Here is a 72,089-nt window from a genome sequence, read left to right as displayed (position 1 = left end):
AGGACAGAAGTAAAATAATCTCTAAGATTCCCTTCAGTTTAGATATATTATAATTAATGATCCCTGAGTGCGATCATTTCAAAAATATATCTTTTCAAGTATATTTTTTTAAATTACATCTCTTCAGAGCTGTACATCACGGATGCTTCCTTGTCAAAATCTCTCCACACCTAAAATTCAATACCACTGTCTGTCATAAAGAAATTATGTTTTGATAAAATTTTCTGAGTCCATAAATAAATGTAAAAATATACAGGAGAGCACAAGAAGCATAAACCTAAACTCCCGGGGTAAAATAAGCCAAAAAATGGAGTACCTAGCAATGCGAATAAAAGGGGTAAAATGAAAATAAACTAACTAGATTAAGACAAATGTATGGGAATTAGTGCATTTGTGTAAAATAAAATACAATAATTCAAAATATTCCCAAAGTTATTTTTTTTAACTTATGTAGAATGAAGCAAATAAACTCTTGAACAATGAGCTTTCAATGACTAAATTGTACTGAGTTGCGACTCATATGTAGAAGGACTTGAAGGTTAATCAAAAACCCTGAAGCTATAATCTATACAATGATTTCTTGGAATCCAATTATTTACTCATTAAGTAACCTCCTTTTTCAGCAACGATATTCGAATGCACATATTTTATATTAAAGAAGAGCTATGTTTTCGAAAGAATACAGTTGGAGTTGCAAGTTAGATGTGCATATATATAATTAAAAATCACCTCATGGATTTCAAGCTTTTCAATACATTCTTATTTTTTCTCACCACCTCTCACATATATTAATCCCCAATTTTCAGGTTGACCTCAAAGCCCTAAAAACCGAAATTGCAGTATACATTGTGGCTCCTGACGCACGAATTGCTCCTCTGTGAAACTGGTACAAGTACTTACCACTCAAAATTATTTTGAAGACTAAATAATATAGTGTGTGTAAAGTTCTCACCATTGGCCTGGACTATTAAAACTAATCCAATTAACTGGAGCTATAAGGATAGTGAGATGTAGGTGGAGGTTGTGGTGCCTTTGAACTCGGTGGCAAAAAAGAAGGGCATGAGGCAGGGGGAGTAGGTGATGATGAGAGGGAAGAGGAAGGGGGGGAAGGGAGGAGGAAGGGAAGGTGGGGAGGAGGGGGAGAGGAAAGTGGGGAGGCGGGGGAGGGGGAGAAGAAGAGAACGGGAGGAGGGGGAGGAGCGTTGTGTCTCACCTATCCCTGGATTAGCTAGCTAGCTGTTACCTAGAGCCATGAGTGTAGAACTCAAGGTGAAGAGGAAATAACCAAGGTTATAAGTGAAGGAAAAATACTAATATTAATATAAATAAAAATTGTGAGTTTTAGCAACAAAAAGAAAAAAAACTTCATCAATTGAAATTTTCCTGAGAATAACCAATCAGTTAATCTTTTGAGGCACAAGATAAAGGATACACAAGCTGTTATTGCAGACCCTTTATAAAGCTAAGGCTAGAGTACTTGTTATTAAGACCCACGGCTGGCAAAAGGAACAAATAATATACCTGTGCCCTTTGTCTTAAAAATAGCTCCAGCCCGAGCAAAGCCTTTGGATGACGGGAAGGAAATGAAGGTACGTTTTTCACACCTTCTGATTAACTTTCAGTGCCACCCACGCACCAATGACTGGAAACTAAGAATGCTCCATTGAGCTAAAAATTTATAAATAAAAAATCTAACAATTGTCAGAGGATACAAATCACAGCTATGAAAAGAGTTTCTGTATTTCTTTCTCAGCCTAATTCAGTACATTCAGCGAATGGGTAAAAAATAGTCACGAGAATGAATTTTTCTTTAAGGTATCATCCCTTAACCAATGGGGCCTATAACCAATGGGCGCTGTACGTCTGTGAGTAGGGTGAACATGTGCAGTGTGAGTGTCAGTGTGTATGTGTGAGCACATGTGTGTGCAGTGTGTGACTGTATAAGTATTCGTGCTGTGTGTGTGTGCATGTGTATGGTGTGTGTGAGTGTATGTGTGAGTTGTGTGAGTGTGTGTGTGTGTGTGTGTGTGTGTGTGAGTGGTGTATGTATATGTGTCAGTGTGTGTGTGGTGTTTGGGGTGTGTCAACGTGTGTGTGTGTGGTGTGTAACCCCAGTGTTAGAATACTTAGCATCATCGGGTTGTCTGGATTCAAACCCCATAACTTACTAACCACGGGGCCTTGAGGAAATCAACCTGTTTGAGCTCAGTTTACCTTTATGTAAAACTGGGAGAGCAGTAATGCCTGCCTCACAGAAACCTTATATGTCTGCCGTATATTAAGCGCTCCATAAATGATAGTTTTATTATTATTTTCACATCTTCCTGTTTAATAAAGACACACTTTTAGCTCATTTAATTCTTATATCATAAATGTCCAACGCAGAAAATAATGCCAGGAAAAGAGAATAAACAGCACAAAATAAATGTGAATTTATATATGTGTGTGTGTGTGTATATATATACAGACATTATATATTTTTATATGTAATATAAATGTGTATATACACATATATAGATATATCATATATAATATATACATATATAAAATACATATAAACATATATAAAATGTAAATAAATATATAATAAATAAAAATTTTACATTTATATATTGTATATATACAATAAAATTGTGATTTTATATATATATATATACATATTACACCATGAATTAAAGGGGAAACACCCAAAATGATGAAAAGTGGACACAATAGAAAAACAGTGTTTTTCAAAATAAAAATTAGGCTTTTTCTAATGAACAACAATCAAATAGATTTCCTTTTATCCTGTTAATGTGTCATAGCATTATGAACTTATAATTATTAAGAATGACCAAATGCTTTAATCAGAAGGAAAATGTCAAATATAAAAGTAAGGTTTTTTTAAACTCTATAATCAAGTTAATCTAACATGAAAAAATAATTTTGAGTTCTACCAGCTTCATGTCACTTGGTTGTAAGAAACTAGCAAAACATTCAGACTAAAATGCTCGGGATTTTTAAACTTGTCTTATTAAGAGAGACCATAATCCTTTATTGTAATCTTCCTTAACTCGTAAAAAGCCAGCGTGGCCCGGTCAGTCTTGGCTCCAGCCACACCGCTCCTCAGGCCTCTGAACACCACAGTGCCCTTCCTAATTCAGTAATCTCCACACCAGGAGGCCCTCTCCCTCTTGCTCCCTAAACCTGCCCCTCTGCCTGGCTAACTCCTGCTCAACCTCCTGGTCTAATGAGAAAGGAAGAAGAGAAATTTCTTCAAGAAAGCCTCCCCAGGGGGCTGGCCCCGTGGCCGAGTGGTTAAGTTCCCGCGCTCCACTGCAGGCAGCCCAGCGTTTCGTTAGTTCGAATCCTGGGCGTGGACATGGCACTGCTCATCAGACCACGCTGAGGCAGCGTCCCACATGCCACAACTAGAAGAACCCACAACGAAGAATACACAACTATGTACCGGGGGGCTTTGGGGAGAAAAAGGAAAAAATAAAAAATCTTAATAAAAAAAAAATAATAATAAAAAAAAAGAAAGAAAGAAAGCCTCCCCAGCCCTCCTGAGAGGCCTAGACCACCTCATAACCTTATCAGTGTCCACTGGCATTTTGTTCATGGCACTTTGTCATCATTGAAGTTAAATAATTGTTTCTGCAACAAGTTTAATTGTTTAAGCCCTGATATTTTCCATGGAAATATCCTTGGGATCCCAGCTAGTCCCTCCAATCTATACATCTCCTTTAAGTTACAGAAACACACCTAATAGTGTGTAAACACTTGAAGAAAGGCTGACATTCTCTCTCTTTGATGCACACACTATTGAGTGGGTTGACATGCACTAGAACACACGCAAACATCCACTACACTTACAATGCTTTGAAAGCTCACCTTTCTCCCTTATTTTGTGGAGAACTAGATATGGCCTTGGATGCAGAAGCACCCTTGCATGCTAGTCAGGACTTCACAGGGCTTCAATGAGCTGGCTAAACTAGGTTTCCTAGTTTGGATTATATTGTCTGTAAGGTTCTGGTGTGAGCAGGTGGGAAGAATCTAGTTTAGCCCCGCCTCAGAGACCCTCAGAGGTGGGAGCAGCAGCCCTGTGAGTCGTTGGTTTTTCCCTCTCCTGGTTTCTGGTGTGGTGCCCTTGGTACTGACCCACACTGCTTCTAACACCTTGGAACCTGACCTTCAACTGGGGATCTGAAGTTACCCAGCGTTTCTGTTACTGAGAAAGCGCCCGCTACCCAACACACATAGAAGCCAGTACTATGGCAACGGCTTTTGAGAAAAGAAAAGGCTTCATCACAAGGTTGGCCAGCAAGGAGACAAGAGGCAAAGCTCTCAAATCTCTCTCTCCAATCCAAGGTCTGGGGCAAAATTTAAGACTAACTTGGCAGAAGCAGGTTGGCTAGTCTCTAATCAGCCCATATATGGTAATCAAGCTACTTGGGCTGCTGGAAGGTGGATTTTCATTATTGAAGGACTTCTCGCTATGTAAAGGGCTCTGGTGGCAACATTTCTGAAGATTCTTGGTTTCAGGCTCATCTTGGGGCTATGGGTTCCCACCTGGTACATGTGCAGTGCCATCTCTTTTATTGAGCAAGTTTTGATTAAAATAAACTGTATTAAGGAAGCAAAACTAATTTAAACTGGTCAACGTTTTATGTGCTGCTGTTTTTTTTGAAAGCAAATGAGCATTAGAGGGAAGGGCACACTTTCCTCATTGTCTACCATGTTATTGCCAGAATTGCTGATGGAATTGAACAGTGGTAATATCATGTGCCTGTTGACATGCATTTACATCGAAGAATCTCATCCCAAAGTATGGTCAATTTAATTCTAGAAACATGCTCAGAACACCTTTTTTATTTCCTTCCAAATTTCAGATTGAAAAACTTGTACAAGGAAGAATTGCTTATTCTAATAAAGTGTATTATGAACAAGATAACTAAGGAGCAGGGTATCAGTGCATATATCTATATATCTTCATTGATATCTATTTCTATTTTTTATCTATACATTTTTCTTCACAATAAAATTGCTTCTTAAGTCATTCTCCGCATATTGTTGTATCCAAGAAAAAACACAAAACCAAGTCCAAAAAGCCTAGAAAAATAATTTAACTTGTTGCTAGAAGTTTCTAAACAGAATGATAAGCAAGGCATCAAATTTGTGAAAAAATCAAACTCCCAGGTTCTTACGTCTTCTCAGTCACTTGAGCACTTAACCTCTCTGGGCTGTAGTTTCCTCACCTATAAATTGGGACAATAACAGTTCATGCCTCATCACTCACTAGGTGAGTTTATTTAAATTTGTTCCTGGCACGTCGATTGCTGTGGTGGTAACGTGATACGCTTCGGTCAAGACGTACAACAGCGCAACACTGTCCACTTAAGAGCATGGCTATCACTGCACGTAAATTCTACCTCAATAGCCCTCACTTTGAAAACTGCTGCTGACACACATAATAACTACATTGAAATTACCATCATCATCCTCACACAACTCAGAAAAAGGCATCTGTTATGGACTGAATGTTTGTGTCCCCTCAAATTCATATTCATATGTCAAAACCCTACCCCATGATGTGATGGTGTTAGGAGACGAGGTATTTGGGAAGAGATGAGGATTAGATGAGGCCATGAGGGTGGAGCCCTCATGAATAGGATTAGTGCCCTTATGAGTGTCTCCAAAGAGCTCTCTCTCTCTCTCTCTCTTTCTGTCTCTCTATCTGCCATGCGAGCACACAGCAAGAAGAGAGCCTTTTGCAACCAGGAAGAGAGCTTTCACCAGAACCCGACCATGCTGGCGCCCTGATTTCCAACTTCACAGCCTTCAGAACTGTGAACAAATACATCTGTTATTTAAGCTGCCCAGTCTATGCTATCTTGTTACAGCAGCCTGAACAGACTAAGGCAGCTTCCTGAAACTTTTATTTGCATTCCTCTTCCCTAAATTCCATATCTTAGGACTGCCGATTACTCTCTCTCCTCTGTTCTCACTCCTGCCCTTGCTTTCTTACTTTCTCCTCATGCTCATGCTGGCTCTTGTCTCCTTTATCTTCCCTGCCCCTGCTAGCTCACTCTTCCTCATGTGTAACAGCCTGGAGTGGGAGGGGAAGAAGAGAAACAGGTGTACATTTAGTATGATACTTTCATGTGTGTACATGTGTAAACATTTGTGTCACGGCATTCAAACTGAAGTAATGAAATATTAACTCACATTACCTCAAGCAAAGGAGGGAATTTTTTTAGAAGTGTCCTCTCTTATCTCATGGAAAAATGAAGTAATGAGAAGAACAGACAGCCACTGAGGCTCTTGAGTATTTCTTCTATTGACTATGAGTTCTTCAAAGTCAAAACACTCCACCCAGCTTTCCACCTCCACAGCCTAACAGGACACCTGACATTGTAGGTTAAACCCTATTTGTTGAAAAGTGCTGAAACAAACATGGATGAACACTATTATCTAATCAAATACAGCAGCTATAAATAATTATGTTCCCTGATTTCCTTCAATTTCCTCATAAATTTTCGTTAACACAGAACTCCTAAGACCTTACTCATCTTTATTTTCCCCATCAAATTTTGTTTCCTTTTCTTTTCCGTCTCTTTTTATTCACTTTTCACTTTCTCTAGTTTCCCTTGTCTTTTCTCTCTTTACCATCTTTATTTTTGCCTTGAGAGGACTACTGAGATATATTCTTTTCTGCTTCGAAAATTATGTAATTCAATAATTCTATTGTTTTCTAAATTACTCAATTTTGTGTAATTATTTGAGACAATCCACATTGTTGGTGTTTGAGATAGTGCACAAAGAATATGATGATTTTTAAGATTTTTAGCCTCTCAGTTAATTCTCTTCAACCTCTTCTATTTTTCCTAATCCCCTTCCTTTCATTTATTTAGTTCCTAAGCAAAAACCCATAGGACAAGCCTATAGAACAATATATTTTTGATACTCATGTGATTACAAGGTCAATCATGGCCCATTTTCAATTGTCCAGGAAACAATGGGATTGTGTCTAAGAGCTCCTGTCGATTTTTATCTTCCTTTCTCAGCCTTTTTTTGTAACCTTGGAGATGAACACTTGTCAATAACTGCCAAATGTCATACCTCTATTAGAAATAACATTTCATGAAAAACAGAATTTCATACGAAACTCTTAATAAGAAAATAAACACAAATGGAAAATCAAGGTTAACAGTTTAGAAATTGCTGTGATATTTCAATCTCAGAGAATGATTAAAATCCTGGGGTAAATAAACTATTCGTGTTAGAAATAGCAGTCCTCAACCTACGGTGTGTAGGATGTAACTCTAAAAGCTCTGCATAAATCCTACTGTCCACCGTTTTACCTGCTGACAGAAGAAATGAACAGAACAGAGCTTGATAACTTAATCACAAAGCTAGAATAAATAAGAAAGCATTTTATTCAATAGTGAATAGTCTGTAGGAAGAAAGACAAGCAGATTAGTGTATAAACTTTCTTAGTAAGGAGGTGCTGAAAATAACCACCGCCTCATCACAGACAAATCACCCGCACTTACTTTTAATAAAACCTTGTTGACAACAATGTTCCTTTATCCACTTCTGAGTGTGCAGGTACAAACACAAAATAAATCAATTGCAGTTTCTACTAGGAAAGTGAGGCTACAGAAATGGTCTCTTTTCCCTCCTTTCTTTTCAGCTGACTCTTCCCAACTATCCCTTCTCCTCAGTCTATAAACACTCTCAAGTCTCACTCACCCTAAAAATCCTTCCTTACCCCGTGCTCCCTTTTATCTCCTATTATTTTGTTTCTTCATCCAATAAATACTTATTGAGCACTTCTCTCTTCCAGTCATTATTTTAAAACACAGAGGAGTGTCTACAACACTGTGGAATCAGATAAAAATCCTTGTGCTGATAGAGCCTACATTCTGTTCTCTTGTTCTCATTCAAAAGCAATCTTCACCCTTTCCTTCTCATTCAAAATAATCTCATTAATGTCTGGCTTATGCCATCTTATTTATTTTTTGTAACAGCTTTGTTGAAATATAATTCACATACTACAACTTCACCCAATTAAAGTGTACAATTCAACGGTTTTTAATATATTCACAGAGTTGTGCAATCATCACTACCCTTGGTTTTGGAACACTCCTCACTGTAGCTGTTTGCTTACAGAGAACCAATTGGCAGAGACAAGACTGGAGATGGAAAAACCAGTTAGGAGGCCTTACCCTAAGAAAGACGATGATGGCATGCACATGGTAGTGTCAGAGAGACTGGAGAGAAGTGTCCTGGATTGGAGAAAGAATTAGGTAGAATTCATAGTTTATTGCCAAAACCAAAGGGGTTCCCTGGAGCATTAACATTGTTATCTCCTCTTCCTTCTTCATATCTTCTTCTTCCTGTGCTTTGGGGTTGTCCTAGTCTAATGATTCTCTCCTACCTTCCTAATCGTTTTTCTTCATGGATTCTTGACCAGGTAGATTCTGCCTTCAACACATTGCTTCTCTCACTTTACAAAAAATCCCACCAATCTGACCCTAAGTCATCCAGATGCTGATGACTATTAAGTTTATATTTCCATAACTATTAGGCAAGATAAGGGTGGTTTCTTGAATGGAAACAAGGAAGGTTTAGGGATTGGGAAGTTTCTCTTTCTCTCAGCTCCCATTACTCCCCAACCAGTGAACAAGAGACATGAGGGGGTTGAGTACTTTTTTGCAATTCTTGCAAAAAAAAAAAGAATTGCCTTGCAATTCTGTGATACTTCAAGCAGTCCTTAGATTTAATCCTCAACCATGTTGGCCCTGTGATTATAGGAAATAAGACATTCTACTAAGGTCATCAAAGAAGCTTTCTGATTCTTCACCCATGTGTGGAGTTAGGAATTCAAGGTTGTCAATGTGTCTACATTTGCTCATTGTCCATTGAAATGTGTAGCTTTTCAAAGACAATCAGAAAAAGCCAGCTATTTCATATTCTTTGTGATCACTATAGCCAGCTGCAATGGTTTAACATATGTCCATAAATGTTTTGACACTTTCTTTAAAAGGTAGAATTAATTCCCCTCCTGTTATGTGTAGGCTAAACTTGTGTCTTGCTCCTAATAGATAGGACTTAGTAGAAGTGATGGTTCATATCTTCCACACCACACACTTCCACAAAAAGGCACTGCGGCTTCCTCCTTGCCCTCTTTCTTGTATCACTCACTCAGGCAGAAGGCAGCTACCTGTCATCACTCAGGCAGCCCCTGTGAAGTGGCCTACCTGATGAGGAACTGAGCCTTCCCACCAACAGCCAACAGGAAATGGAGGTCTCTTACTGAAACCCCTCTGAGAGAGGTGTCTGAGAAGCAGATTCCTCAGCCCCAGTTAAGTCTTTGGATGGCTGCAACTCCAGTGGATATCTTGACTGCACAATCCTTAAGTTTCTAAATTAATAGAACCACCCAGCTTAGACCGTCCTGACCTCCTGACCCATAGAAATTATAAGATAGTTAGCGTTTATTGCTTTAAGCCACTAAGTTTTGGGATTATTTGTCATGCAGTAATAGATAACTACTACACCTCCATAGTGAACAAATACCCAGTATATTGGTCTCTGAAGAGTCTCGTCCTTCTCTCCATCCCATGTCACCATCCAGAGAAACTTGAGTTATCCTATTGTTGTTATGTGAACTCATCAAATATGTGAGCAACACAATCCCAGAATCCCATTTTGGAAGTCAGTTTCTTAGGTGCATTCTTGGTAATGAATTCTGCATTTTTCATGGACCAAAAGGAAAATAAGGCTAACTCAGAGGGACAATTAATTAAGCAAAAGATTATTTACAGAGCTGTCAAGGGTTAAGGGAACCAAGAAGGAAGAGTGAAGCATTCAGGGACTAGAAACAGTAAGTCATTATTACTGCAGAACCCAGAGAGAATCACAGCCGGGATCCCAAAGAAGCTGTGGCCACAGGGGGAGAAGAAGTGAAGAGAATGAATACCCTGGCCTCTTTCTCTTTCCGCCTTCTCAAATTCTTCTGCTGCCTCTCATTGGCCAAACTCAACTAGAAGCCAGAAGGTAAGGGGATCCAGATGATATAAACAATAAAGGAGACCCACTCAGACCATATTGCAGGTGAGAAGAGTGAACAATGGATCCAGAGGACCAAAAATAAAATAACAAGCATATGAATTAAGCTACTTAGCAAACCTCTGTAGTCAGTGATTGCTCATAAACCACTCTACAATAGAGAATGTTGTTTCCTTATTTGATGTAAGGTAACTCACTCAGTATTCTCCTTCCTCAATGATGACAATAAACTGAGAACAAAAAGGCCATTTAACCTCCCCCATAGAGCTTTTCAGATGGTAGCTATAGCTCTGAATTTCAAATGGGGCAAGAAGATGACAGAAATGAGAGGCTTTTGTTGTTGTTCGATCTGTGCTCTTCATTTCACACTCAGTCCAGAGTACAAATAGCACCTTTAAAAGAAACATAGGAAAATTAGTGCCCAGAATAAAATATTCCTCAGAATCACATTATTCTTTATGAATTCTTCATAACAATTATGGGAATTACCTAAGCCATCAAGAACACAAAGTTAAAACTCTTGAAATTGATGATTTCTCAACTTTTACTGGAACTGAGGGAATTAAACTGCATTTCTCACAAAATATTTTTGTCCTCTTCTTCAGTATTCTGAAGATTTGCATCCCCTATAAAGAACTTGGAAGTTTATAAATTACGTCTTCTGCAGAAGTAGCAACAGGTGTGTCCTGGAGCTGGGAGCCTCATCTTATTCTCCCTTCCACCCACCCCCAAGCCCTACCCCATACATAAACCATTATGAAATCATCTCAAGAGAGAAAGGAGACTCTGAAACATCAAAAAACCCCTTTTGATCTTGAGCATACTTTTGTAGCATGACACATAACATGTTTAATTGCCTAAAGCAAGGAAAGAAAAGCAAAGACTAAGCAGAATGACTTAAAATGCTCATAGTCTAATTAAAGGAATGTTAGATTGCAATTTCTTCTTTTACTGTGCTAAAACCAGATGGCAAGCAGAAGTGTTCAGAATATGTAAAATCTACAGATAACCAAGGAATAGTCACATAATTTTGGGTTGACAACAGAAGTATTTAATAAGAGGGCTGGCCCGAGGCAAAATCAAGATGGCAAATTTGGTTTTGATTTCTTTACTGTTTTCAGAATCCCATCCTTTTCAGCATTGACCCCCTGGAAGTTCATACTTTCTTCATCTATACAGATATCCAGATCTCTCTGTTGCCTTTATACCTTCACAATATTCCTAACCTTAAACCCGCTCAGAGCTTATGAGCACCTAATTCACGTTGGGTACTGTGACTGCTGCAGCCCCTGACTTAAAGGGTGGCTTAGCAGGAAACAATGAAAATGCACTGTGATAAGAAGGTGAAAGCTACACACAGAGAGCATTATAAGCATACAGAAGAGGAGGAAATGGGAAATATTTACGAAATGCCTGATGCATGAACAGAGTCTTGAAAAATAAATAAGAGCCGTATCTCCACCATTTTTTTGAGTAATCAGATACTATTGAATTCACTTAATATACACGAGCACTTGTTCTTCATAGCAACCCTATGTGGTAGATGTTGCTGTATTTATTTTATAGATGAAGACACGAAGATTCAAAGAATTCATTAAGCATCCTGCCTAAAGTCAGAAAACTAACGTTTAGAGTGGAGGGGCTGTGCTGGGAGGAATGTGTTTTAAAGAAATAAATAAAAGGAAGGGAGTGTGATAGTAAACGCGGTCTGGACAGAGAACTCTGTGTGTTCCCTAGATCTTGAACTTAATTATAAATAAAGAGAAATAGACCTGGAATCAGAGCTCAACTGAATTTTCAGTAGAGTCTGAACTGAATTTTAGAACCATTACTCCTGGGGCGTGTGATCTTGTCAAGAACGGGGACAAGGAACATACTTTCATTTGGCAGTGCTTGGACCACGCCTCCAGGATCCTCACAGTGTTATCATTTGAAAGAGCTATTTATTGGGCTCTTGGTGTATTTCAGGCACTGTACTACTAAAAACAAAAGTGATACCAAGATGAAGAAAGTACTAAGATGTTACACTAATTTGTGCAAGATTATATTCATTTGTTAGTTGCCTCTGTCTCTTCTTCTAATGCACATTTAACATTGGATCCCTAAAGATAGACCCTGCCCGTTTTGTCTCACCCATAGGAGTAACCTTGATGACAGGCATCAAAGATCAGGTAAGGACAACAGCAGCAATTTTATTAGAAAGAGTTACGGTGGGGATATTTGAGGCAGCTGAGGCCAGATGATGACCTTAGGTCACAACTTTGATGAACTTCCCTTTTCTGTTGCTCAGTCTATTAGCTTCCTGTGGCTGCTATAACAAAGTGACATGAACTGGTTGGCTTCAAACAACAGAAATCTATTGTCTCACAGCTCTGGAGGTTAGAAGTCCAAAATCAAGATGTCAGCAGGGCCACCCTCTCTCCAAAGGCTCTGCGGGAGAATCCCTCCTTGCCTCTTCCAGCTTCCCAAGTTCCCAGCAACGCTTGGCGTTCCTTGACTTGTAGATGCATCTCTCCAATCTCTGCCCCTTTTGTCACATGGCTCTCTCTCTATGGGTCCCTGCCTTCATATGGCCATGTTCTTACAAGGACACCAGTTATATCGGATAACCCAATACCAGGCGACAACCCCAATCCAATATGACTTCATCTTAACCAATTATATCTGCAATGACTCTGTTTCTAAATAAGGCCACATTCTGAGTACTGGGGTTTGGGACTTTAATATATCAGCATTCACTGGTTACTTGATAAATGTTTGTTAACTGACTAAATGGGATAAGCTATTATCAATATCCTTGAAAGCATTTTTTTTAACTTCCATACTTTTCTAATTGAAATTGAATTATCCCTATCTCATATTTGGTGTAATAATTGCAACAATTAATATTGTTTTAAGACACAGAAAACTCACTATAAATAATTAGGTGTAAATAGCTTGGAAGCATTGTCTTCAGCCACTTTGAATGAGTTTTACATTGTTTTAGTGAATTGCTAAATCTACTGTATGTATGTAAAATATGTATTACACAGCCAGAATAAGGAAAGTTAAATAATAGAGGGAAGCTATAGAAATAAAAGATCCCTATACTAAGTATCTGAGTACCCTTACAGAAATACGATGGTTTATGCATTTGTCTTTATGCTTTTTATACATGTGTATGTGAATGGGTCTTGTTTCTAAAGAGAATCAGGTCTATTTTATTTCTCTTTTATAGTCATGCTCAGGAAACAAATAAAAAGCAAACTAAAAAAAAATGTTATGCTTTGTATAAAATTTGACTTTCAATTTCTTTATGAAGTGCTGCTTCTCAAATGCAATATATAGATTATGCAGGTTGGTAAAATCAATAACCATATATCGGAGGTACATATATCGGAGGTGTCTAAGGAATACTTAGATACTGAATATAGGCTTCTTTACTAACATGTTAAATGTAAGAGTTTTAAGAGATTAGCAAATAAATGATACTATTTTTAATCTAAGTAACTGGTTATCTCTTTCAGGGCTCCAAATAAAGTTGACCCAGCAATCCAATAAAAGAAAAATGTTATAATAAAACTATGGCTGGATATATACATAAATGGGAATTTGTTTATTTTTCTAAATGATGGTACTAACATACGTTTTGGAGCACTGAAAAAGACTAATTAATAAAAAGGTTTTCTGTGCATTATGTTGAGTGGCTTCTTGAACTGAACAGCACTGGTACACTGTGCATTGTAGACCTGCTACTAAAATTGCTTTACTCCACTCTTTTACCTTACATTAATTAAAATAGAACAATTTTAAAAGATCTAAAAGTCCATCTCTGTGTTTGAAATGTTATGACCCTGATTGAAACTCTGAAACTAATACAATAAATGTAATAAAGTAAGTGATCAAAAAGAGTGTCAAAGCAAATAAAGGTTAAAGTATAACTCCAGGGTCAATACTCTAAAAAATGAAAAACAGCAGAAGGACGTGGAGACTGCAGAAATGTTTGAGAAGTTGCTGATAGAAGCATTGTAACTAATATAATGACTTCAGTGAAGTACCTTCTTTGCTTATAGGAACTATTGCTTCATTATTTAGTGGACAATGATGTGATTAGATGAAGTCAGCATCAGTTATAATAATATTTATAATATTATGTACTTTATCACATATTATTTGTATAATATAATAATATTTTCAAATTTACCAACTTTTTTTAATCTGGCATTTTTTTCTCTATGTCCCCATCTGAACCTGTCTAAACAATATTGAAAATCATCTATATTCAACATATATATTTATAGAACTCTTTCCATTTAGTAACATCTTAGTTTGTTAGCAGGGCTGAAGAATTAAATATCCTGCTAGGAAATTTTTCACCCAAATACAACATAACATCACACGATCGTGGTCTTTCTAGTAGATCTCTCATTTATTTAATAGTAAGATATTTAGCAGCTTAATTATAGCAAATTTCTAATCTAAAAGCTAGTTATTAACAAAGTATTAAAAATTGGGAGGCTTATCAAATGATAAAGGTGATCTTTCTTTAAAATAAACACACAGGAAAAGCCCATGAAGTATTTTATGACTTAATTAAACATTTTGTTTTTGATTGGCTGTGTTGCAAAAAGAATATTGATTTCTCAATGTCATTTTTTTTCCAGTTCCTTAGCTGCTGGCTTCAAGTATTACACGAGTTGCTGGCTGTATAGTAATAATCTGCTCGAAAGCACCTGAGGTTCCCACTGGAATTGTATCTAGAATCAGACGTCATTCCTTTATCTGATCTAAGCAAAAATGAACCTTGCTAGGATTCATGCATGGTGTATTAGTATAAATAAATAATAACCCTTCTCGATGAATCCTTCTTATTTATCAGGTAGCAAACTACACAGAAAAGGTGCTATGACTCCAGCAGACGCATCAATCTCTTTATTTATACATGGAGAGGAAATCAAGCACAGCTTTCAACAGCAGTGTCACAGTCTGATCCGTTCCGCCTCCAGCTGAACACTCAGTATGAGGTAAGTCGAATCACTGAGCGTTTATGTTAGAAGACAGTATCTCAACAAATATATAAGTGGTAGAACTAGTAAGACGTATGTATTGTATCTAGAAAGGGAAAATGCAGAACTCTTTTTTATTTCAAACAAAGAATATTTTGATCGTTTTGGGTTGTTTGGGATGGAAAGTTTCATTATGATAACTGAATTCTAAATTCCTATATTCATGGAGGATTAAAAATGACAACAAATTCTTTCCATCTCTTCCCGTGAAGAAGTGAGGTCCAGTCCCTCACCTTCAAACGGGCTGGCCCTGTGACATGCTTCGACAAAGAGAGTGTGACAGAAGTGACATTGTATGACTTTTGAGTGGTGGCCCTGGAAGGTCTTTCAGCTTATGTTCTCACCCTCTTGTAACGTTGCCTGCCACTTTGTGAACAAGTCCAGGCTGGTCTCACTCAGTGAGGATGAGACGCCCAGCGGAGAGACAGTTCTCTTGGGGGAGAGGTTCAGCACTCCCAGACACTCCAGATGTCAGTGACATCCTCTGAGACCGTTTATCCTTCATCTACACTCTAACTGACCGCCAAGGCGTGAGGGAGTCTGGCCAACACCACATGGAGCAGTAAATATCCAGTTGAACCTAGACCAAACCGTCGGCTCGGAATCATGGACAACAAAATGCTGGTGGTTTTAAGTCAGATTTTGGAGTGGTTTGTCTCATAGATATAGATAACTAATATGATATATTTCACAATATCAGCATAAACATGCTTGTAGAATAGTTCAAACATCCAGATAAACGTTCATGATCTGAAACGAAACTCAAGCAAGCCAATCATCACTTATGTACACACACACATCACCACCACCACCAACAACAACTTGGAATTTAACAACGATTCATGCTTATAATCTGTGGTGAGCATCCCTTATTTCAGATTCAAAATTTAGGACTTTGGCTGTCAGACATTTATAGTTTCAAGTAACAACCAAATAAAAAATGACTGGGAAGCAGAAAAATTATCTTTGAAATGAGTCAATTACTTCCTCAGCAGATACGTTAAAGGAAATAACTTTGCACAATGACAAGTCTCAGGCTTTCAAGTAAAATAAACCTGGCTGGAACTCCAACACTACCTTGTACTAGCCTGGAGAACTTGCTTCTCCTAGGTTTGCTACTTAATTTCTCTACCCCTCATTTGTAAAAACGAAGATAAAGGTACCTACTTTAGAGACTTAGTGTCAGATTTGAGGGTGCAGTATAAAGAATGTGCCTAACACCGCACCACACACGTAGCAAATATTCGTCTCCTTCCGTAGTCCCGCATTTATCAATAGTGCTGAGAAATGCTGGAAGTTCTCTCTATATAATTCATTATAAGTACACCTTTCGGACATCTGAGAAAAGAAGGTGAAAATACATGTGAAATACGTAAAATGAATATATTATATAACTCAAAAATATATAAAATATAAGTAAATGAAAATATAAAATATGTAAACATAAAATTGATTATACGATAGATTGCCAGTTTTTAGCAATGCCGTGTGAATGATGAATATGTTAGAATAATAAAAGTTGTTCAGGTTAACAGCAGCTCACGAGCAGCAGCTGGGACAGCTACAGTGAGGATGGCATTCCCAGGCCTGCCCAAGCCACCAAAGGAATCAGGTAGATCCATCTAGGCTTCCCTACAAGATGTGAGAATAATGGGAATGGACACAAAATTCCCCCAGGCTGAGCACAAGTTCTAGACCAGCTGATAGACCCACCTGTGCCTCTAATTTGTGCTCTCACCGTTATCAAGTCTTGCCAAGTCTCAGCTTCCCCTTGGGTATCTTCCTAAGGAAAAAACAGTAGCCCCGGAGGTGAGGATGAGCTCTTCAGAGTGACGAGACTGCTTTAAACACCAAACACCCCGGAAGCATGCACAAGTCGTGTCTGAATAATGCAAAGACACCTCCTGGACCGCACGCTCTTACACCCCTAAGCAGTTGTGTTAACCAATTGTTCTTTAACATCTTTCACTCATTTTAAAATCTAGACACGTCTTTTCCACAGAATTAAGCAAACGTGAAGGTCTACATTTTTTTTGCTGAGGAAGATTGTCCCTGAGCTAACATCTGTTGCCAGTCTTCTCTTTTTGCTTGAGGAAGATTGTTGCTGAGCTAACGTCTGTGCCAATCTTCCTCTATTTTGTATGGGGACCCTTCCACAGGATGGCTTGCTGAGCGATGTGTAGGTCTTGCGCCCAGGATCCAAACCTGCGAACCCTGTGCCGCCAAGGCCGAGCATGGAACTTAATCACTGCACTGCTGAGCTGGCCCCTCTAGATTTTTTTTATACTGTTTTATATCCACCTAAGGGACCAGAATTATAGAGGAATGCACAGTATGTGATTTTACAGAGAGACCAAAATTGTAGAGATTTTCCAGTTTTATTTTTTAATCAGTTTCTCAGGATTGTTAATAAACATTAATAATCTGCAAAAGACTGCAGCCAATAGTTTATTGAATAAACATTATTTATATAATAAAATCTTATTACAGAAATGATATATTTGCAAATATTAGACAGTCCTTCTTACCTCACACCAAAGTCTACAAGTTTTTCTTAGCTTTTAACATATAGCCTAGATATAGAGCCAGATATTTATGCTAATTTATACATATTGTGAAAATTCAAAAATACTAATCAGCATGAAAATTGCCATGAATGGAGATGGGAAACATATTTTATAATAGGAATTTAGATGTATCACAAGTTGATAAATGTGTTACCTATTTAAACATCTATTTGAGCACAGAAAGGCATGCATATATATTGCACAATTTACATCATTAAAACAGTTTATCTATTCAAAATATTGGTTTGTGCTTTATAAATTATCATTTATAAAGGAAATACACATTTTCTTCTGTTGAGTTATCAACACAGACACACTAAATGTTTTATAAGCAGTCAGATAGTCACTTAGTTTCTCTTAACCATTAAGGTACTCCTTTGTACTAATTTTTGCTGTCTTTAACAGAGCAAAAATTAAATAGAACTTACTGCATTATTCTTATGGAAATATTATATTTTAGGGTCTGCTCACTGCTTAGGAAACTAGATAATGGCATTTGAAGTGGCAATCAAAGTTTATACACAGTTTTATTTGTCTGCTTTTGCAGCTCTAATAAAACATCTGTCTTGTCCTTTTTAAAATATTAATTCCCCACTTAATGTAAAGTACCCATGACATTTAAGACACACTTAAATTAAAAAAAAAAAAAAACAATGCAGCAGCATCCTCATTTAAGATGCTTGATAAGTATGTTGCAGATTTTTAATTTAAATGCATGTCATTTTGTTGTTCCAGGCTGCCTAAAGAAATGATATCAAATTTCTTATGGCTGAAAAGTAGAAGAGAAAAAAAAACTTCCAAATTCTCTTTGCTCTCCTTGGATGTGGTTTCAAATATTGTCTCTCTAGTTCTCTCAGATATTCCTGCAAAATTCTTATTTTCTTTCTATACTTCTGCCACCTCTCATTTCCTAGTTTCAAAGCAGTGAAATTGATCCAGTTTCTTTATCTCCAAGGCATGGAGGTCTCCAAAGTGTGGAGGTTATTTATACAGTTTGAGGAGAGCCTAAAGTGACCCACTGAGGTACAGGAAGGAAATATTAAACCTCCAGTCATGTTATTGCGTCTGAAATATGAGACATGTTGGGCTTTCCTGCTACATGAAGCACAGGATGACACCGGCACATCCACTTGACTTAAGCATCAGCAGAGCTCATAGCATTCTAGGCACAAGACCTCTAAGGGAAGAATGCAAGCCCCTGTGCTGAGGGGCCCACCACCGACTCAGTTGCCAGATTTGTCTATTTTCTTAAAGTTTACAGTTTAGGTGCAACCCCATGAGAGGATTTAAGAGGTTGTGTGACGTAATTTTAACTAAATTGATTCCTACAAAACAGTTATTAATTTTAGAGGATCCATGAAAAGAAACCACAGAAGGAAAGACTAAAAGTGGAAGCCTGGGCAGGGCGGATGCTTCACCGGGAAGTACAGAAGCTTCTCACCAGTTTGGCATCCGCTCTGAAAAGCGGGGCATCATTTTGATTGATTACCAGGGATGTACATCAGGGAAAGGGCAAAGCTCGACCAGCTACATTTAATCAGAGCCTTCATTAGCTCCACAGTGAGGTTAAACTAAGTGGGAAGCTACTCCTTATCAGATTTGATAAAGGATGAACCAAAAACTTATTATCACTGATAGAAACATGGGTTCACATCCCCAAGATCATCAGATATGATAGGACCCCAAGTGTATATTATGCCATGAGACATTATTACCTTATGATTGTATGAATCGTCACAATTAGCACACAGAGCATGCTGACAAACCTCTACAATTTTTTTTAGCAATGTTAACAATTTGTGAATCTTAATGTTAAATGGTTGCGAGTGCCTTTTGTGGTTTTTAAACATATTATTATGGTCCTACATGCGTATCACTTGTAAATACAAAGGATACCATCCCAGGTAATCAAAAGGAACATATGATAAATAATGCTTAAGAATGCTGTCCTATACCTGACTCAAATTTTCATGTAAACAAGGAGACATTGGTATAAATAAAGATTCCTGACCTACTCTTAGAGAATTCTGTTGCAAATCATCAGAAGATCCCACTCTGATAAATCTTTTCCTTGAAAAACCTTCTGATTGGTCCCTTTACAGCATATTTGTTTTTTGGAACACCAGAGGTGTTTCTGTTGCCATTTTTCTACTGAAAGTCACAAAGGAAGGAAGGAGAATATTTTAAAGAAATATGAAGAAGGGCGTCCTACCAGAGATCTAACCAGGATGCCTGAAATGGGAGAAGCAGCACAAACAAGGTTCCCAAAGGAAATTCTCATTGTTACAAAGCACGTTGATCTTTCCCAAGATACCAACTGCTCTGAAGAACATTCACTAATATTGGTTAAGGGTATCCTGTGGGTAGGGAAGAAAACATTTTCAAATGGTAGAGAACCATCATACACAGAACATATAAAATAAGTCAAGGTCACGTGTAGCTTTGGCTGCTTTCTGCTGGAAGAGGTTTTGAAAATGATTGCCTCCTTTCCATGTCTACTAGAAAGTACCTCAAGACCAGATATGGTTTTGTAAAAAATATTTATTTTAAAAAAGTTCATTGAGGGCCATTACTGTGATATCTAAGAGTTCTGATCCATTTTATGCCCCCTGCCTCTGCCAAAATGGAAATAGCTTTGGGTAGTTATATGAAATCACAGGGTTTCAGGTTGAAGTTGGAAAATAACTTACAGATTTGAAAAACATATTTATGGCCATCCCTCTAACTAGAAAAACCAAATTTAGGATTGACTGCACAGCCAGTTGAAACAATACAGAATTACAAAAAATAAGCTGTTTTGGTACCAAAAGATCAATGTTTTTGGGGCTGGCCCCGTGGCCGAGTGGTTAAGTTCGCGCGCTCCGCTGCAGGTGGCCCAGTGTTTCGTTAGTTCGAATCCTGGGCGCGGACATGGCACTGCTCATCGGACCACGCTGAGGCAGCGTCCCACATGCCACAACTAGAAGAACCCACAACGAAGAATACACAACTATGTACCCGGGGGGCTTTGGGGAGAAAAAGGAAAAAATAAAATCTTTAAGAAAAAGATCAATGTTTTTAATTCTCAACTTTACTGTCTGTCTTTCTGAATCTGGACCTCTGAAAGGTTGCCTGAGCTTGGCAAGTCACTGGGCCTTTGTTTATTTTGAGACTAAAAGTGACACCCACTCCACAAAATTGTTATGAAGATAAAATGAAGTCCTGTTTATGAAAATATTTTGAAATAGGCATATATATAAAACTCTACAGAGATATTACATATACATAAAATTTTACATAACATAAAAAGAGAAGATTGGAATAAACTATTTGTAATATTTTTGAAATAATTTTGGATATCAGAGATCTATTATAGATCTATAGATTGCTAACTATGGAATGCTATATAATTAACATTCTTGTAGTTTCATTTGCAACGATTTCCTTCCTAAGTTACAAATATATAATTGGCAATAAGCCTTATAAATTCTTCAAATTTCTTGAGGTTCTCCAATAATTTACTATTTTTCAATTATCCTCTATATATTACTGTGTTGCTTTCATTATTCCATTAAGAAGCTTTACCCTGAGAACTTGGATAAATTAACAGATGATGAAAACATGTGCTCTTATCAAGAATACTACTTTAGCAGGTGACAATTATTTGCTTAGAAGAAAAAAGTTTTAAATCTATCAGTGCCCATTTATAAAGATGAAGGAAGCTTTAAGGATATTGTGCAATGGTAAAAATCGCAAATTTTTTGGCTAAGCAAATTTTACATCTGCCAATATTCTAGCATAAATTTTATACCTAAATCACATTTTATACTTAAATCCTATCTAGGCCTAAATCACCATAATTCATGTGTGCATGCTTCTGAGTTCATTTGTTCTGCATCATGAGTTACACACAAGGTGTTCCCAGGGTTCCTATGAAGTATGCCATGTAAAGGCTAGCACTGACATTCCCTCAATAACAGTAACACACAATATGCACCCAGCACAGTCATACAGGGAGAATAACCATGTAATCTTTATCAACTCCATTACCAAAGTACTTTTGTTACTATTCACTAAAAGAGGAAAGAGAATCTCTGATATCAAGTTGCTTATCTCGAGTCTAAAAAAGAGGTCTCTAGCAAGGAGTGTGAGAATTTAAAACAGGACTCCTGTTTGTCACATTGCTTTCTCTTCCTTTTTTTTTCAAATCAAGTCCTTTTTTGATGAGATTCTGCCTTTTTGTTTGAATTTGTGCATTTTTAGGCAATTTAGTTTATTTAGTGTATAGTTATGCATCCATATTAGAGCTTTCTATCTCGATTTTAGTAATAGAATGTGTCTGGTAAAGTAGTTTTCTCTTGTTTAGTATATTTTATTTCCAGTTAAGGAAAGCCTGTTGATGCATTGTAGCAGCATCCAACTCATAAATTGTATCAGCATTAGTTTAAAAATGAACTGCTATCTTAGGGGTCCAAATTCCTCAATGCTATAATCAGTTTGCATCATTCAGGGTGAAAAAAAGAAAAATGTGTGAAACATCCTTATATCATAAATAATGCATGTTACAATCAGCCCACGACACACAAGCCTGTGCAGATAAAAGTCAGGATCTTGGTGCCAAAAAGAGCCCTGCAGGAGTTAGGAGAAAAGAAATCTTTAATTAAAGTAACATTAGGGTTAATAACTTCTCTGTGGACCAATAACTGGAGGATGAAGAAAGTCCCAAAAATCTTGAGCTGGACCTAATGGGCCATACAGGAAGCAGCTGCGGTGCCCTCCACACAGATGATCATCTCGTCTCTTCGTCTCTAATGTGCATCCTTGGCGAGTGGCTCACAGCACAAGACTGAAGTGCATTAATTGTCATACGATTAGCAACTACTTCCATTAATTAAATAAAAATAAATGGAAAGCTCCAAATAGTCAAATTGCTACACAAAAGTAAAACATTGTCCTGAGTCTGATAGTTGAGTTCAAATTTCTCTTCTTCACTCAAATTACCCCATATTTGTTTCCTCTAACCAGGAACACCACTGTTCTGCATATTTATTTTAGGTTTTGCTCAATCTGTGGCCCAGCTCTTCCTCTGTCACGAAAATTGAATTATGATGCATACCGTTTGCTCCTGCTGTGTCCCCATGGCGCTGAGCAGATGTCGTGACGGGCTTCAGGAAGCAGGAGCTCTGGTGTACCTTTTCCCTATAAATCTCCCAGATAATGTTCTTTCTCCCTGCACCTTTGTGTCCCTAAACACGTCAGCTCAAAACCAAGCCATAAACCAGCTGAAGGCCTCTCCCGTGTCACATTTGTAGCAGGTGTGCGGCATTAACCTCTCTCCGTTTCTAATGTTAAAATCTCTGTTCGGTGCAATACCTAGACATCACCCACACACGCTATCCTTTCACATCTATGTTCACCCCCAGATCCCCAAACTGGCTGTGCTCTGTGAACCACATTTTAGAGCCAAAGCGCATTCACAGTCTTATCCTCTGTTTCCATAAGAGTTTCACTGAGCTTTCTTCTCCAGCACCAACATCCTTCTCTATTTATTATCAAATCCATCAGGCGCTTGGACGACACCTTTTCCTGCCCGGGATGTGAATTATGGCAAAAAGCCCCTGGACATCATCCCAATACTTTATTTATGTCACCACAAGTGTGCCCTTAAAGTCTTTGTCTTTTTCTCCTTAAGACATTTTCAGAAGCACATGAAAATTCCTCCAGCTCCCTTCCTGAATGACTCGACCCATCAAGTTGTTTTGGGTTTTGTCGTTCTACCTTCAGGTGTTTAAACAGATGGGGTGAATGAGCACAGTGCTCAGGGGTTATTATCGAGCTTATGTATTGAAGGAGGGGGCGTGCATTTATCCAGAGTCCCAGAAGCAGTTGCAAGGTAATGAGAGGAGCCCCAGTTTCCCCCTGGCTCCCAGCCCCTTCACACCCAGCCCCTTGACTAGCAGCCTCATCATGCCCAGCCCCCTCGCTCCCAGCCCCCTGAATCTCAGCCCCCTGAATCCCAGCCCTCTCACACCCAGCCCCTGACTCCTGGCCCCCTGACTCCCGGCGCCCTCACGCCCAGCCCCCTGACACCTTTGCAGGAGGTGCTCTGTTTGCGTCCACAAAAGGCACACACTTACTTCATAAATAATATATAAAAGTCAAGATCTTGGTGCCAGTGATCAGCAGACCTAGGTCATAGTTGTGGTTCTTCGCCTAAAACCACCTTGTTGGGGACGTTACTCAAGTCATTTCATGGCCTCAGCATACTCTTCGGTACAATAAGCAAGTCAGCCTGGATTGTCTTGAGTCCTTTCTGCAAACTATCTACCAATGTGTGGATGGTTTTCACATCCGTAACCAAAACCTCAGGCCACATCAGAGCCTTGGCAGCACAGATGGCCAGGGTTAGACACGTCACGTCTGCCCACAGAGCAGCGTGAAGCCCATGGGTTCATAGGGAGGGAAGCTCAGACCAACCACCAAAAACGTCACTTGGAGAGGTCAAAGCAAAACTCACTCATTCCATCCTTAATACAGGTAACCCTCCACCTTCTTTTATTGCGGACAGAACACTTGACATGAGATCTACGCTCTTGATCATTTTTTAAGTCTGTGATCTATTATCATTGACTACAGGCACCGCGTTGTCCAGCAGGCCTCTGGAGTTATTCATCTTCCTTGAATGAAACTTTATGCCTGTGATTAGTAACTCTTTACTAAAGAAAGACAATTTAGATGATATTTTTTAGCCTATGTCCTTATTTTAGAGCTAATAAAAACGAGACTCAAAAAGGAGAAGTAATTTGGCAAAACTATTTAGTGGGAGAAACTAATAACTTCTGAGAATCAAGTAACATGAAATTATTTTTTGGCTTTTCAGTTAGCCGTTTATAATTTGCATTTTGAGAGCCAATCGCTGTTTTAAAAAATCTCATTTTTCAGGGCCAGCTCTGTGACTGAGTGGTTAAATTCTCACACTCTGCTTGGGCAGCCCAGAGTTTTACCAGTTTGGATCCTGGCTGAGGACATGGCACAGCTCATCAGGCCACGCTGAGGCGGCGTCCCACATAGCACAACCAGAGGGACCTGCAACTAGAATATACAACTATGTACTGGGGAGCTTTGGGGAGAAGGTGTTAAAAAAAAAGAGAGAGATTGGCAACAGATGTTAGCTCAGGTGCTAATCTTTAAAAAAAAGAAAATCATGGTTTAAACCAGAAAAACTATCCCTTTTTTTTGCATAAGATATGTATGTACATCAATCAATCATTTTCACCACAAGGTGTTGCAAAATAGCTTACTATATTAGCAAACAGGTAAATCCAATAATATGGCTGCTTTTCAGGTAGAAATGCAGCAACCAGGTTGATTGCTCTTGTTTCTATCAGACTTTGCTAAATCTGATACTTAGTACTCAAAGCCAGAGCACCAGGAAAGAGCACACTTACGGGCCAGGTTGCTTTTTCTCCATGAAAGAATTCCTTTTAAATAATCCGCAGGATGTAACCTGTGGGCCCAGATAGTCTTCCCTCTCTACAGAATTCTGTGGATTTTCCACGCATTAGCAAACAGGTGATATGAATCACCTAAATCACACTGAATATGCCTCAATCTTGAGATTTAAAATGAAAGGAATGTCGTCAGAAATGTGGTGTGCAAGACAGATGTGACATGAGTTTTGAAAAATAAACACTTGATGAGCACTCATGCATGAAGAATTATATAAACACAAGAAGAATTTCAAATATTCTCAGTTTAAATTGTCATTGTAACAGCTGGTTTTTAAAACATCTCAGTAGATGAGAAATGCAGAATACTCTCTGTTTGGCAAAAACTGTATTTGCAAAAATTCTTCTTTAAGGACAGGATCTGGGATTTTGATTAGCAGACACTTAGACCTGTCCAAAATACCCATAAGGCATTTGGTCCACGAATTTTAATAGTCTGTGTATTGGTAGGTCAGCTGTCACTGTGTGGTCAACAAAAGACTTGTATTTTGAACATATTGGCTTAATTTGGAAGAAAGGTTATGTGTGCGTTTTCTCTAAGAGATATTGTAGTTTCAGCCTGTGGAGTCTACACTCAATTATGCCCATCAATGGAAATGGTGTTACAGTGGAGAAGCACAATTTTCAGTACGTTATTAAGGTCAATATTTTATATTAAGAATAGTAGTTTCCAAGTTATAATAATATTTGAAGTCATCATTCGCTCCTTCACCAAGTAATTATTGAGCAACTTCCCTGTGTCACGTACTGTCTGGTGAGCAGCACGCAGAGATGAACAAGATGCACCACTTGCCCTCAAGGAGCTCAGAATTTAGTGGCAAAAGCAGTCACAGAGTGAGTAATACCACTGGTATGGTGGGAGTCCAAGTGTCACAGAACTCAGAGGAGAGAGCTGTTTGTTTAACTAATTAACTTATTATAGACTCCACATACAGGTAAGATCATGCAGCATTTGTCTTTGTCTGTCTGACTTATTTCACTTAGAATAATGCCCTCAAGTTCTATCCATCTTGTTGCAAATGGCAGAATTTCCTTCTTTTTATGGCTGACTAATATTCCACCGTATATTCACTCCACAGTTTTATCAACTCATCCATTGATGGACACTTAGGTTGTTTTCATGTCTTGGCTTTTGTGAGTAATGCTGCAATGAACATGAAAGCACAGATATCTCTTCAACATAGTGTTTTTGTTTCCTTTGAGTATATACCCAAGAATGGAATTGCTGGATCATATGGTAGTTCTATTTTTAATTTTTTGGGGAACCTCCATACTGGTTTTGATAGTGGTTGTACCAATTAGAAGAGAGCTGCTTATACTGGAGAATTAGAGGAAAAAAATACATATATATATAAATATCCCTAAGAATTTTATCAGTCAAAGCTGGAGAGAGGTTAATGTAAGAAAAAGGAAGGATGAGGGGGCGTACAGGGGCTTGAACTAATTTCCCTCGTAGACTAGAGATCCTTCATTATTCATTAGACATGATTATTCCACGGTCTTCCAGAATACCAGGGAAACTGGTGATGAATTGATCACAAATGAATGTTGGACTAAGATAAAATAATGTGCCCTATTTCATTTCTCCTTGTTTATAGAAAGCTAGAATTTATTATTTTTTGTTTCACTGGGCAGATATCACTAAGTCACCATCAGTTAACAGGATGGGACTAGAGATAGAACATGTGTGCACACGACTGGTAAAGTGTGCGGCCCGGAGAAGAGTACCACAGTTTATTCGATTAGGACTTTTCTGAGCTGTGAGTCATCTGAGCCAGGGCTCAACTTCCAGTTGATAGTTACACCCTTCCATGCATGCTAAACCTGGAGGGCATCACCTCTTGGAATGATGCTCTAAGCTTATCTGCCTTCTGATCTCACAGGGTATTAAAGATGGAATTCAAAGACTTCAACGGGTCTGAAGACAGGAGGAAAAAATTAAAAAACAAGTGAGAGTGAGTAGGGCCAGTTAAAGGCTTTAACTACATCTAATTTCTGTTTCACCATGAAAACAATTGAAAAGCAAGATTTGACACCGAATACAGATAGTTGAAAGTATTTGACCTAAAGTTTTTGTTATTTCTGTAAGATAAAGTGTGTGATTTCTCACTTTATCCTTCTCTTCTTTCCATCTCCATGGACTGTGTCTTCTGAAATGATTTTTTCCTTATTGACTTACCTACAGGAGAGCTGTCATTCAGAGTGACAGCAATAAAGCATATGCTGTTCCACTTCAATTCTAATGTCATATTAGCAGTTAGCTATTATTAATGCAGTCACATCTATTTTTTTCCCTCTCACTTAAAGGAAGTCTGAAAATCAGGTAAAGGCTGACATTTCAGGCAGATAGATTCCCTAAAATAAAATCCAGTTCCTGAGATTCAAATTACTAGATTAGGTTTGTTAGGGACATTCCATTACTACGAATGAGGGAAATACTAAGTGGGGATTTGGCAACATTTCATGCAATTTCTTCTCAGACTTGGACATTTCAGGGCAAGAGGCTCCTGTCATTTTATTTTATTTTTATTTTTATTTATTATTTTTTTTGCTCAGGAAGATTCACCATGAGCCAACATCTGTTGCCAATCTTCCTCTTTTTGTTTGAGGAAGATTTGCCCTGAGCTAACCTCTGTGCCAGTCTTCCCCTATTTTGTATGTGGGATGCTGCCACAGCAGGGCTGCTAATGAGTGGTGTAGGTCTATGCCCAGGATTTGAACCCAGGTCACCTAAAAGGAGCACGCCAAACTTAACCACTAGGCCACAGGGCTGACTCCCCGGCTCCTGTCATTTTAGATAGGAACTATCTTCAAGTCAAAATTTTTTTAAAAAACAGAGAATATGAAGACTGAATTTTGGAATCAAGTTCATCTTCACATTTTTAATAAGCCTTTTAACTCTGGCACACCACAGTTTACATCCACTTATGTGTTACTGCCCACATATCTCTGCATTTTTACCTTTAAGAACATATTTAAGAAGCCACACTGTAAAAAAGAAAAAATAAAGAAGCCACATCTTAAAAAAGTAGTGGCAAAGGGTTTATTATTACTTTAACTCCTATGTCATCTAAAATATTCCATAACACATTATCTTCATCTGCTCAGACTGCCATGACAGACACCATCTGCCATAACAAATACCGTAGACTAGGCTGCTTAAACAACAGAAATGTATTTTCTCAGTTATAGAAGCTGGGATGTCCATAATTAAGGTGCTGGCTGACCCGGTTTCTGGTGAGGCCACTCTTCCTGGCTTGTAGACAAGGCCTTCTCACTGTGTCCTCACATGGCCTTCCCAGGTGCCTGTGGACAGAGAGAAAGAGAGAAAGAGGGCTGGTCATCTGGTATCCTTTCTTATATGGACACTAACCCTATCAGATCAAGGCCGCACCCTTATGACCTCTCTCACCTCGTTTACTTCCTCAGAGACTCCATCTCCAAATACAGCCACACTGGGGTTTGGGACTTCAATATACGAATTTCACGGGGACACAAACCTTCAGTCCATAACATATTTAAAAGAAGGGCAAATTATCCCAACTCATTCTATAAGCTATCCTAAAAATTCAGATGCAAAAATCATCCAATTAAATATTGGTACATTAACTCCACTATTGCAATAAAAAATTAATGCGAGTAGAATTTATCTCAGGATTGTTCAACATTAAGAAATTTACAACTCTAAACTGTGATAAAATTATGCTTTATATTTCCAAAAATAGAAAGTTTCTCAATCTTTAGACTATAACAGATATAAGAATTTGTAGGTAAAGGAGGGACGGAAAGCCTTCCACCATCTTGACTTCTGCTCACCAACTTTGTCTCGGAGTTCGCAGAGTTGTGCAAGGTGAGTGTCTTAAGTAATTCTTACTCCACTGCAGACGTTTGTCACCTCAGTCAAGACATTTCATTTCTGCTGACATTACTTTTGGGTAAATGCTTTAATCTCTTATCAGCACTTGGCGAGTATTGTTCTCCTTAAATGCTTAAATTGCACTTATTTCGCATAAGTGATGAATTCAGTAGGTTGGCATATTAGCTATTAAGAAAGAATCTGTAATTCCTAATAAAAGAAGGTAAAGGTCAGTTCATTGCAGATTAAATAACCTGGCAACAACTCATTTTACATGGAATTTGAGATTTCAGAGTTAAAATGGAATTTAGTATTATACAGAAAGTGTCATTCTCAAGGTGATTGGAAGTTTCTCTATACACAAAATATATATATTTTTATTAAAGATCAAAGATCTTCATTTATTCTTTATCTCTGCAGGCAAATGCCTGATCCAGGCCTTAGTCATCTTCCTCGTCGATTACTTTAGCACTTTCTGCACTGCAAAACCACCACTCACGCTCATGTTTTTTATCACTGCTAAATGCTGCCTGTTTATTTTTTCCTTTGAAAATGTTATTCAACTTTAAGACCAGTGACCCTTTTCCATAACAAATTTTATCTGAATCTACTTAGGTTTTGCTTACCCCAATGTTTTTTGGTTTTTTTTAATGAGCAATAACTTTAAACTACTAACAGAAATTTTAATTTTTTTTCCTTTAACTCCATTCATCCAAAATAAAATAGCATTGGAAAACTAGAGAAATAGAATGCAGGAAAAAATAAAACAACTATTAGTTTTTCCTAAAAGTCACAAAAGAACTTTGTATTTTATTTGCAAAATTCAACAAAATCTACTTGTAGGAAGTGAAGGTAAGCTCACCTGTGAACAAAGAAGGCCGAGGCTTCATCATGTGAGCATCACAATCATGGCGTCCAAAGGAAAAGTCTTTTAAAAATCTCATATCAGAGGAATATGTTAAATATAAATGTGTAGATTTATTTGAATGATGGAAAATGTGGAGGACAACAGCTATAAATGTTTCAGTTGGTCAAATGCTGTTTAGCCAGTGTTTAGCTGTGTCTCTTACTTTCTCATCTATAAAATAAGGGCATCTAAGCCAGCTCCATCCACCCCATAGTCACCTTGTAAAGGGAGAGGGCAGCGAAGGGAACTAAGCCTATTCCCTGACCCTAACTATGAGCTATATCATCCGTTCCTTTTAGATATCTTCTGAATAAATAGGGTCATCTTCACTTTGTATATGAGGAAACTAAGATTTATTGAGGTTGATAACTTTCCTATGGTCATGTCTGATGAAGCCAAGATTTTAATTAAGAGCTTTCTTTGTAGCCTGAACATCCCCCAAAGGGACCCAGGAATTAATAGTCATAACTCAGGAAAAATGACTCCATTGTCAAATAAATTTTTGTAATTTTAGGATAAACAAAGTTACAAAGTTCTATTCATATAAGATTTCAAAGCACCTTTGATGCGACCAAGTGCATTGTGAATCTCCAAGAGGTGGCTCGAACTTATGGCATTCCTCACACTTACAGAAGGAAACTTTTTCATTCTCGAACACCTACCAAGCTCAGTCATTTGGGAAACAAGCTTTTCAAAACACTGAACACTACCAAGCTGTATCTTGAAGAGATGATAGGTTTTGATGGTTTGAGGGAGGAAAAAAAAATCTATGGGAGCCTATAATGAAGAGTGAAGTTTTATTACATGAGATGATAGAAATTTGCTAAGGGCCATTTAAAAAGAAATGTTATAGAATATGTTTAGATGGCATTTTGAATACTACAACGAAGACAGAAATTCTAATAATCAGAGAAGAAGTTAGAGAGGCCAACATTATACTGAAACAATATGTCGTTTATGTCTCTTTTGGTTGCAGTTATAAATTAGATAAAATATGTGTTCATTGAAAAAGGACAAAGGCATGAGATTCAACAGATTCATTCATCTGTCTGTTAATTCATCCAGTCAATACATCTTTATTAAGAGCCCACTGTGCTTTTGGCACAGTGTTCTAGGAACTAAGAGTAGAATATTGAACAAGACAGACGTGAATCCTGTTCTGTTGAAATGTACAGTCTAGGGAAGAGCGACACTTCACAAATCACTATAAGTGTATTGAGTGTGTAATTGAAAATATTATGGGTATTATGGGAGAATGTTATAGGCAGACCTAACCTTGTTTAAGGGCTCAAAGAATCTCAGCTTTGTGACCTAACTTATATGACTTGGGTGAATTATTTAGATTTTCTGATGTTCAATTTCCTCATCTGTAAGTGAGATTAACATCTTAGAGTGCCCTTGTAAGAAGTAAATCAAATATTGTGTGAAATTACCTAATAGTACCTGATAGATGATAATATTCATAACTAACATTTATTAAGTGAACATTCTATGCCTGTCATAACTTTATGGGTATTAAGTCATTTAATCCTCAAAAAAACCCTATGAGTTTGGGTTAGATGCTCTCCTTTTTCCTCTCTATAAATCTATAAATTTGTAGGTAATTAAGCCGAGACACAGAGAGTTAAGGGGTTTGTCTAAGTTCTCAGATTTAGAAAGTGAAGGATCTAGGAGTCAAAGGTAGCAGTCTGACCCCTCATCTAAGCTCATAACCCTACTCTATGTCACCAATAGCACTCACACTCTAGGAAAGTAACCACTGTCCCCAACCCAACTTCACCCAAGGAGCTGGAGAAATGCAGTGATGGTCAAGGTCAACATGGAGTCTTCAGGGGGCAAACAGTGATTTAGTTGCTTGTCTTTTAAAAAGATACTCTGATTCTGATCTTTAGAGTTTTTGATCCCTTAATTACTAGAAGCTGAAACAGTAAGTTGATGAGCGCATCTGTTTTAATGGGTTTTTTTTGTTTGTTGTCATTGTGGCTCTAACTGTGGAAATAAAAATCTGTTCCTGTTATAGACATCTTTTAGTTTCTGGAAGTGATGCTCAAGACACTGCTGAAATAATACAAAGGCAAATATTTCGACTGAGGTGTTGTTTGTACCATCTGGAGTGGGGGCATCACTGCCAGTCTCCCATTTGTGAGTGGGGGGAGGAAACCTGGCAACTCCCGTGCTTAGGAACACTCGTCTTGGCTAACGGATGTGAAAACTTTGATGGGAAGAGTAAGAGCTCACTTACACGCATCCTCCTGTGGTGGAATGACTGGACCCCCAGGACTTAGGCCAGTTTGTGGCACAGTGGGACCTGCCTCAGGGGTGGCAGTGCTCTCTGTCTGTGCTGGCTAATGCTGTAACCTATCATTAGATGTGGCTGTTGAGCACCTGAAATATGGCCAGTGTGATTAAGGAGCTGACTATTTAAATTTTATTTGCATATTAATTTAAATTTAAATAGACACACGTGGCAAGTGGCTACCATATCAGACAGCACAGGTCTAGACCAATGGTTCTCAAAGTTTCAAACTTTTATTGCTGGGGGACAAGTGAAGAGAAAGGGATTGAGGAAGAACACCTCAGCCGTGAGAGCTGGAAGCCAGTATCTGGCTGGTCAAATGACAGCAGACCAGAGGTTCTCAGACTCGCTCAGTTCACAGTGTCCTTAGTGTCTCAATTTGCTGGTTTTTTTCACAGTGCCCCTAAGCCAAAAGAAGTACCTTACCATTCCGTGCAGTAAATAGTTAGGTCCAAACAATGTGGTAGTGTTCATGAGATGCTCAGCAGATGTCTCTGTGCTTCCCTCAAAAATGTAAAGTATGTCAAGACTTTAAATGCCCTAAAGAGTCTGGTGTGATGCCTGGAGGACCCTCTGCATCCCATTTGGGAACCATGAAGCTAGGCCGTGAGACTCCCTACTGAATACGAACAATTTCACAGACTATCAGCATGAGATGCAGTCACTCCAGGACACCATGGTCCCACAAAAGTGACCAGACATCTCTCCCTCTGGCCAGTCTGAGCACTAGTGTTGGCGATGCCTCAAGCCCCCCACCCCTTCTCACCCCCTCCCCCCCTCCACCGCATGGCTCTTCCTCCTATGCAAAAGGTGTTAAGATACTCAATCACCAAATTGCCCCTGCTCCCTGGCAGCATCCAACCCAAAATTAACCTTATTTCTTATGTGTCTCCCCCCAAATCAAAAGCCCGAACTTTAAGACACACCCCCGCCCCCAATGCTCGCACCGAGACACCTGTGGGTGCTGAGGGCCAGCATCTTCCCAGGGCAGTAAGTGAACACATCTAACTTTGTTTGGCCACAAGTGGGTCCTGGTGGTCTGTGGGCACTGGGATTTATCAGGATGGATTCTAAAACATCACATAACATGACAGTTTAAATGAGACACCTCCCTGTGTGTTACTCATGGCATAACTTCTCCCTTTTAACTTCGCTTTTAGAAGGGGCCATGCGTCTGTGAGAATCAAGAGCCGTTGCTTCAGTCTTTTGCAGCAGTATAGTATGCCGGTAGATTGGAAATAATAATTCTTACCTCTTTGTTTTGTGAACTAACAAATAACTTTTTTAAATAAAATTGTTGTTCAATTACCACCTTCAGTGGACTCCTATGACAGACTGCCAAGCAGACGATGGCCGGACCATATACAAAAATAGAATCTGGTTCCAATCTGCAGCCACCAGCCCAGGGAGACGACTCTTTGCCTGCTGCAACCATCACAGGAAGCCAGCCTACAATCCAGAAGTCAGACTCGCAGGAAGTCAGATTGCTTTAGCAACTGGTCCAGGAAGCCAAACTATAGCCCCTGTAACAATCAGCCTAAAACCACCAGGAATTGCTTAATAACCGGCAGCTTCCCTAATTTTTGTCCCTGCTTCCAACTTTGGACCAAAAAGAGAAAGTCAAATGTGTAACTCTAACTAATCACATAGGATGCCCTACTTCTGGCTAGACCCCTCCAGTCTCCCCACTGCAGCAGCCTCTACTCAGGGCACACCAGAAGCCTGCCCTTTTCTCTACCAAGCCCTCTCTTCTGAGTCTCTGCCAAAATGCAAGCAATGGTGGACTCCCTGCTGTAGCAAATTTCAATAGAAAGCTTTTGCCTATTCTTATTTTGTTGGTCTTCCTTTACTTCCATACCTATATTTAAAGTCGTATTGTATATTTCAAAACTACCCTCCAGGAAGTTTGTATCAACTTATACAACTATTAATGTGCTTGAGCTTTCTGTTTGCCCACAGCCTCACTAAATACTAGGATTTATCAATTTTTGTAATCTTGTCAATCTGTTAATAGGCATTGGCTCATGCTTTTATGTGAATTTACTTGATATCGTGAGAGTTGAACATCTTTTCGCATGTTCATGGCCATTTGTATTTCCTTCTTTGTAAATTGTCTATTCTTATATTCAGCCCATCGTCTGAGAACATAGGAACTTTCTAATAACTATCTAAATATCTACTGGATTCTTACTAATAATTTTCTACTGGATGGCCCAGTAGAAACCAGCCGAGGATATTGTTTTTGAAGAGCTATGCCTACAGCAGGAAATTCCCATCAAGAAACTGCATAATTCCAAGCCTAGGAAGTGAAAACATCTCCATAAAGAAGATCTGAGTTCCACTCCCAGGAAGAATGTGAGTGCCGGATCTAGACAGGCCCAGTGAACATTTTGGAACCATAAGCACCCTCAGTGCGCAACGCTCCGTAGATACCGGTGCCTGTTAGAGCTCATCTGAACAGCAGACTTCAGTGGCTGGAGCTCAGAATTGTCCACCTTGCCATGCATTGATGTCCTGCAGCCTGTAAAGATAAGAAGCAAGTCCTAGACATTGTTCGAGGCATTGCTTAACCATCCATCCCACCTCCAGCCAATCCTGATTAATCCTCCAAGGAGACAGGATGGAGCAAATGCAACAAGGAATTAATCTGAGGTTGATTTAACTCAGGAAATGATGGAGAATACAAAGGAAGTTGACTTTCAGTCACACTCTGTGGAATGAGATGCATTTCAGTTGTCTGTAAAATTACAACATTGTGAAGTGGCTTATAATTTCACTTTATGGTTTCAACTGAATGAAGGAAGTTCTCTTCTTCCAGATTCTGCTGGTCTCCTGTGATCTGCACCATTCTTACCTCCATGCACAGGGCATGTTTCAGAACCCCATCACTAATGGGATTCTAGATCTTAGTAAGAAAGTTTAGGGCCGGCCCCACGACCAAGTGGTTAAGTCCGTGCACTCTGCTTCGGCTGCCTGGGACTTCACTAGTTTGGATCTTGGGTGCGGACATGGCACCACTCATCAGGCCATGCTGAGACAGCGTTCCACATAGCACAGCCAGAGGCACTCACAACTAGAATATGCACCTATGTACCAGGGGGCTTTGGGGAGAAGAAGAACAACAACAACAAAGAAGATTGGCAACAGATGTGAGCTCAGGGCCAATCTTTAAAAAGAAAAAAAAAGTTCAAACTACAAACGCACAACATCAAATCTCATGTTCTTGATCTTATTTGAAAGACCAACTCCCTTTTTCTCTGGTTTCCCTCTTCTTTCCCTTAGAGGAGACTCTCAGGCCCTTTTCAATGCCACGTTTTTGTATGCCTTGTGGAGACATTCTAGTCTTCTTTCTATGAGGCCAGACCCTTTCCCACAAATAGGAAGTTATGAAGGAAGCCAATGGAATAATAAGCCTGGTTTATTAAAACATATAAAAGCCCACCTAAGTGGGCAGCAGGGGAAGAAATATGTACAGATAAACCACAACTATAAAGAAAGGAAAGTGATGTTTTGTGTGCACTTGTGTGTCACAGATTCAAATGGATTAGCTATATCCCGTCAAGGAAGTAAATTGAACAAGTCCATAAATTGTGAGTAGAACTGATTAAACTGGCATCATAATTACAGCACAGTATGTTACAGAAGCTTACGAATGCTTGGGCTGCCCAAAAGATCTGCCAGCAGGATCCTGGATCCCATATTTGCTTACTGTTCTTTCTGGATACAGGAGTCTTGCTAAACCATATCAAAAGGTAGATAATTCAGCTAAGACTAAGAGAAGTTAACTGTCATTTCCATTAAGACATAACTAGATTACCTAGTAAATAAATCACTTTCAACATTATAATAATTTAAATGAGCAAAACAATGACAAAAAATATGTGCTTACAGACAGAGAAAAACAAACACCGCTTGAGTCCATTAGTATGTGGAGGATAAACAAACACACGGACAAAGAGAACTATTTATGGTAACCAGGGAGCAGGGGGGTGGGGAGTGGGCGCAAAGGGTGAAAGGACACACCTATAAGATGACTGACAAATAATAGTGTACAACCGAAATTTCACAACGTTGTAAACTATCATAACCTCAATAAAAAAAAAATAGGCATTCTCACACACAAAAAGGTACGGGCTTAGTAACAAAAGAAAAAAAGTCGCTCACTCAGTGATTCATGATTGAATTCTCCAGAGATGTTGACAAATCCATCCACCGTCCTTGAGTCACAGAGTTGGCATTTAGGTCTCTCATTGAGCTGAAAGATGCTGAAAAACTCAAATAGCACTTTAGGGCCCAGGGGGACACATTTCTAAACAGATTTGGAGGAAGGTAAGTTTTTCTAGTTAAGGTCAATAGGAATTTACGCCCAGCTAGAGAACTCTCAATCCACAGATTTAAAGCCACACTGTTGGGAAAAGAGAGAGAGCTTGATTTGGGAGGAAACCACGAACTAGCTTACCCTGGGGGCGCATCGTTGACTGGGTTGCCCTGGATCCAGCTGCATTTGATGTAGCTGTAATGCAGAGCGAGTGATACCTCAGTCAAAGTGATCTTTGCATCATGGGGACTGTGACATTTTAAATGCATGCACCAGAGAAGACACACTGAATCTGTTTTTTGTTGCAACTACAATAGCCATTCTCTCTATTTGCAATTTGCTTTGCACAAATAAAGGATTCCTAAATTTCGAAAATTTAACTTTGTCAAAATGTTCTGAAAAGCATTTAAAGAATTGCACAACCATCGTTGGAAATTAATTCGAAGGACACAATGGATAATTATGAGTGTGGTTCTCTCAACATTCTGGAAATGCCCCATGGATCCAGGCAAGGCATTAGGCTTTGTCTTATTTCAGAAGTAAAGAAGGATCAAAATAAATGTTATTGTACGTAAGTTACTTATTTGGATACCTAGATATCTAGGCATCCAAAGGAAGATACTAGGTGTCCTAGGAAGATACCTAGAGTATACACAAAGTGAACTATTTGAAAGAACTCTTCTAAAGATGTTACTAAGAAAGGATGGTTAAGGAAAAATCTCACACACTGCCCAAAATAAGCCAAAAAATGATTCAGCAAGTTTGATGCCAAGACTGGAAATGACTTTACATCATTTGATGAAATTTAAACACAGTGAAAGGATAAACCTTTGTTAGTCAAATGCCTATTTCAACATTTTGAGCTATTGAGTGAGAAAAAAATCCACAATGACCTTGCTTAGGTGTTAATCTTAATAAGAGTTTCCTACTAAATTAATAGGTGACTGCTATTTATTTGTATTATTAACACAAATCCAACTTTGGAAAGCATTTGGCATTTGAATACCTTCCTCAATGAATATAAAGAAAAACTTTATATATTAAACAAGTTACTGATTCTCCTGGATTTGAATATCATAGTCTATTCTCCTCTTTCCTTTTCCCTTTCTCAACTTTTGCATATGTTAAGACAGTGAGATAATCAATAAATTGTATTTTTTAAAAAATAATAATAGTAATGGATAAACCACAATGACGTGAATTTCCTCCATTAAGCGCGTCTGCTGTCAGGCCTCCTTGGAGGGGAGCTGGGGAGAGGGAAGAGAGGGATGTTTTCCTTTTCAGATCATATAAAGATGCTCTTTAAAAACATTTATTTAACTAACATTTTATTTAAAAACTATCACGTGTTCATTGTTTAAAAAATAAAATATAGATATGCAAAGGGAGTAAAAGCAGGAGATCGAAAAGGAGGTCACCCATCACCCACCCACTAGAGGAAACCACTTTTAGATGTGAAAATAAAAAAGTAATGTCCATGCTGCTTCATGACTTATCCTTCTGTTGAAGAGTACAGTGTGAAGACCTTGCCAAGTCAGGACATTTATTTCCATCCCTGCATTTGAATGGACACATTGTACAACTGTGCTATGCTTTCTGTAACTATCCATCCGTCGTTGAACACTTAGATCGTTCCCATTTTTGGCATCATAAAAAGACCACAATGCTTTCTTTGTAGCTGCTTCGTTGTGTGAACATCTTCAATTATTTCCTTGGGATAGTTTCCTAATAGAAGTGCCGTCAAGGGGGAGAGGCTTTTGATAACTGTCAACAAATTGCTTTCAGAAACTTCGTGTAAACTTGTATGCCTACCAGGAGTATAAAAGACTCCTATATTCCCATATAGTTGTTGACATTATTATTATCATTCTTATTATTCTTCACCATTTTGTGGGTAAAATGTGTCCCTTACATTTAGTTTTCATTTCTCAAAGGTAAGCTTAAACAATTGTATGTATTTATGAGCCATTTGTGACTAAAAGAATCCCGCAGCATATATTTAGGTGACTGTCCTCTAACAGGTGAAATGTCTGTCACGCACTGAGCATCTATTTCCCAACAAAGGATAAGAGAATAAAGAAGCTACACTTTTACTTGGTGACAAAATGATGCTAAAATATAAATATTTAATATTGGAAACAAAAACACAGATAGTCCCTACACATGTTTAGCGGTTTAAAGTATTTGGTTTCAAAGAGGAATATACGAGCAGATAAGCCAAATATAATTATTCTTCCTATTAAATAGATTTATAAGTTGAAAGCCAGTGAAATATCGGCCAATCGGTGGAGACTCATCCAGGAGAGCTGCTGGAAGATTGGGTCACTCCCACCTTGTAATGTTTCTAGGAGGATCTGCTGGGTGTTTGGAGAAGCTTAATTATTCTCACCACTATCTTTCAGGATCCTTAAACAATTCTTAACCAGTTGACAAAAAGTAGCAAACTGATATCAAAATATCATGTCAGCTATGCTATGGACAGTGTAATAAGGGCGTGGCATGCAGGACCTAGTGATGAAATGCCCACGTCACAAGGGAATAAGCTGGGGAGCAAGAGGCTGGCTGAGGAAGGTCTTACAGCATCAGCTGCTGAGAAGAGAGCATCTTGGAGAACCCCAGAGCCTTTATGAGACAGGAGGGGCCTGGGCCTGTCCAGCCCACCTTCTCCTTCGAGGAGGAGAGCATGAGGGGATGAGGAAAGGGAGAGGTCGAGGAATGAAATCAGACAAACGGAAAAAATAGAACAGACTAAACAAATGCTCTCAAGAATAAGGAGGGGCTAAAGCTGTAATTATTTCTCTGAAGTTTATTTAATTAATAACAACTTTGTCCTGTAGAATTTCTTTATCTAGAAAATATTCAACTGGGGAAAAAAAATGCCTTCTTTCCTAAGCATCTCATAGCAGATGTTTGATATCCTTGTATTAAGTGGAATTATAAGAACCAAAACGTGAACCTAAGATGAGAAATAAAAATAAATATGTGCCTTGGAATACAATTCTGGTATATGGTCCCACAGGACAATCGTAACAGGCCCAGGTTTGCCTTGTTAGTTAGTTATTTTGTGCGTTTGCCCTGGCTGATGTTGTCAGCAGCACCAGGAATCAGGAAGCCCTTCGATCATTCTCTGGGCTCCCCAGGATTTCCAGATGGAAGGTTTCCCAGATCAAGAAGCTTTAAAAACGTTAAGCTTGAATGGAGCTAAATCTTATTATTTGATGACCTGGAAATTTATGGACTTTTACAGAGAATGAGAGCTTATAATTTTTTAATATTGAGATTAAAAAACACTTTCATGTGCACGAATCGTCAATGAGGCATTTGACCATCAATTTTGAGTTGGGGAAACTGAGGCACAAGGTTGCTACACGATTCAGCAGAGCCATGGTTTTGTGATAGAGCTGGGACTTAAATTCAGGTGTTTTGATTTCCTCAAAGCAATTTTATTTTCATTCCATCTTAGCCAATTCACATTAAAGTTGAAATAAATTGTGTAACAAATTTCAATTTTTTTTCTTATTCTTTTCTTCCACCCTCAACCGTTTTAGAATCTATCACTGTGTTTATTGAACATCCCAATTTGCAGACTGCTTAAAAGGCAAGATTTTGCTTTTATCTAACCCCAGTTATTTAGAGGCAAAGGAATGAAAGTTGACCTTCAGGAATTTCTTAAGATGACAAGTATAAAAGCAGCAAACTGCTACCTGTTTTCCCTTTTTTCTTTTGGCATCCTCCTCGGAGGCAGAGGTGAAATAATGTGACTGTTGGCTTTATTAGGTGGCTAATGGAAGAAATCAATTCCAAAAATAAGATTTACCTTATTGATGAATTCCAAAGAGAAAAACATAGTCTTTTATGATTAATATTAGCTAGGGGGCAATGTGTCATTTAGTAAATAGAATAAATTGCATCTGATTAGACTAAAATGAAATTTCTACCATCTAGCACTCCAGTAAAACACAAGGACAGCCAGCTTTGAAGAAGGAGAGATTTTACTTCTGGCTTTTTTTTTTTTTGCTGAGGAAGATTCGTCCTGAGCTAACATCTGTGCGATCTTCCTCTATGTTGTATGTGGGTCACCACCACAGCATGGCTGCCAATGAATGGTATAAGTCCACACCCAGGAACCAAACCCAGGCTTCCAAAGCAGAGAGCACCTAACTTAACCACTAGGCCATGGGGCTGGCCCCTTTGTTTGGTTTTAATAGACGAAGAATTCAACTTCCACTTTAATAGCCTTCTCCTGGGACTTTCATAAGAATGCAATAATTACAACATATAAATGAATGTGAGGCAAACTATTTTAATTAAGACAATTTGATGAATGATGAATAAAAGGAAATCTTTGAGGGTCTTAAGCAAGTTGGGGAAAGATCATGAGCTCAGTTTTAGGATGCTGAGATTGAGATGCTCCTAAGATATTCTTGGAGAATATCACATATGTATAGAAAATACAGACCCAGCACTCAGAATAAAACTCTCAGCAGGAGGCGAGAGTAGGGAGCATTCCGGATATCAGTAATTGAGTCTGTAGATACACATGAGACTCCCTAAGAAGAGAGGAAAATGAGAAAAGTTAGCCCAGAACTGAATCTGGACAGAAGAAATCCTGGTAATACAGAATGAAGAAGAGAGGGAGAAAGAACATGAAGAGAACAGGGTCATAACAGCCAAGGGAAGACAATGCCCACAGGAGGAGGGAGTGTTAATCATGTCACTGAAATTAACAGAAATAAAGTCAGTAACAAAGATTACTGAAATGCCAGCCAGGATGAATGGATGTGGCTCTCCTGGCTTTGTGGAACTCGATATTATTTAGTCCCGTAGGAATGGTAGAGTCAGTTGAGCAGTGGGGCACACACAGAAGAGATAACATTGAAGGGTGAGTGGAAAGTGAAGAAAATGAGTGTATCAGCTGTTTCTTTCAAAAAGTTTCACTGTGATTAGATGGAGATAATGTGATCCTATGACATCTAGGGAGAGTTATTATTGCTTCATTTTGTTTTTAAAATAAGAGACCTGACCATATTTCAACACAGAATGGAAGACTAAGTAGAGAAAGAAAAGCTGAAACATGGAGGAAAGATAATCAATAGGGCATGTTTATTTTAAAAAGCATGAATAACTTTTTATTATTAAAAAGGGGTTTTGGCTTCCATTATTTACCGATGAAAGAGGGAAAGTAGAGGAGAAGGTGGACACGTCAAATATTTATATTTATCTATAGATACAAGAAAGGTGCTGGAGTTCCTATCTAATCAATTCTATTTCCATGGTTAAATAGCCAGAGCAGTCATAGCTGAGAGTCAGCATGAAGTAGGGAGGGTCGGAGGTTGGAACAGAGTTTGTAACAGTTGAAATGACTACGTCAGAGAGCAGGAGAGCACACCAACCAGAGGAAAGTAAGAGACGGCCAGGCAGTTTTGAGAGCATCAGTTGAGCTTAGTGACCATGAATTATAGAGGTGTCAATTTGCCAGGAATTGTAAATATAAACCCAATGTTCCCTATAGGAAGGATTTTGATTACTAAGGATTGCAGAACTGGTGTTCAAAAAGGAATTTTGGACTTCGACAAAGTTGGCCAAAAAAACCCCAGAACATCTGACAAATTGAAATAAGTTCAAAGTCAAATCATTTTTGCATTGCTGACAAAATAACATGAATGAAAATAAATGTCAGTGATCAAGTTGCAAGAAAATTCAGGAACAAAAGAAAGTAGTAATTCCTAGTACCACCTGGGACCAAATTCAAATTACAGCATGAAAGAAGAACTCATTAAATAGATAGATGGGAATAGAAAGGAAGATTTATATACCCAAAGTATAGATGCACTGTTTTCCTCCACTTCACCTGAACTTGGACTCCTTCTCCAACCACCTCTTTACTCTGAGCATGACCTTTAAGAGCTCTGACTGGGCAGGAGTGCATGGTTAAAAGTAGAATTCTGCTATCTAACAAAATATGCGTCCCAGTACTCTCCTCTCCCCAGATTACTTTGAACATAATTTCAGACATCATACCATTTCATCCTTAAATATTATGGTTGTAGCTCCAAAACATAAGGACTCAAAAATAACTGTAATATTATTATCCTAAAATTAATATTAAATAATGCCATACTATTCTTAAATATTCACGCAGTATTCAAATTTTCCCAAGTGTGAAAAATTAATTTTATACAGTTTGAGTTACGATCCAGATAAAATCCATTGTTTGGTATGCCTACTTTCAATCTATGGTATCCCCTTTCTATTTTGTTTTGGTTTTGCCCAAAATTTATTTGCAGAAGAAGCCGGATTATTTGTTCTACAGAGTTTCCCCAGCCTGGACTCTGCTCATTGTATCACTGCGGTTTTATTTAACATGTTTCTCTCCTCTCTGTCTTTCCAGGAAATTGGTAGATTAGAATAGACAATTGGTCAGATTCAGGTTTGATTTTTTTGGTAATAATATTTCAAAGATAGCATATTGTACATTCATCCCGGTCACAAAATGTTTGGCTGTTTCTCTTTTTGTGAAGTTAGCAGCTGTTGACAATCTTTGTGTTGATCCATTATTTCATTGGGAGTTGCAAAAAAAGTGATATTCTACTTCTGTTGTCCCTTCTTCAATTATTATGAGGAATAATTCCAGAAAGAGAAACCATAGCACATCAACCATTTGCTCACCCTGAGGTGCAATTCATAGAGAAAAAACATATTTGATGTGTTTCAGTCCACCACAATTACCATCCTTACTGATGTTCAAGTCCAACTGACACCACCTGGAAAGCCTTGACCTTGCTAGTCTGTTCCAGGCTCATCTTGTAGCGAGCTGTTCCAGGCTCATTTTGTACATTGGACCTGGCATTAGTCCTTTCTCTCAGAACTTCTCTCTTTAAATGGGAAATGATACTTACAGACTACAATGTGAGTACCAGTAGTTAATAAATCTTTGACCAATATTCCAGCTTTGTTGATGCCCTTCTAAACATTTTAACCACATTTGATTTTTTCCTTCTTCTTGCCCTTGATTGTGTCAGTACAACAGCTCTTCCAAGAGTACACAGACATTTTCTCTCCATTGAGGACCGGCAACGCCGTCCAGCTGACCCCCTTGAGCAGTTTCAGGGGAAAGACTGCATGGCACCGCAGCAGCAAAACAGCTTTCAGAATAAATTTCTCCAGCTGTGCTCTGAAGTCCAGTTATCCTCTTCAGTCATCCTGCGCCTTTGGGGTGAAGTTTAGGAGTTATATCACCATAGCCAGTTATTATTATTGCACTCATGCCTGTCATTCACCTCTTTATAAAATTGTAGGCTAATTTCCAGACTCTTGGTGAGTGCCAGCAGGCCCTCTGACAAGCCCCATGCTGAGGATCCACTGCAACAGCTCCCGCGGGGGCCCTGAGCCCAATTGCTTAATGGAATGGTAAAGAGGCAGCCCAGTCAAGGGTTTCAAAACTCCTTAAAAGAGTTTGACTTGCTGCTCCTTTAGCTAGATTTTGTCTACAGTATCTAAACCATTCTGACTTGAATGAGGCTCTGACCCTCCCAGGAAAATTAGTCTTTATGATCCCGAGGACAAGAAATCCTTGCTCTCTCCAAAGGTTTACACGTATACAGAAGAAAGACGATGCATAGGTTCAAAATAACAACCATTTAAGACAGCAACAAGGAATACATTTCCCCATTGGACAAATAAAAACAAGCCTCCTTACTTATGTCCTGACAGTTCTCTCATGCCTCTGATGAATAATTTGGTCTATTTTCTGACAATAAGTTAATACATAAGTTCTTTTGAAATATGTTTGTATAAAAGTGATTGAGTCATAATAGTTATTTAATTATTTTAATATAAAGATAAAAGTTTAAGTTAGAAGACATAGCCTACATTTACCTTCCCTTACAAGAGCTTATTTCTCAACCAGGAACACCCACAGAGATCCTATATGTCTAGTGAAACTGTTTTCCTAGTTACCTCTGACATGCAAATTCCCAGCCCACTGGATACAACCCACTGGATACTCCTTAGCCTTTGTTTCACTCAACCTCTCTGCGACTCCTGACACTTTTAAACCTTCACCCTTCCCTAAAACTCCTTTAGAATTAGTGACACTGTAGTTTTCTGAGTTGCTTTCTATATCATCTATATAAGAATCTCCTTCATTGGCTATGTTTTCCACATCTGCCCCTCAAATATCAGTGTTCACCCAGGTCTCTATCTTGGTTTTTTTTTTCTTCTTTATCTCAAAGACAGTGAAGCATCTTTGATCCACCCCTGCTCTCCTCCCCTGTTCCCTGTCTCCCTGAATGACACTGCACTGTACCTGGCTGTTCGCCCAGAAAGTAGTGGTCATCTGGATCTCTTTCTCTACCTACAAACTCCTTTAGCACATCCTCCCATATTTATTCCCACTGCCATAGACTAAATCACGTCTTCATCTCTTGTGGCTGGTTAGCTGCAGCAGCTTCCTTCTGAGTTTCTCAGCCTCTTGGCCTGCCGACCTCCACCCCAATGCTGTTGGATACAGTAGCCACTAGCCATGTATGGCTCTTTAGGTTCTAACTAAATGAAATTAAAAATTCAGCTTCTCAGTCACACTAGCCATATTTCAAGTACTCACTAGCCACACGTGGCAAGTGACTACTGCCTTGGACAGTACAAATTTAAGACATTTTCATCATTGCAGAACTTTGGGTTACACAGTGCTGTTTCCATCACTCACCCACATTTCAATGTTTGCTCCATGGCTAACTGAAGAAACCCTCTCATCACCTACCCGAGTCACTTAAGGTGAGTCCAATCTCCAGGATGTTTTCACTAATCCTCGCGGGGTGTAGGATGCTCCAGCTCTGAGCATTTGTGACACTCTGGGCTTCTCTTCATCATAGCACTGAATATAAAGAGCAAGAATCATTTGTTCACTTGTCTGTTTCTTCCACAAGGGTGTAACCTTAGAGGACAGGAATTAAATCTGTGTCTCCAGATGGTGATATGTATACTTAATCATTCACTCATTAATTCTATAGCTATTTATTGAGCGTTGCTATGGGCTCTACAGCACTAAGTAAAGAACAATTAAAAACTTTTCATGTATTTACACTCTAGATGTTCAGTGAGTGTTTGTTGACTGAATAACTAAATCTTGAATATGATCCTAGAGGATCAATGTCATGTAAATCAACTGATATATTTTTTGACATATCTTTGGCAATACTGTCATAAATAGACCGTTAGATTATACAAACCATAAGTTTACCAGGTAGAGATTTCTTTGCTTTCACTCCAAGAAAGAATAGATTTTTTGGAGCATGGTCATTCAATTGACAATAATCTTCAGAGAAGCAGAGTCTATCTCTCTTTTGCTCAAAGTTTTATCCTACATCTATCAAAGTGCCAAAAATACAGCAGGCCCTCAATAGACATTGGTTGAGTAAATGATAAATGAACACGAGTATCAGTTCTGTTCCCTGAGTTCTTCAATCACAGATCAAAACTATTCCTGAAAATGTCCTCTCTTAATGCAAGTCAAATATCCTAAAAGCTTTGTTTTTAAAATTAAAATAATTTTTAAAATATTTAAATGACACAAAGAACTTTTGGGAAAACTTAAAAGAAAAGTTGTATAATAATGAAGTAAAAATAAAATGCTCTTTTGTTAAATATCTTAGAGTCACTATGCTGGAAAAGGTGCCACTGACATTATCCATCCCATTAAATTGGGTTGTTTTCACCGTAAGATTCTTCCTTTATTATGTGTCCTAGAGAGGGGAAGAAACCATAATAGTACAGATATTTCAATAGCAATAGTGAAGAGGCATAAAGTAGCTAGAACTGTGCAATGCTTGCTCTCGGAATAATTGGAGGAACAGACTTAGAGTGTCATCAATTGAAAAGATTTCAAGGGAAGAAAATATGATAGAAGATGATGGATCCAGTGTCTCATTTCATTGCTTTAAGTAGTACTTCTCATATAACAGTTGAAAGCATACGCTTTAAAGTGAAAAGCCTCATTGGCCGCAACCGACAATATAAAACTGAGTATTTTGTTTGAATAATGGCTCTAGTTCACGGAGACATCCAAAATCCAATTTTTCCTGTGGAACTTACAAAGTTCAAATTATTGTTTAATTAATTTGAAACAAGCTAAAAATAATTGTTCTTACATTTAACAGAATAAGAAAATCATTATATTACATATAGTATCGCACGTTATTTGTCAGTCATGAGCAAAGACAGAAGTTGTCCACCAGTTAGTGACGTGACGAGTTCTAAATGTTAATGGAATACGATAGACTCTAGTTATTTAAACTGTTATGGTATGTATAAGGTCTAAGTTTCTCTTATTTTTCTAGACTTTATTAGTTTTAAATTATTTCACTATTATCTACTTTCTATCATTTGTTCAATATTTAGACCAAACACTATTTCCTTGACAACTTTCACAGTGTTTTGAAATCTGTAAGCTAGGTGAGTCAACAAGAAGATGAGAAATTTATTGCTATCTGGCCTTTAGCCAAACCCCTCTACTCCATTCCGTTTAAGTATGGCAGACTATCTTAGCAAAGAAGGAATTCAGAAAAAAACTGCACAGGCCATATGGCTTCAGTTGATTTGGTTCCAAAATAGTGCCTTAAGATTTTTATTAAAAATAAAAAAGATGTTACAGAATATAAGCACAGTTAAATTTCATTTTTTAATTAAATAAAAGGAAATTAAACAAAAAGAATAGAATCTCTTAAAATATTTGGTTCTGTATATGGCTGCCAAAACCTATGGCAAGGTGATTTAGGTCAAATGTACACAGCAGCATGGATATCGGTGCAAGTAAACACAAACACACATTCCAATTGACGTTTAAGATATTAAGAACATCAGAATATATTGTCTCTGCTTCTCAAACTGAGCTTCCTATAATCCTGGGATATACAGTGCTGCATCTTTCCATGTTACACAAATTAATGCACTATTTGTATTAATACAAAGACTTATGGAATAGAATGCAAAATTTGTACATACTTCCTAGCACTCAGAAATTATCTAAAAAATATTAAGGAGTTGGTTAATCAACGAATCAGGTTTTAAAGTAAAGCATTTTGAGCTTGCTGCAAGCCAGGTAGTACTTTAGATATCCAGGCATTCATTCTCATCTGCCTTTAAAAATGTTTTAAGAGAATTGAGGAGACATCAAGGGATTTGTCTCATTCCATGAGACCGTTTCACCACCATTTTCTGAGAGAGATTCTTTCCCCAAAAGTGATTCCCCACAAATCACACATACTGGTCTCACTTTTAAAGATTTACACTATGAAATGAGACGCTACAAAACTAAAATCACGCATCTCGGAATAACGAGTTCATATACATCATCCAAACGACGAAATTACAAATGGAAATACCAGTATATCACAGGAAAATGGACATCTCCTTATTATTCACAAACCAAATTACTCTCAAAATTGCCCAAAAAGTGACTAGAAGTATAAATATAACTTAAGTAAGTTTATTATGTAAAAGGAAAATATGACCAGTCAAAGGGAAATGAAGGCTCAGAGTTTGGTGAAAGTGAAGCAGTTCATGAAAATTCAAGATGGGTCATTGCTACTGAAATGTTTGCCAGCATTTAATAATAACTAACTTTTATATAGTGATTACCATTTGTTAGCCCTGTTTCTAATTACTTTCCACATAGCAACTCAGTTCACCCTCACAATAATCTTGTCATTTAGGTACCATTGTTATTCCATTTTACAGATAAGGGAAATTAAGCCCAAAGATGCAGAATAACTTTTGTAAAGATTCACAGATGGGATTTAAATCCAGTAAATATGGGTTCGGAATCTGGCCCCCTTATGTTTAGACTATTCATCCTCTCTATATGTCAGCAAGAAAAATCTACTGATAGAAGAAAATATATTGTTAACCTGGTTGTATGTCAGATATCTGTTCAAATTATTTTATAATTACAACTTGAATTCAGTCTTTTTAAGAAATGCATGAGTTGAGTTATGTGCATTTGTATCTAACTCTGCATTAAAGAGAGTGTCACACGGATCAAGAGTGATCTATGATTCAGCTTCTATGCCTGAGGAAACCAAGACACAAACAGGATTTTACGACCTGACCAAGGTCATTAGGAAATGGCATTAGAAATAGGTCTCAAATCTCCTTGAAACCAATTCATATTCTCACATGATTTCTCTCTATAGGCAGTTAACAAAGAGGCCTTCCATCTCCTTCTTATATCCCACTGACTGACTGAGGATTTGTCTTATCCATCTCACATGTCTATTTTGGTATAAATAAATCAAGAAAATATACAAGTATAAAATCACAATGCAAGTGTGCAGTAGCATCATTATTTTCATTAGTGTTGTTATAAAAAAAACAGGACAATTTACAAAAAGGAGGAGGGTGTCTTTCTCATCTTGTTAAACCGCATTGATGCTGCAGTGCAGCGAACATAGTGTTTTCCTCAACATTTAAAAATAAATGTGTTAAATATTTGAAAAGAGTGTTCCTAACAATCTACAAAAGTGTTTTGGCTAGATGCCTGAGACGAAACTCCCCAGCACAGCAATGTTTAACATACCAGCATCAGGACATTCTGCTGTACTTCTCTCAATAGCCTTTATTGTCTTTAAAAAATTGTTTTGTGTCTTGGTGAATATCCTTTATTAATTCTACCTGTCTGATCTAAGCTGAAGGGTAGTGAAGTATCAACCATGTCGGTTCATCTTGACACGAGCAATCATGCTGGCCCAAAGATAACCACAAAACCACATGTGATAAGATGTCTCGTCTAAAATGGATAAAGAAACATGAATATTCCACCCAACACTGGGCACTTTTATGAAGAGCTCATATATCATCGCCTAGTAGCAACATTTGATCATTCCTGCCTTTTAGGACCACTGCTGACTAATTTGTGAGTAATTCTACGTCTGGTCTCAATGAAGCATTTACCAAGGAAAACATTCAATAAAATCATATATGTATTTGCTGCAGTCTTGCACCATTAATCAAACTCAAAAATTAAAAAATACAACAAAAACCTCATACTTCCACTAGATAGTTATCCGCCATGGGTAATAGCCTTGCACATTTTTCTTGTGACTTATTTTTCTGTCCGTCTCTCCCATGGGCCAGATGTCAAAATGCTGCTCTCTCAAATGAGTAGATTTCCTTTGCTGATTTGTGTTGGATGGAGTTTTTCTTTGCTCACATCATGCTCATTTCACAGAGGAAAGGATGTGAATGCAGAAAGGCTGAGAGCACTCAGTGACTCTAGGCTGGGATGTAGCTGATACAAATGAACCTCAGAAAGTCTACATAAATCTGATGAATTACTAGTGTGACACTTGCGTGGGATGCTAAAACACTAGGAAAACAAATCATCTCTCAGTAATATAGAAAGTGGCACAGCTTTAACTCACTTATCATAAATTACTAATTGTCAATACAGTTCGCTGGATAAAAATATTCAGTTTTAATGAAAACTGCCAATGGCGCTCTCACTTTAGCTCACTCTATTTCTCACAAACCCAAAGCCTCTACACATTAACTAAGTTTCCATTATCAAAGCGGTTAGAGTCAACTGGAACTCTGCAAGGTAACTAGTGCAATAAGTACACCTCTCTCTCTCATAAATCAATTCTTGTCTTACCCTGAGGACCCCATTTCTTTGCTGGGTGAAGAGTGGATTAAAATGTTAAGGTTATTCTTCTATCTTATTGTTTCAGTGTTTTTCGCACATTGCAGTCACTTCTGAAATAACAGTCAAGTTCAGTGTTCAAAATTCATCACCAAGGCAGCAGGGACAAGCTTGTGTTCTCGGGAAGTGGAGCAGAGGAACTAGTCTGCTTGAGGGTCTTGTATTGTGCTCCTGTCTTTCATCACCTGCACCCCAACGCACCCTGTACTGTTCTGCTTATTGCTGTGTAATAAACCACCTCAAGGTTAGTGCTCTAAAACAACAACTATTGTAGTCTACACATAGATTCTGTGGCCAGAAATTTAGAGAGATTTGTCTCTGCTCCATGGTGTCCGAGGGTTCATGAGGCTCAGAGTTTCAGGATCACTCAGGGAACGTTCAAATGACCGCTTACTGCACTTGACAGGAAGATTTCTCACCCTCACGTCTGCTTCCTGGGCTGGAGCAAGCTGAAGGCTGGGTTCAGCTGGGACTCTTGACTAGAGTGCTCCACATGGCCTACCATGACAGCTGGACCCTGAGGGGGTCTACAGTGTCAAGTATTTCAAAAGAACCCTGTGGAAGCTGCAGGGCCTTTTCTGACCCAGCCTGGCAGGTCACACAGTATCCCTTCCGCTACATTCTAATAGCACAGTGTCACTTTGGCCAGTCGAGGCTCAAGGGAGAAGAGTTAGACTCCACCTGTTGATGTAGAACAAGCAAAGTCACCTTGTACTAGAACACGTGGAATGGAAGATATTACTACAGCCACGTCTGGAAACACAACCTCTTGTGTTCCTCGTGGACATGTTGTCTATCTCTGAGGCCCTTGGCTTGTGAGAGTCTTGCTCAGTTTTCTCAGTCTAGCCTGCCTAATTGTAGCTACTTGATCCTTATATGTTAGGTCAGAAAACATAAGTCAACATAGATTTTTAAATGTTGATTTTAGATATTTAATTTTCTTAGGTGACTTTTACTGTCCCTAAGCGTAGATTCAATTCATTATTCTTTTACTTTTTATTCTATGTATGCTTCCACCCGGGGCAATTTTATTCTGAAAGACTTATGTTTCGAATGTGAGAATGAGAAAATATAGCAGAACTATGAAGGAGCTATATCTGCTAGACCAAATGAAGGGGGCCAGATATTCTGAGCCTCAGACACAGCCTCTCTCTGGTCCCTGGCAGAGACCATACAACTGTAGTCTGCTATGGGGCCAGCCCAGCCCCCACCCACCCATCTCTCAGATTACTCTTCTCAATCTTTCCTAAACTACTGCTTAAAAAATTTAATATTTTCAAGCACATTTGACTATTACTGTGTTTTTTAAAATATTACATACATACACAGAACATAAATCATTAAATCATGTACAGAATACAAATAATTTTTATATGATATATACCAGAAACTTCACTTTCCTCATCGTTGTGTACCCAACAGCTGAGATGTTTTGGTATGTGTTTCTCAGACTCTCCCCGGCTCCATCACTCTCCAAATGCATCCCTGTTTCCAGATGCAGCCATCGTCTTCTCAGACATAGAACAAATTGACTTGACTTTTGCCAATCAGTTAGGAATCTTCCTGTCTCACGATCAAGTCCATGAGCCAAGAAGGATGCTTGTATGTGTTAAGGGAACTCAAAACAGATTTCACTAAATCTATCATGAATATGTAGGAATGTCTGGAAAATTGAATGTTTTCCTCGACACCTTAATGGCTTTCCATTACCCACAAGCACAGCGCTTTCTGAAAGATTTATTATCAAGGCTACTGGTCAAGTTCAAGTGTGATGGTACACAGGCTAGAACAATCAAGGCTAACCTCCTTTCCCTTCGTGTAACTATAGTTAATAGACTGTTGTTGAAGAGGATTAGTTTCACAGTATTTAATTAGGATTCACACTAATTGCTTATATTGAACCATTTGAGCTTTGTGAACTAAGACTTCAGAATACTTTCTAAAAATCTCTCTACCTATTTGAGGCAATATGAAGTTTCTTAATGGTATTCATTTAACAATAATAACAAATGCACTTAGATAAGACTAGGTTGCAAATAAAGTTATGAAATCAATGTCATGGAGAAATTAATAGGATTTACTATTCTATAGGAATTTTTTAAACATATTAATGATGCAGATATATTAGGACTGATTTTTAGCCCTTGGTTTACAAACTTTTTAACATGAAAGAACATGCTGAAATGGTGTTGATTCTTTCATGAAGTAAACATGGCAGGTGAATAAGTCTATGACTCACTCTGGCAGCGCTGTAAAAGAATACTTCTTTTTCCCTGGTCTTAAATATCTTAGTTGACTTACAGTTCATTTTTGCAAAGTACATAAACACTTCTGAATTATATACTCCTATTAAGAACAATTTTGAAATACAGGTCAATTAACAGCAAGCTTCTACTGCAATTTAATGTTGAGAGGTTAATAGGAAAAGAAAAATTATCATTAGAATTAGGATATTTTACAAAAATGTTATACCTCCTTTTCCCTAAGAGAAGGGCATCACTTTTAGTAAATAATTGTTACGTAAGAGTTAGTGTCTACATGAAAGGAAAAGGAAGATAAAAAGTTGGTTAGCACCTGAAATCCATTAACTCTGTGTTCACAGGCTTGTCATTTTTCCCCATGCGCTTTGCAATCAGTGTTGTGGTGGTGCTGCTATTAATACCATCATCGTCATTACTTCCTTTTATTAGACAGCAAATCAATGTTCTGACACAGAATTTAAAACCCTAGAACTCTGAAAATGTGCTTAATTATGCTCATCGTATTGAATTTATTCCCTACAGGAGGTATACTGTGTTCTTAAAATAGCAATTGCAAAGAACAAAAAATAAAAAAAGAACAAGAGAAAACGTGTTTGACAACAACGTGCATTCACAGGCTTGTTTACACTCCTGACAAGGGGAAGATGAAATTTGCATATTGTGTTTACTGACCTTGAGGTACCTGGAACTGGGAAACAATGACTGGAAGTGCACAGAAGAGAGTGTCTGCAAGGTCGGGAGCAGATTCCTGGGGAGGGAGGAAGCCTGAAGGCAATCGTTAGTCACAAAATTGGCTGATGTGAAAAGGAGAAATTACCACAGCTTGTGATGACAAAAGTGAATGCTGATACAAGGAAATCTAGACAACCACTGAGTCCTAAAATGAAGTCTAGAAGAGCTTCATTAGTTCTTAATAAGATGTGACGGAACTGAACATTATCCATATACATTAATGAAGTAAAGTTTGAGAGTTGAAGAAAGGTGATAAAATGTGTGTAGTTGCGAGAAACAACTGGAAATTTCTACACTTAGAGACTCAGGCGTAAAGCATTGTCAAAAAGGATTTGAAATATCTGGAGTAACGCAAGTCAAGGTTGATAAATTTGTCAACAGATTTAGAGAAAAACTCCATTACAAGGCTGCTGAGCAGTTTAAAAATAGTTTGACATCCTTTTTCATAGAGTTTGCAATGACATGGAAATTTTATACCTATAATGTAGGGAGCATGAAGCTTTCTAAAGTCAAATGTTTGCATTTTAATTGGGCAAATACATACATACTTGTGTTTCCCCACTATGACCAGTGAGCTCAGTGGTAGAGGATACTCTGTCCCGCCTTTGTTTTTGTATTTTTCACGCTGTGCTCCACATGTTTGTGCAGTAACTGATCTTCTCAGCCTGGAGCCCTCATGGTTTGCACCTCTTAGTTTCCTCCTTCTTCCTCTTGTTTGCACATGGTGGGTGTTAGTGAATGTTTGTTACGTAAAAGAACAAAAAACTATCCTCGTAAAAATCCAGTAACATTGGTACACTTATGGCTGCTGCACATGCTCATTGATGACTTGAGAAAAAGCATATCTGCGTGCCACATACAGATACTGCTGGTGGTGGTAGTTAGCCTGTTGACCGGAAGTGTGATATACGAAACAGAAAGGCGTTTGGAGAGAGCATGCGTGCTGCTCCTCCCTCCCACTCCCGACGCAGCCTCCTCCTACCCCGTCCACGCGCTACTGATCTCCAGCGGAACCGAAGTGTAGCCTCGCATTGTAGCAGCCTCGTCCCCACGACTTGTGGCCTTTTTATATTTGGAGACTTTCCCCAGTTAAACCTCGTATCACGCTATTTTCCTCCATTTGGCTAAGAACTACGTGCTCCTTGGGTTTCAACTTAGAAGTTACCTTCTCTGGGAAGCCTCCTCTGCCAGCGTGCACCCAGAACTGGGCAGGTGCCCTTCGTAAATGTTTTTGCAGCTCCCTCGGCCTCTACCGTTGGTCTCATTTATCTCCCTGGATGCAATTTCCTGTTTATTGATGTGTCTCTTCCCCTGGCCCGTAAGCTCTTTGACAGCATATTACATTTTGTTCTTAAGTATATTTCCAGAAAGAAACAGTGCCTGACACTCATGGGATAGACGCTCTTCACTGTTTATGCCCCTCTCCTCTCCAACAGTGCCTGCCTCCAACCTCAGAGACCAAACATGCCAGAGAGTCTCCCTTCCAACCCCTCTTCCAGCAAGGGCGTGGGTATGTGGCCCAATCCTACCTGAAACGTCCTAAGGTGGCTACGGGAGACATTTGTCCTTATTTATAAGAAGTATCAAAAGGAAGAAAATGACTATTCTTCACGGGATGTCATCCTGTCTGCACGTGGCACCTGGAATGTTGCATCTCTCTTGCAACCAGACCAGACACTGATGTGTTAATGTGCCAGAGACAGAAAGACCAAAAAACACCTGAGTCCTTAGCAACGTTGCTGAACTGCTGCCCTGACTCTGACCCCGCCCTGTTTCAGGACCACTGACAACACGAGATGGTAATGTCGGTATTGGTTAAGCCCCTAACTGATCCACCACAGCACCCTTCAAGACTGACCACAGAATCCAGAGCCCAGCTCGGTGCACACCCTGGGGCTGTGAGAACAGAGCCGATGTCAGTTACAGCAGTCCCAGGCTGGCAGGCTGAGGACAGCATGCCCTGACTTTGCCATGGTATAAAATCCATCCACCATGCCAGGCTTCGTCAGAACTGCTCTTGAAGCCTCAGGCACTCGTCAAGCACCGACACTTTATCAAAGCCTAGTGAACCCATGATTTACTACACACAGAATGTCAGGACCTGTCACTGAGCTGGGGTGAGTGCATGGCCTAAGGTAGTCGAATAAATGAAACTCAGAATATATATTATATAATGTTTATACTACAGTTTTGTTTCTAAAGTCTCACAGTGTAAGTTACATAAATTGCTGTTTTTGTGCTTTGAGCTTGATGTTAATGCACACAATTCTATAGGACTGTGAAAGATGCATATGTTGAAAAATAATAATAGGTACCACTTATTTCAATATGTAGGCAACACTCTAAGCCCATTATATTTATTAATACCTCTGAGGTTTATACTATTATTGTGACTTTATTCCCATTTATAGACGTGAAAACCGAGTTACAGAGTTGAGTAACTTGACCAAGGTCACACAGCTAGTAATAGAACGAGTGATGGTTCAAATCCAGGTCATCTGAATCTAGAGCACATATGATTAATTAATGTGCCATCTTGCTTCAAAAATCCTAACAAGGACAGTATATAATTGAACAGCATAAGGAATATTCTAGAAAAATGAATGACAAACTCTCCATTTCTGGGCAACTGTAAATGGTCAAGGTCATATGGTTGTTTGGTTCTATGATGTTTATTATATGTCAGAAATGTGCCTGAGTATAATTGTGACATAAAATGCAGTGGGTAGTACTAAACAGAATTCCTACTGTCCATGAAAAGTGCTTTGTAACTTCAATGTGTTAGTAAAGCATCTACTACTGACATTACACCAAGAAGAGGTTTACCTCTGGGAGAGTGTTCCTTAGCGGTCCCCGGGCCTCTGCCTGACAGAGTTGGAATTTGATGTGTTTGCTGTCACACAGACGTTGTCTCAATATCAATTCCTAAAATGCAGTTTTGAATTTCGGATTCCAAAAGAACATGAAGCCACTGATGGGTAAACTGTCCTTATTTAGAAAATATGTTAAAAACAGCAGCTGGAAATGCTCACCCGTCAAAGCCGGGGCTGGTTTTTGAGCAGCGTGGTGCAGGGCAAGCAAGGCTGTCCCTGGCAGTGCTGTCGACCTAATGCCTCGGAACTGTCGGGTCTCTGCCGCTGAGAACATCAAACCCTGCATCTGAATGACGATATAATTTGACTTTCCTGGCAATATTCGGCTATATAAAAAATAAACTATAAGAAATTTAATCAAAATGCCGTGCATTTGAATAATACTTCAGAGTTTTAGATACACATTCATAGCCAATGCTTAGTCATTTGTTTGAATGCCTTGCAGCTGCCGTGGACTGTTGGAAATTCGACAGCAGTAGCCAAGACAGACAAAATCCTCACACTCAGGGGTTTCCATCCTAGCGGGAGTCAGCTAGGAGCTAGCCAGGTGAGGAACTCTGTGGACAGTACAGTCACAGGCTGGAAAGTGGGCCTGGAAGGCTGTGAGTCCATGCCTCCTGGGAGGGAGAGACTCCTTCAGAGCACAGTCAGGGACCCCCTAGAGGCAGTATCTGGGTGGTGACCTGAAGGAAGAAAAGGAGTGAGGAGAATGCGTGCAGGCAGAAAGAAGAAAAAGTGTAAAGACTGGACGCAGCATCAGGGCTGATGTGAGAACCCAAGGGAACTGTGGAAAGAGCTGGCTGTGGCCGGGATGAACAGTGGAGGCCTGGGGAAGGGGCAGGGCTCAAGAAATTACACTGAAGGGGCTGGAAGTAACCAGATTATGCAGGTCACTAGGAAGGGCATCAGATTTTATTCCAAGTAAAATGACAAGACATTGAAGAATTTTAAGCAGGAGACTGAAAGGAATTGATTCCAAATTTAAAAGCATCATTTAGCATCACATTTTCATAATTTTTATTCTAATCAAAAATGTAGGAGGAAATTCCCTGCTGCCCTCATTCAATAAATGAGGAAACTGAGGCTCAGAGAAGGTTGTATCCTGTCCGTGGAAATTCAACTAGTCGAGAGAGCGAGTGAGCGTCGAATCCGAGACCATCTCACCCAGGGTTTCTCGCTAATTTCTCTCTACCATGGCTGCCTCCTTCATGTCTGCCTGTAACCAAGTTATGTGCAACAGAATCAAATGTCAAATGGGAACTTTTTTTTAAATGTCCACATACCTGAAATTATTTCAGATTATGCTTGTGGCAATTAGGTTGAGCTGATGTGAAATGAAAACATGGCTGAAAATGCACTTAAAGATTTACTCTAAAATAAGAATAATGAAATGCTTTGAAATAAAAGGATTTAATCTAATTGACTGAAATATGTTGCATGTGACCAGGCTAACAGGGCTATATATTTAAACATTCCACTTTAAGTCATTTCTTTCCATGGACATGAAATAATCTGTCTGGAACATTCCCCACCACAGCCTGTAGCCTCCTACATGGGCTCACTTCTGCTCAAGGCGGCCATCCCTACTTCACTGCACATTTTATGCCCCTCCTTCTCTTCATATTACCTCCAGCATCTACCACAGTGCCCACCATGAAGAAAAAACACAATAAATACTTTGTTAATTAATGTCATTGCTCTAAATGCATCAAAAATACAAGGATATAAACCGTAAACATGTACAGACCATATTAGAAATTGCTAAGGTATTGTCCAGAAAAAAAGAAATTATTGAGGAAATAAAACATAGAGATGCAGTCCTAAAGCACCTTAAGAATTTAATAAATCATACACTTAAGAAAGAAAGAAGTCTTTATTTCTGGTGGTATGGATGTCTAGATACATTGACCATCCTTTGGCTAAAAACAATTAAAGGCCCTGGATAAAACAGAAAAAACTATTTAAATACCATTAACTTTCTGTCAAGAAATTAAGGAATAGTCGGAACCCCCAAATAAAGGGAAAGTATGACTTCAGAGAGGAAGGCACAGCAGGGAAATCAAGTTTTCCATTGATGACATTTACTGAGCTGGATACATTTCAGCTTTGAGTTTGTAGGCCTGTGGGTTGTGTGGTCAGGAGACAAGCCAAGGCTTGCCCAAATGTGGGGGTACAATGGAAGACCTCCCTGCAAGTGAACCCAAGGTCTGAAAGGGATAGTGGAGAACAATGGTCTGTGTTGAACCTTGGCACAGAGTAGAGAGATAAAAAATAAAGACCCAAGAAGCGTAGGAAGAACCACACAGTTCCACAGTCTCTGCTGAATCTTTATCAGTAGGCAAACTCTTTCCTCAAAGAAAACACAGACCCAGTTTAGAGAAAGTTCTATCAAATAGTCAAGGATCAAGCGTGTCTTGCATAAACCATTTCAGGGTTCTAAATAGAAAAAGAAACTCCACAAATGCATTCAGTGTAAGCTTAGAATACTGAGAGTGACATATTCAGTGCACGAAGGAAAAATGGCAGGCCAGCTTTGCTTGTGAACATTGATCCAAAGCCTGAAATGATATCATAAACCAAGAACAACAATGTATCAAAAGGATAAAACAGCAGGAAAGTTGTAAAAGAAAAATTAATAGACCAATTAATGCCTTCTATCACATGAACAGGTAAAAGGAGTTAAACCCCATGATCAGCTCATTAGAGAGAGAAAAACTATTATAAGAAAATTCAATAGCCATTCATCATAAAAATTTACGGAAAACTGGAAAAGAAAAAAATGACTCTCTTAAGGTGATGATCCTCCACAAAATATACAGCAATTTTCATGCTTGATTAAATAATTATGATCAGGAGCAAGTCAAGAATCTCTTCTGAAAATAGCAGTTCTGTGTGACCTTGTCCTGAAGGATCTTGCCAGTGTAGTGAGGCAAGAAAAAAAAATAAAAATATAAATATGTGAAGGAAAAATAAAAATTATCACTATTTACATATATAGATTGTTAGAATTAATAACAGTGAAGCTGTAAGTTGGAATCAAAGTCACAATATGAAATCTGTACAGAAGTAAGAGTTAGGAAAATGTAGTTAAAATGATATCAATTAAAATGAACACCCACGTTATTAATTACATAAAAAAGATCTTAAAAAATATACATGAATTTTGAGAAAATTATGAAACGTTGATGAAATATATTAAAGAACAACAAATTAAAAGGAGAATTATATCCAACTAATGAATTTCAAGACTCAATATCATGAAAATGTCAACTTTATAAACACTTTATAAAAGCTTGTCGATTTTTCATAGAAATTCAAAGAAAACCCCTAGAAATCTCAAACAGAATTTTGGATGAAACTTGACAGGCTCTTCTATCCCAGCACCTATGCCAGGTTGACACATTGTTTTATCAACCACTGTGGCTTTATGACGATTTCAGTAAGAGTCACTCTGACCCTCCTATGTAAAATGTCAGCCTACCCCTCACCCCCTCCATGCTGGAACTCCCTAAGGTCACTATGATTTTTCCGGGGTTTTTTTCCATTGCAATTATCTTCTAAAAACTCAAATTGTAGAATGTATGAAATATAATTCCATTTATGTAAAATTCAATAAAAATAAAACTAAAAACATATTGTCTCCCTGTGTATGTAGTAACATATCAACAAAGACAAGATCTTGATAAATACCATGTTCAGGAAAATAGTTACCTCTGAGTAGGAGGGAGGGAGATGGACTCCATATATTAGAAATAAGGGTAAAGGTAATAATTTTTCTTAATTGGGGGTAGATATATGGATGCTAGTTATATAATTGCTATTTATTCTTTATACATAATCTAATTTTTAAATTGTACATAGACACTAGAAGAAGCTGTAGGGGAGGAAGACATTTCCTCTACCCTCTCTGGGTTCATCTGGCCAGAGAACGAATTAAATTCACATGAGACAGGATAGCAGGAGAAAATTAAACAAAGCTTTATAACACATATACATGGGAGGTTCAGGCAAGCTGAGCAACTCGCCAAAAGGGCTGAAGCCCCCACCTTAAATATCATATCCAGCTAAAGACACAGGAGGATGTTGGGGGTGGAGGGAGTCAGTTACGGGAGGTTACCAGACAAGCACAATAAACAAATGCAGATTTAAGTCCTTGCCTTCCCCATTGATTAAGAGTTTCTAGAGATAAGGTCATCCCCCCTTCTTCCTGGTAGAGAGGGAGATATCTTTACAGATAGAGATTTCCTTTACAATGTAAATGTCTCTTACAAAGGGTAAGTAAATTCTAGTTTTCAGTGGCTTTCCAGTCTGCAAAGTACCCAGCCCCAAATAATCATGCCAAAGAGACATATCTCGGGGTGGCCAATTCCAGGCCCCCACAAAGCTATAGCTTTAAATGGTTACTATAAATCAAATTCTGGACTGTAAGCATTCATATCTTCTATTTTGTTTAACCCAGGTAACAAAAGCCCTGTGAATTACTATTATTGTTCCCATTTCTACAGATTCCCCAGCTCTTGTCTCCCCAGTGACCAGGGCTGGAACCCAACCCTCCACTGGATACTCCAACTTCAAGGCTAGTGCTCGTGGGGAGCCCTGTCTGATACACCCCCAAGACGTGAAAGGACAAAGAACATAGTTCACCTTACACTTGAAACACGACCACGAAAACACAGTAGTACTGTGCTTCTTCAGACTGTTCACGATCTTTTCATTTACACCTGTCCTATCTAAGACACTGGTAATTGAGGGGAAGCAGAGAGAAATTTTCAGCAGCGTGAGTTTTTAAAACATGCCTGGGTGGCTGATTTAGCTGTTCCACAAAGGGGAAGACAATCGGCCTTCCTTCCCTAGAATGACAATTACCGGCAGAGATGTGTCAAGCGCCAGGAAAGAAAATAAACGTATCTACAACAAAGATGGAAAATGTTAAAAGATTTAACAAAGGAAGAAAATTGTCTTTGAATACACAGGATTCATGGCAGGTAGCATAATTTGTTTTTCTCAACCTTACCTTTAAGCGAATTTGTTTTAAAACTACTTAATGCTGCATTCTCCATCACAAAATTACAGTCCCCGTGTGTTCATTCATTTGTTCATCCATTCAGTGAATAGGTATTTAGTCATCCTTCTCCCGCATTTGGAAGACATTCTTGTCTCACCATGGAGTAAGCACTTTTTCAGAACTAATTACCCTATTTCTCAGTAACTCAGGAAGTATGATCTTAAAATATTACTTTCAGTAATGTTTTTGAAAATCCGTTTGCCAATAAGGAAGTAAAACTTAAGAGAACTTGTGCTTTTCAATGCAGTCTTTTAACCCTCCGATTATGCTGTTTATAATGAAGGGCTTGAGTGGGACTGGGGGCCGCATGGGAGGCCCTAAGAGCTTCCTCCCACCTATTCACGGAGGTAAAATGAGTCAGTCAGCCAGCAATCGTGATTGTCACGGGAAGGACACTCAATTTAGAATCAGAATAGCAGGAATTCAAATCATGCTCTCGCCTACTAGCTTAGAAAATTACCCAGAATTTCCATTTCATACTTGTAAGTGAAGGATAAAAATATCTACCTGACAAGGTTTACAAAGACTTAAGCAACACATTGTACCTGAGGGCCCTCTGAAATTAAAAAGATGTATTGGAAATATAAGGGATAACCAGGGCAAGGAAGTAGCCAAGATGGGTGGAAGAGAAAAATTGAAAGTCATTCTCTCTGACCTATACAATGGTCAAGAAACTAAACACAATGAAAATGAAAGCTGAGGGTTAAAACAGGGACATGGCAAGAAGTTGTAGCCACGCTCGATTACAGACGTGCAGGATTTGCGAGGGCATCAGAAAAGGTAAGAAAACCCAAGTTACTTGCCAGCCTCGCACAAGAGAGCTGGCAGGCGTGCTCAGCATTACCCCGAGAAAAATCAGGACGTGGAAACCCAGGCTTGCCAAGCCAAATTCAGTTGTGCTGTGGCTGCAGGAGTGATTCAGGTTAGAGATTACTTCAAACACAGTCTCCAGAGAGTAGTGATACTATGCTGGTTTGAATCCAGAGATAAACCCACATTTTAAAAAATTATAAAGAATTTAAAACCTCTGGATTTCACAACAGTGGAGAGAATTGACCGTATGCAGTTACTGTTTGTGAGGGGCAAGGCCCCTCTTCTGCATTCGGAGGGAGCACAGCAAGGCAGGGAGCTGCCCCTGTGACTGCTGCTCTCCGTGTAGCATATGCTCAGAGTTTGGTGGAGAACAAACAAGAAGGCCTCTCTATGTATGCAGGTGATTGAGGAGAAATTAACTTTTTTTAATTGAAAATTTTATTGAAGTCATTGTAGATTTACATGCAGTTCTAAGAAATCATACAAAAGAGATTCTCTGTACATTTTACCCAGGTTCCCCCAATATTAACATTTTGTAAAAAACTAACGTCTAATATCCTAACCAACATATTTGCATGGATAAAATTAACCAAACTTATTCGGATGTCCCCAGTTTTACTATAGTCGTTGTGTCTGTGTGGGTTTAGTTCTATTCGATTTTAGCCCCTGTGTAGGTTCCTGTATCCACCACCACAATCAAGGTATGGAACATTCCATCACCGCAAGGATCTCTCCTGTCATCTTTTTATCACCATACCTACCAGCCACCCTCACTCTAATCCCTGGCAACCACTAATTTTACCACCATTTCTAAAATTTTGTCATCTTAAGAATGTTATTTAAGCAGAATTATACAGTATGCAACATTTTGGGATTGGATTTTTTTTTATTCAGCATGATTACCTGGAGATTCATCCAGGTTGTTGTAAATATCTAAAGTTAATTCCTTTTCATTGCTGAATAGTGATCATGATCCATACGTAACACAGTCTAACAGTCACCTGTTGAAGGACGTCTAGGACAATTCCTCAGAGAGAGAGAAAAAGAGTCCCGATTTTTAGTGACTTTTAATATCATAGTGTATCTCTAAGTGACAAAAGAGAAAATCCAGAATAAAGTAAATTCTTGTTGTACACAGAGCCATACACTACTAATGATAATAACCATTTTCATAACTTCCAATCATTTAGTATCTAGTATATGCCAAGAGCCCGTAAACACAACTCGACCAATTTTCATGAGAGATCGGACTAGACTTGCTCTCTCCAATCCTCTTTTTCTCCTTTTTTGGATCTGACATTCACCCTCATCGTACCACTGTGATAGCTCTGGCAGCAATTAGCACTGATGTCCTCATTATAACATTCAAGGCACATTTTTATCTTGCAACACCCCTCTGCTGTATTGCTATCAACGTCTTTCTGAAATGTTCTTACTTCCTTGGTTCCTGGTTTCCTCCTACCTAGTGTCTACTCCTGGTCTCCTCTGCAGGTTCTTAGAAGGTTCTCGCTCCTTCGCCAATGGTGTTCCCAAGGCCCCTGCCTGGCTCTACTGCCCGTCTCTATGTACCCGACTCTGAGGACAATGGTTTCAGCCTTTCTTGGTCTAGGCCCACAATGCAACCAGTTCTGTCCCCCCCCAGTTACTGTTAGTTCAAATTGCAATTCCCTCCCTGCTTCTAATCGTCCACCCTCCTCCAGCCTAAACCTGAGAGTAATTCAATATCGCCAATAGGATTAATGGTAGAGGCTTTGTGACGATCATTTACACCTCAGAGATCCTTGACTTTTCTTACTTCCAAATTCTTGACCATGTCCTAGCCATAGCTGGGCCTGCTGAAAAGGCTCACTTCTAGGGGAAGCGGATTGATGCTAATGAAAAATGAGTCACTGAGAATTAGAAATACCTTGAATAGAAAATTACTTTTTTTCCCAATGTGGACAAAATAAGCTTAATGGTCTCTGAAAACACCAAATGAAGAGAGAAATAATTGCTTCATCTTGGTGAGGGTAGTGATCTCTGAAATTGGATAAAATAAAACAGAGGAATCAGCTGGTTTTACCATCATCATCATGTTGAAAATCAACAAAAGAATATTGACAAAGAAGTGGAACACTCATAACCTATGGAAATCAACCTATTTACTTCATAAATATTATAAATGTTCTTTGACCTTTCATTGATGAATATTAATAATAATGTGATTTTTAAAAAATGAAATTAACTAATATATCTGTGAACTACCTAATATATCACATAGACTATTAATAATAGCATGACTAGGAGGACATACGGATTTATTATCATATGAATAAATGAAAATGAGAAAAATTTTTTTTGGTAAATGTTGCTTTACTGACTGCAATTATGTCTTAAAACAATGAATAGATTTAATTATAGTGAACTTGGAATAAATGAATTATCCTCAATATCACAATTCAATTGTGGGTCTGTTTGAAAATAAACCAGTTTAGTGTCGAAATTAATGAGGAAAAAAACACTTTATTTATAGCACTTGAGACAAAACCTTTGCAACCTATTATCAGTAGATAGTATATTTAGCAAATAGTGAAAATAAAAATGAAAAAACAATGGGCAATTTCCAAAAACATGCAAAAACCTTCCAAATCTCTATAGGTTAATAAGAAAAATTGGTCAACTCTTCATACAGGCTTACTATTTCATCGACTAAACATAATGTTCTTTTACTCAGCAATAGAAGTTCAGATTGCATTACATTCATTTGTTTTATACTCTAGTCTTCCAAATAAGTTTAAAAGCACTTTCTGGGAAGGAAATATGCCTTCTCTTTATTTTTATAGCCCAACCATATTCCCTATAATAATATCTAGTACAATGCTTCAGGCATTGAATAGTTCACTCACTAGTAAAAACCAAAATTGGATTTTGCTTTGTATTTTGTGAGTTTTATACCCAAAAAGACCTCCCAAGTTTAGCTGAAATAAACCCTTAAAAATTTTAATGAGAACAAATTAGTTCAGTTTTACAAATGCATGTACAGATTGAACATAAAATCGACTGTCTTTGGGGACATCATTTCCACAGACACATAATTAATTATAGCCATGAAATACAATATAAATAATGCACATTCACATTTTTCACATTTCGAAATGAAAGTGTAGACATATTTGATTCATTCTACCTGACAACCCAGAACCGTCCAAAGCAAATAGAAGCTTTTTTATTACAGAGCAATCAAGTCTCTAATTAGGACTGGCATTTCACCCATCATCTTCTTATCATGACCACTGCAGCTTGTGCTTTTGACAGCCCAGAAAAAAGCTGGATGGGAAAAATAGGGATAAAAGTGACTATTTAAAAAAAAAAAAAAAAAAAAGGACTTCTATGGTAGAAGTGTGATTAAACCAAAAAGTTCTAAAAATTATAGACAAACATGTTTAACCACAAACAATTAGAATTTTTTAAAAAGGGAAATTTGGACCTCCTTTTAACACAAACCCAATGGTCATAGCTGGTGATCTGCTTTAATTAGTATTTTATGAACTAACCTCCCAACCTTTGTTTTCCCAGATTAGACCTCTCTTCTAAACTCTGCCCTGCATTTCCAATTATCCCCTAAATATCTTAATTTATGTGGGGGTTTTTTTTGATACCTGAAATTCAGCCTGCCGAAACAGAAATCATCCTGACCTCTCTTCAATCAAGAAATGGCACTCCCTTCTCCCCAAACAACTGTTCTTGAAACTTTAAACTCGGCTGTAGTCCATCCACTCAGTGCCAACCTGAGGACATTCCACCTCCACAGTGTTGGTTTCTGTTTGTTCTCCTCTGTTTACACCCACTGACACTGCCCTGTCGCGTGTCCTTATCATCTATTCTCTGGACTAGCAGTTGCTTCTTCACTACCCAAGATGGAGGTGAAGCTCCCCCACCCCACCCTACTGTCATCGCAGTGAAAACATAGTTGATGAGGTGATTCCCTCACTTAATACTGTTGGCTCTTCCCTACACCCTTAGGAAGAGCTTTCAAAAACTGTCCTGAGTGTGGAAAACCAAGCCAGGAGATATTTAATGAAACAGAAAGGAATGGTAATTTCCATCATCACATACTTTAGAAGACCACCATAACAAACATAGGTCTTGGTTACAGACATTTAGAGTCTTTTTCGTTTTTTTTTTTTTAGGAAGATTAGCCCTGAGCTAACTACTGCCAATCCTCCTCTTTTTGCTGAGGAAGACTGGCCCTGAACTAACATCTATGCCCATCTTCCTCTACTTTATATGTGGGACGCCTACCACAGCATGGTGTGCCAAGCGGTGCCATGTCCGCACCTGGGATCTGAACCAGCAAACCCTGGGCCGCCGAGAAGCAGACTTAACCACTGCACCACCAGGCCAGCCCCAGACCCTTAAAGTCTTTAACGTGAGGATGAGCGCTGGCAGTCTCCTGGAAGGAAGAAATAAGGCTCAATGTTTCCTAAACTTTATTTGACCATCAAATCCACTTTTCAAATATACCTACTAGTGTTCAGAGGAATACTGTTTGGGACAGAATGGCTTACAAGATTTACTCTAAGCTCCTTAATTTAAAATTTTTCTCTTGAGTCGCATATCAGAATTTGAGATGGGTCTAGAACAAAGAAAGGGAAGGATTTCAACAGACAAATACGAGAAGAGAGCATTACCGAGATAAAAGTAAGGATTCAGACAGAGAGGGATGCCTGTTTTAAGGAAGTATTAATTGTTGGCAGGGATATTCACTATCTTTGTGCCTGAGTTTTAGATCGTAGAATGTTGTTGTGATCACAGAAAATCGGAATAGGGCTTCAGAAGAAAATAAGGATCTAGGCCAATTCTTCCAAACTGAATAGTGTACCTGCCCCTTTGAGGCAGTTCTCCACCACTAGTTCAGGTGGAAACTTTGAGGTAATTCAAGTAGCTTTAGAATGACTTGGAAACATTTCATGACATGCAATAGGAATATACTGAAACTTCCACTTTGACATAACTTTTATGAAAGGATCACATCAAAATGTAGAATAAATTTTTAATCCCAAGAAACATGCACAACTGGCATCCCTCAGCCTCCGCCTCTGATCCTCCCCATCCTGATCCCAGCCCAGCTTCAATCCAGGAGTGCGGCTGGTAATGGCGGTCAGGTATGGCTGCGCGGGTTTCCCGCATTAATGGGTACATTATCTAAAATAGTCAAACTCATAGAAACAGAGAGTAGAATGGTGGTTGCCAGGGGCTTGGGTGAGGGGGGAATGGAGAGTTGTTCAGTAGGCATAAAGTTTCTGTGGTGCGAGATTAATAAATTCAAGAGATCCGCTGTGCATCACTGAGCCTATAGTTAACAGCGCTGTGTGGTGCACTTAAAAATCTGTGAAGAGGGTAGATCTCATGCTAAGCATTCTTACCACCATAAACTATAATAAAAAAGCTAAAATCGTTTTTGTATTTAGTTAAACTCAAAATGGCTCTATATCCAAATGACAGAGTCCCTTGCATCAAATTAACTGTCTCAAAGTAGTGGCTTCAAAACGTCAGTTACTCTTAGTTCCTCAATCTCCCATTTTGTCCTGGGAACAGTCACGGTATTCGTTAAAACTGAAAGCCTACCATGTGCTGGGCACGGTGGTCAACTCTGTGCATGTATTATCTCATTTGATCTTCTCAGTGACTTTATTTTACAAACAGGGACTGAAGCGCAGAGTGGTTACCTAATTTGCCTGAGGTCTTTTAAGGGGTGGAGTTAAGACTGAGCCAAACTGCCTGACTCAGAGCTTGGCCCTTTGCCTTGTGGAGATAACATCTTCGACCTGTGCCCTGTGAAAGACTTGAGTAAATCATTCCACAAATCTGAGCCTAATTTTCTGTTAATAAAGTAAGGCTTACTTTGCTTGCACAGGACATCACTTATAAATGCTCTCAGGATGATATAAATGCAGAGACTAGTAATGAAAAATGTAACCAGACATAGTAGGGAACTGCCAGCCGTGGTGACCTGGCTACCCCTCAGGATCGTGTGTGGGCCCCACTGATGCCAGTGTACGTAGCAGTGAGCTGAGGGTGATGTCTGGAGCAAATGTCTGCACACGAATCCCCCTTGTTAATTTCTCGCAATTTCCTAAGAGGTGGAAATGTCAAACTTGGTTCCCACCGCAGCTGATTAGCTCTACTACTAGCAGAACAGAAATAGAGTCAATACTTTCTTCTCTGAAGTAGAAATTCGCTTAATGTAACCGTTCTGAATGCCCTTTGTCTCTCTTTGTGTTTCTGGCTGAACAGCTGCTGTACATCATGGTCTCAAACTTGTTAACTTCGATTTAATTAGAGCAGGAGAAACACTTGAAGCAGAGAGGGATCAGCGAGGACTGCAGGGGGAAATTCCCCACTGTGTAGACGTACAAATTCTAAGAAACTCTTCAGGTCAAGTGTAGCCTTCAGAGTGAGAGAAGACCTCTAATTTCAACGATGTGGTGTGCAACGGTTTGACTCTATGAGGGGCAAGCAAGCTGGGGTCCTCTCTCACCTAACTGTCCAGCTCTGTGACATTCTGAGAAACTGCTCTGAGGGGACATTCTTCATTAAAGACCTCCCCAGTTTTTATTTGTTTTTCTTCCAAACCAGGAAAAGTCATCCTAAAACTCTGAGAGAGGTAAATAATGTGTTTGCATACACAGCAGATAAATACCTGCAGTATTTAGAACATTCTCCTTACGTGTCAATATTTGAAAAATTAAAGAAGAGCAAACATTTAGGAAAATTCAGTAGCTTAAAACTAGACAAACATTCAAGCAAGGTCGCTCCGTGAGTGCCTCTCTGATGCGGTGTGTTTAACAGACGAGAGATGGTTGAGGACCTTTGTGGTCATCTTGGAGCTCACCACTTGTCTTTCTTATCTGCCAACAGGGACAGGCCTGCTTCAGAACATTGCTGCTATTTCCAGATGCCAGGTGGTGACTGCACATTAGCTAAGAGTCATCTGTGAAGAAGACACTGTGCTACCAAAGAGAGGGATATGAAAACCCCCCCAGCAGAGCACCAAAGGGCTATTATTCAGTCAGCGGCTCTGATAAGGACGTGGCAAATCAAGCAAGGGCTGACATTTATGACTATGGAGTGTAATAATGCCTGAGTTTTAACCTTGCTTATGCAAATGCCCAAATTTCTTTTTGATGAGGTAGTAAGGGAGTCTCCTTGATTTCATTTAGCCATGATTAGGCCTTGGGCAAAATGCTAGATGTTAGCATGTAGAGCACTTATGAGGAAGATGGAATTACGTGATTTCCTCGTAGCTGGGGGTAGTTTCAAATTCCCCATGGTGTCTATTATTCTCCATAAGCCTTGATAAGCTCATTACTTTAGACCCTCTATTATTGCCTGGAATACAAGGCTAAATCGAGTTTCGCAGGCCACATTAAGTCTTATTTTAAACACCCTATTGTCAGAAGGCATGCATCACTATTCTACTGGCCCATTCACCCCACAATAGTTAAGCTTGAGCTGCAGCTTCTATTTAAAAGAACAAAACAAAACAAAACACTGCTGTCTTTGTTCAGGCTGCCATAACAAAATGCCGTAGACTGGGTGGCTTATACACAATAGAAATCTATTCCCTGCACTTCCGGATGCTGGAAGTCTGAGTCAGGGTGCCAGCATGGTCAAGTTCTGCCATCTCATTGCATCCTCACATGGTCGAGGGCAGAGAGAGGAAGCAAGCTCTCTGTGACTGTTGTAAGGCACTAATTCCACTCATGAGGGCTCTACTCTCATGACGCCATCTATTCCTGGTTACCTCTGAGAGCCTCCCCTCCTCATACCATCACGTTGGGGCGTAGGGTCTCAACAAAGGAATTTGAGGTAGACATAAATGTTCAGTCCATAACAACCTTACAAGACAGTGTTGAACTATAAATTGATTCATCTAGATTTTTTTTTAAATCTGGGATTACTGGGTGTAATTAAAGCAGATATTAGAATACTTACTAAAGCTATTTCATTATCAGTTGCATACCAAGACTGGGGCCAGTGGACGTGATCTGATGGGTGCGGGCATTGAACTGGGAGAAGAGGCAAGGGCGTGGATTGTAGAGAACTTGAAAGGAGTAATTGAAATGACTACAGTCTGTCTGCTTTTTATTATCACCATGAACTAGCAATTCTAAACAAGGCCAGTGATAAAACATGCCTTCCTGATTGGGGGGATATCTTGTTAGACTAAATTCTAAATGGTTTCTAAATGGTGGCTGTGGTTACTAGTTAAGTAATAACATATATGTAAGCTACAAATTAACTCTTTTGTTACTCTTCTTCCATCGTGGTCTCCATGGGAGTTAAATTTGGAGAATTCCAAATTATATAGTCATTCTGGGACGCTGGTGGAATCAGAGTAATAGCTCTGAACCGTACAACTCGCTTTGGACTCAGTTCACGTATTCTCTGCCCCTGCTGTGCATAGCGCTGCATTGAAATAGTAAGTTTGAAAAAATAACGCGGTGATGGCAAACACTGAGAAACTGAATTGAGTTACTTCAATTTTGTCATTCTATGTGACCACCTGGAGATTTTTATTTGTGTTTAAATTTTAATACTGCGAAGTAGAGTGTTAAGCGTGAGGTGTAAGATTTTTGTTTAGTAAGTGCAAATTTTAATACAAGGGTAAAGCATTCAGAAAACACGTTACTGGATTTGAATATTGTCTTTAAAATCAAAAGCGAGTCTTCTTTTATCATTGTTAATCTTCATTTTAAAACTAAAGAATGAACCAAGAGAATAAAATGTTTCACCAAGGTGTGATGTGGTGGTTGTCTAAATTATGTTGTAGAGAAGTGCCGTTTAAGTGACCTGCTCAAGATGTCCAATGCACCAGGGGTGCCATTGTCTTCATTGTGTTTCAAATTATTGTGTTGGACAAGGTGAATCTCTGCCTTTGCAGCACAAACCTTAGGCTCCGTTCTAGCTAATACGGATCCTGAAGAATTAACCTAAAGGGAGGGGGAGTCTTCGTGGTAATGAAATTTGACACTACATTTCCAAACGGATTTATGCAGACAGGGCATGTCTCCATAGCAGGAGGACCTCTTGGCAAAAAAGCCATTTGTGTGATCTGGGAAGTGGATATCTTGTCTCTTATCTTCTATCTAAAACACTCTCAGAATTAGCTGCATGCCAGGCTCAATCCAGCACCATGGGAGCTCAGGAAAGGTGACTGGCAATGCATTATACTTCCCAGGCAATGTGCAAAGGGCTTCATTTCCCAGGCATCCAGATCTTCGACTGTAAAATGGGGATAGTGATATTTATCACTGGCATGCTTACAACTGCAGTAAGAGTTTGTGAACAAATATCTCTAAACTGACTTGGGCCCTTGAAACTTGACACGTGTTTTCAGAAATATCCATCTGCACTGCTTTATGAAAAATAGTCTCTTATAAAGGTGTGAATGTGGAAAAAATGTGATTCCTCACTCCTTTGGTTATCCAAATGATTGGGATGACTTTCATTGAGTACAATAAGATCTTATTTCTGGAGAGCTCACAAATTTAAAATGATTTTGAATCTTGTAAAGATTAAAACACATTAAAATACTTTTCACCCTTGATCTTCTGCTCATCCAGTGTCACACACTCTTTCTGGGAAATACTCTTAAGGTTTTAGCTATCAACTGTATGCTGATGACTCTTCAATCTTTATCTCCAACCCTGACTTGTCCACTGAATTTCAGACGTGTATGTAGCCGCACACATGCGCACCCACACAGAGAGATCTACACAACAGACCATCTCCTCCTGGCTATCTATGGGCACTCAAAGTCAGCCAAAACTATTTTCATTATCTTTCCTCTGTATTTATTCCTCTGGTGTTTTGTTTCCCAGTTTCCAAAACCAGCTGGCCCATCTGCGAGGATGGGACTCAAGCTGGAGAATTTCTTCTCCTTCCCCTTCCACATAGTCAATCACTGTGTCTTACAACCTTACCTCATCAAGTGTCTCCAACTTCTCTTCTCTTTTCCCTTCCTACTATCACTGTCCTCTTTCCATGTTTGCGTAATATCTCACCTGGATTGTTGCAGTAGTCTGAGAACAGGTCTTCTGGCCTCCCATCTTGTGCTGCTCAAAATCAAGTC

General features: G+C 38.8%; 1 long non-coding RNA gene across 2 annotated transcripts; it reads right to left on the bottom strand.

Moving 5' to 3' along the window:
• Positions 1-28,040: 28,040 nt before the first annotated feature.
• LOC139045632 (uncharacterized) lies at positions 28,041-65,669 on the bottom strand. 2 transcript variants are annotated; one of them, XR_011504359.1, is made up of 5 exons: positions 65,611-65,669; positions 45,294-45,407; positions 28,972-29,221; positions 28,568-28,716; positions 28,041-28,461 (listed from the first exon to the last, which is right to left on the bottom strand). It is a non-coding gene; the product is annotated as an uncharacterized lncRNA (long non-coding RNA). The 2 variants fall into 2 exon arrangements; XR_011504360.1 differs by lacking the exon at positions 65,611-65,669 and adding an exon at positions 61,109-61,262.
• Positions 65,670-72,089: the final 6,420 nt, after the last annotated feature.

Source organism: Equus asinus, chromosome 7 (assembly GCF_041296235.1).
Source record: "Equus asinus isolate D_3611 breed Donkey chromosome 7, EquAss-T2T_v2, whole genome shotgun sequence".
NCBI lineage: Eukaryota > Metazoa > Chordata > Mammalia > Perissodactyla > Equidae > Equus > Equus asinus.
The sequence above is the reverse complement of the archived record's forward strand: the minus strand, read 5'-3'. Positions and strand labels throughout refer to the sequence as shown.